Here is a 72,089-nt window from a genome sequence, read left to right as displayed (position 1 = left end):
CTGGATGGGGATGGCTCTTGCCCTGGCTTTTAGTTTGATCTCTGGCTGATGCTGGAGCTCTTCACTGCACGTCTTACATCCTCAGCACAGGAGCCGGAAGTCCCGCATGTGAATTTTTACTGATCCATAGAATTGCATTGCAGTTTTTAAGCCAATGCCATCAATAAAATCTGACAATGTTTTGGTGACTTTCATGATCCATTCAATAGAAAAGGGTGGGGAAGACAAACACACACACACACACACACACACACACACACACACACACACACACACACCTCCATAGCCTGGCATACATACAAGTGCCATACATGGAAAATTGGCATGTGAATGAAGCCAAAGACCCCAATTCCACATTAACATATTTTTTTTCTACACCACTTTTTTGTCGTCTTGTGGTATTCATTGCTGAATTTTTGTACAACACACTTCCAAATTATGCAGAGTTAATGGATTTTATAAGAAAAAAAAATAAATAAAAAAAAGCCATGACGTTTCTGGTCCCATGACTAGGGGAGGGACAAGGACAGGAATACAATGTCTCCAAAATGTTGGAAGTTTCTAAAAAGTTGCAGTTGATGAATCAGCCAAAAACATCTGGAAATCACAAATCCACCAAGGATAGCAACATGGTGGTGAATATGAACTATGAAACATATACAGAAACGATGAGATGAGGAGGAGAGTTTGGCAACTGTGATAAAGAGCGGAGCCAGCATCAGTCCAAAAATCTTAGGCCTCCTCAACATATCCATGTCTCCATTTCATGTGACGTCCGTTGTCACATGTACTGGAGACAGACACACGTAGACCCATTAAACTCAATGGGTCTGCGCTCACAGTAGTGTTTTCACGAGGACCATGTGTGCTTCACATGGCAACATCAGTTTTTTGCTTTTGGTACGGATGTCACACGGATTGCAAACTGATGTGTTATCTTTGGTATGTGGCACATAAAAATGAAGAATTTTTATACTTCCCTGTCTCTGCTGTCACTTCTAGGTCCACTCATTATGCTCATTGCACTGGCAATGGACCCGGAAGTAATGGCACCAAAGAAAGGCAAACTTACCAGCTCATGCTGTCCATGTACTATCCGGATGTCACACTGATAGCACCCACATGAACCTATACAGCGGACTGTAAAACGTGTGTGTTTTGCACGGATGTGTGAAGGAGACCTTAGGTAGATAATGCCACACCTGCTGTTGGAGGAGGCTCAACAGCTCCTGAAAGCTGGCTGATGTGAGAGACTTTCAAAGTAAGGCCGTGTATAAGAGAAAAAAAAAAAAGCCATAGAAGCCTTTGCACAAATAGAATAAGAATGATGCTCCACATCCATATATGAAGCGGCATCACCTGGTCATGTGGAAAAAGCTGGATAGACAAGCAAAACTTAAGCTGGCCTCCTACCCTTTCTCCTTGCGTTACCCCTCCTCTTTTTTCTTGGGGTAGCTAACTAGGGTGCCCAGTTCCCTACTGCCCCCACTTCAAGTTTGGTGACTTATGGTATTGCAAAGAAAATGTTTATGGTGACTGGTATTATGATACGAATGTATTGAAGTGTGTCTGTATTGCATTGTAATTTTATTATATAGTAATCTCTCCTGTGTAATGCAGCCGGCTACCACCAGGTGTCATAGGTTCCTGGGTCCCTTAGTGAGAAGGGATGGATAGGGAGTGACAGGGCAGCGAGGGTTAGGTCAGAGGGTGGCTGATCAGCACAGGAGGAGATATAGGAAAAGGCAGCTTCGTGTGTCAGTGAGATAGGGAGAGGCTGTGATTGTGTGAAGAACAAGAAAGACAGGTCCAGGAGGGTCAGATGAAGCGGAGTGGAGTGCATATGGTGGAGGTGACAGCAGCACAACACAGACAGATAGAAAGAGAGAAGCAAAGATCCCTCAAGGGGGCTCGACTGCAGCGAAGTGTAAGTCCAGTGTGTCATGGAGACGTAAGAGAAGTTGGGGCGCTCCTACCTTAGGCTGGCAAATGCTAGTACGTCAGGGAATGCAGCTGCGACGGGAGGGCAAGAGAGTCTGTCCGTCCAGCACGCACGATCCGCTGCCATGTTAAAAGGAGTGGGTCCGAAACGGTAGGATAAGTCGTTCCATTATGGGCGTCCCAGCAGAGTCGAGACAGGTACAGAAATTGATGTGCTTGAGAGATGATGATGACGACGACAACAAGTCTGCTGTAAAGAAATAGAAATTGTCTGCCGGCAAGTTCTTAAGTAATGTTATGCAATTATTACCGGGTGTCTGTCTCCTTCCTGACTGATTGGGGCACAGGACCCACGAAGGTGAACAGGACCCAGATGAACAGCAGCTGAAAGGTATCACTTCCACACTTCCCACACACTCTGCCCCCTGTGTCTGTACTGTGCCAGGGTGGGTTGGGGTCTACAGCCCTCTTCCATGACTGCCCCTCTCCGACACTTAACATAGCAAGGCCATCTCTCCTGTTGGTGCCTGGTTGGTAGCATCATGTTTTGCTTGTTGCTACTACTTAGCTTAAAAGGTGCACCCCATTATGGTCGGGGACAGTAGGTGTCCATCACTGCCTACTGGGTCAATGCTTGAGCCGCAATGATGCACCACAACAATCAGGAAAGTTGATGAAGTCTCCAAGACCGGGCACTTTGTTGGGTTCCAACGTCATGGAACCTATACACTTCCACCTACACCGGCTCCACATCATCCTCAATGGCCACCATCCAATCTGCAACCAGGAAAAACGAATAAACATAAAAATGGAAAAAAATCAGGTAAATATAAAAAGGTAGCACTTAGTATATTTTTACTAGTATGTTTAAAATAAAAAAAAAAAAAAACAAAAAAACACTCCTGAGTTCCAGGTTTTTTTTTGTTATCACTAAAAATAGAAAAAAAATAAATAAAAATGTTTTTTCCATCTTCAGTTATAAATGGACAGCATATGGATTGTCACTGACCCATAGACTTACATGGATGATTTTAATCCAAAGCTATCAATAAATCGGACATGTCAGAGGTTTTCAAAGCCTTCTGGGCCAGAAAAAATAAATAATTTATATGGACTTTAGCAGCCCCATAGACAGCCATAGGTACAAGTGCCATATGTGGAAAAGTGATGTGTGAATGAGGGTGAAGACCTCAATAAAAACCCCCTCCCCCCACATCTTACCTTTTTTGTTTAATGATCTTTATTACTGTATTTGTGCACACTTTCAAATTATGCAGAAATAATGAATTTTGCTTAAAGGACAAAAAAAAAAATAAAATTATTTTTGTGCAAAAAGTTATTTTGCAAGATACCAAGACTTTCCTGGTCCCATGACAGGGTTAGAGGAGGAAATAAGGAATGGAATATAATTAGGGATGATCGAATACTTCGATTATTCGACTTCGCAAATATTTTCCGAATACCTTACCGCTATTCGCGAACATTCGATGCGCAATGTAAGTCTATGGGAAACCTGAATAACAACTATTCGGTACTAGTCGGGCTTCCCATAGACTTACATTGAAGCCGAATATTTGAGGTATTCGATCATCCCTAAATATAATGCTACATAACTAACCAATCTTAGAAAAAGTCTCGGTTGATGAGTCGGCAAAAAATATCTGGGGGGGGGGGGGGAACCAAGATTTAAAAAAAAAAAAAAAACAAAAAAAAAACCAAAACACAAAACAACAACACATTTTATCACAAATTGAACCCAACATGCCCTGGTCATGGGCTATGGTCACAGGTATTTTTAATTAATTTATTAAATTTATTTTTTCGGGGTGGGGAGAAGGGCGATGTCTTTTTGAGCAGAAACTCACCAAAAACTTTCTGAAAAACTCCTTAAAAATTTAGAGCTTGTGCACAATTTTTTGAGCCAAAAACAGCAAAAAGTCTCAGTGTGCACAAAGCCAAACACTTGAATGTAAACACAATATTACTCACCGGACTTTACACATATTTCCAAACCAATGCTCTACTTTGCAGCCACCGCACATTCCACCTCCCCTCACACCAGCGCATGCTTCTGGTAGTTTGCTTGTAATTAATGGTGGCTTCTGGTCAGGAAGGTAAAATGCGGGCTGGAGCATGGGTGTGACCTCTCCCCCCAGGCTCCCCAGCCACTCTAAAATCCTGGAAACAAACTCTAAAAAAATTCAATGAGTTTTTCCAATTTTTGACAAGTGTCACTTTATGCAGTAATATCTGTAGAAACCTTCCACGTGTCCCAGTGATTACAAGATTTGTTTGTTTTGTGACACAAAAACCTGAACATTTACCATATATCACCATAAATTTCCAAATGCTCCATTTTCTTAGCTTTTTAAAGGGATAAAAGCTTAACAGCATTTTTTGAAACCGCAGTTTTCCGTTTTAATTTTCCTCCCCTTGTTCCAAAAAACTTTCTTATTTTAGTCCTCGGTATTTGCTCTCTGCAGGAAGAATATTTGTTATACACAGTAGTGTTCATGCCCTACTATGCACTACCCTTATTTTATCATGTAAGGCACTGAAGTGTGCTGAAATTGCAAAAAAAAAAAGTGGAATTCCTTTATTGTTTTATTTTTTAATGTACAATGTTGATAATACAGTACAATTGACCTGGCAATATGAGTCTCCAGGTGAGTAAGATTAATCAGGTACCAAACATGTTTTGTTTTTTATTTTAAGTGGTGAAAAAAAATTCAGAAATTTGTAGAAAAAAAAAATATTTGTGACCCATAACACTTAAATTTTTGGTATATGGGCTTATTTTTTATTTTTTGTTTAAACACCAATTTTATTAAATTTTCTTAAACCAGGGTACAGAAACAAAAAAGGGAAAATGGGTAAAACATTAGTCAAAACATCATTATTTCAGGCTTATTTTTAGACTGCAAGCTGACGTTTTTCCTGATATCACTTTGGGGGACATACAAAGTTTTGATCGTCTCTTATTATACTTTATTGCCATGTTTACTGAACAGAAAACTAAGTGAAAAAGTGTAATTTAAAAATAAAAAAAAAATTGTCATCCCTCCTTGGGACTCCAACCAACACCATGCAAACATTTTAGCAGAAGCCCTAGATTTCAAGCCACAGACTCAGGTGATGTCACATGATAAATTCATTATACTTGAAGCTGCGGTGCAGCCTCTGACTCCACAAGCAGCTGGCACAGATCATAGAGATCTTCTAATAAACTTACTAAAAATAATACAAAAAATTAGAACAATGACATTTCTAATGCGTTTTAAAAAAAATAGATTGCACTATTACGAATACAGCAATATCAAATATGTCTTTTTTTAATTTGGTTGATTGCCGCAAAAAATTGGAACTTATATTTTTTAAGACTTTTTCACTTTTTACTGTATTTTTTATCCCCTCCTGGTGAAATTGAACCTGTGAATGTTTGATCACTTGTACTATACATAACAGTGCATGAACACTACTATGTATAACAATTATAGTCTCCTATGAACACTAGTTAAAGTGTTTTTTTCAGGAATACTGTCATGACCAGCACAGAAGTCTTCAGAAGACGTCCGGCTATAATTGCAACCCATCGGCACCCCATGGTCTCATCGAGAACGCTCCAATTGGCAGGTGGAGGGACACGCCCCCTGTTGGTGCGCCTTAAATGGCAAAGTCAGAAATTGACAGTTGCATTCAATAGGTTAACAGCCGCAAGTGGAGCTCTGTTCACATTCAGTGTTTTAGCGCAGTATTTGTAATCTAAAACCAGGATCAAGGATAATCAATGGAAAAGCCACATGCACACATTGAGTATTTGGTTAACCTGAGCATAGCTCCCAACTGTCCCAGATTTAAAGGGACTGTCTCAATTTGAGGGCTCAGTCCTGCCACTGATCTTCACTGATCTTGTCCCGGCTCCTCCTTTCAGGGTAATGCATAAATTAAATTCTCCTCTGTTCTGGCTTTCACAGGTAAGACCTTCTCGACCATTTGTCTATAGGCAACAGTGTTACCATTGAGCCACTGCCTGAACTGAAAGCCATGGGAGCATTTGGTAATCTTAACCTGTATTTCAGACAGGGGAACTTAGAAGCAGATTACTCATCGATATAGATATACATCTATGTCCCTAGATGAAAAAGTCAGATTTTATGTTCCTGTCAAACTACTACAAAATAATGAAAACTAAATCCAAAAATGTATTTTAAAAAAGAAAAAAAATTGTCAACCCTCCTTAGGATTCAAACCAACAACATTCAAACATTTTAGCAGATGCCCTAGCTTTCACACCACAGACTCAGGTGATGTCACAGGGTAAATTTATTATACTTGAAGCTACAATGCAGCCTCTTACTCCTCAAGCAAATAGTATTGAGAATTAGTGATGGGAAGGGTCTATGAGACACCTCCACATTACTAATATCACATTAGGTCCCATGGCAATTTAGCTCCGCTACATCTGAAATTACAGCGCGCGATGATGGAACATGTCTGCATGCTGTGACTGCAGGCAGAGAAGGAGTACAGAGAAGTGCAATTTTATGTCTTGTATTCTAGAGGGAGAATAAAATATTTTTTTTTCTTCTAATAAAATTACTAAAAATAATACCAAAAATTAGAAAAATTACATTTCTAATTTGCTTTTTAAAAAAAATAAAATAAATAAAAAATAAACATCACAATCTGCAAAACATAATTTGGTGTCCCTGTAATTGTAACGACCCATACAACATATCGATCAGATTATTTATGGGGACATGAATGGTGTAAAAACACGTCATGATTGATTATTTTTCTCTATTAAACCCATACAAAAATGTGATAAAAATGTAAATGCTGCGTTTTTTTTCTCCAAGTATCCAAACCACACAATGCAATAACAATCTTCTCTGATTATTGCATGTCTTCTGCATTTTTTATGCATTTTCCCCGATATTTGATATACATTTGGTGCAGATGTGATTCAGAGTTTTTAATGCATTTTAATACCATAGAAAAGCTTTGATTCTGTGTTGAAATATGCAAAGGGGTTTTTTTCAGGCTCCACTAAGAAGCCTAGAGAGAAAACAGCACCAAAAGTGCAGAATTCAGCAGCATCTTCAGAAACACAAACAGCGGAAATTTCATGAAATCACGTCCGCGTTGCTTGGACATTTAGTCCATGTTCACATGTAGCATAATTGTTGCGTGTTTTTCCACTGCATTTTTTTGCACAGATATTCTGCTGTGTTTAATTGTCCAAGCAAAATGGATGTAATTTCATTAGTGATGGGTAGACCTGTACTCTAAAAGTCCGGATCCGCGAGGTTTCAAATGTACCCGAATGCCGGGCCTGAAATTCTCAGGGAATAACAGGTATTGATCTGGATCTGGCACTCAGGTAATACAAAAAAGTAAAGAAAAAATAAATAAAAAAAAATGATAAAGCAAACGCACTATACTTTCCGAGTCACCGACATGGCTGTAACTGCTCCCGCAGTCGATCATTCACTTCCGGGGCCGCGCATTACCCTTCATGCATATGCACTGCTTTCCCTGCCCATCAGCGTCTATGATTGGTTACAGTCAGACGTGCCCCCAGCCTGTGTGACAGTGTCTGGCTGCATTCAATCACAGACGCTATGTGCATCTATCGTAGTATAAAAATAAATAAATTATAATAGGGTCCCCCCATATTATATCACCCAGCACAGATTAAGTGTATGGCTAAAGGCTGCAACCCCCAGCTGTGCGCTTATCTTGGATGTGTATCAAAATAACAGGAACCGCATGCAACTTTTTTTTTTTAAATATTTAAATAAATAATTAAAAAAACAACATACAGTTCCCCCCAATTTTGATACCCAGCCATGATAAAGCCCAACATCTGAGGGCTGGTATTCTAAAGCTGGGGAGACACATGCTTATTGGGCCCTCCAGCCTAAAAGTAGCAGCCTGCAGCCACCTAAGATTGTCGCATCCATTAGATGTGACAATCCCAGCACTTTACCCGGCGCTTCCCGATTGCCCTGATGTGGTGGCAATCGGGGTAATAAGGGGTTAATTGCAGCTCACAGCTGACACTAAGCCTTAGATTAGTGATGGGAAGGGTCTATGAGACACCCCCACATTACAAATTTCACATTAGGTCCCACGGCAATTTAGCTCTGCTACATCTGAAATTACTTTGTCTGTGGAAAAGAAAGCGCACAAAAGGGTCTTACCAGGTATGAGATTTTTCAAATAAGGTGCACACTCACCTGCTGAAGTTATGAAAGGCACAACTCCTTGAAGCACATATATCAAAAGTGGTCAGCAGCAGCCCCGAAAAAAATGGTGAACAATAAGGATAAAAAAAGTACCTGATTCTTTTTTTATCCTTATTGTACATCTGAAATTACAGCACACGATGATGAAACATGTCTGCACGCTGTAACTGCAGGCAGAGAAGGAGTCGCGATCAGAGGTGATGTCACTCAGGTTAGGTGTGGTCACAACTTGGGGTTCCCATGGTCCTCCACCTGAGACCACAGGTAACCTGACCTCAGTGTACTTCATTAAATTCAGTGACCTCACCTAAGGTAATTTCAGATTTAGCAGAGCTAAATTGTTGTGGATCCTTATGTGGATTATATTGGACTTTCAGGGGTGTTTTGGGGGTTAGTAAAGTGGTGAAGGAGGGTGTTTTTTATCTTTTATTCAAATAAAGGATTTATTTTTGTTTGTGTTTATTTGCTTTCACTTACAGGATTAGTAATGGGGGTTGTCTCATAGATCCTCCCCATCACTAATTTAGGGCTTAGTGGCAGCTATGATTAACCCCTTATTACCCAGAGTGCCACTGCACCAGGACAATTGGGAAGAGCCTGGTAAAGTGCTGAGATTGTTGCATCTAATGGATGAGACAAACTTGGGCGACTGCAGGCTGCTATTTTTAGGCTGGGGGAGCTCAATAAGCATGGATCTCCCCAGCCTGAAAATACCAGCCCCCAGACGTTATCAAAATTAGGGGGAACAGCAAGTTGTTTGTAAAAATTATGAAATTTTTTTTTTCTTTTAAAGAAGCCGCATCCTCCTATTTTGATCCACAGCAAAGGTGGGGCTGCAGCCTGTAGCCGTATGCTTAATCTGTGCTGGGTAACATAATGACCCTATGCCAAATATTTTATTTACTTATTTATTTTATACCACAGTAGACTTGCATAGCGTCTGTGATTGGAACCAGTCAGATGCTATCACACAAGCTGGGGGAGAGTCTGGCTGCAACCAATCACAGATGCCCATGGGCGAGGAAAGTAGTGCATATGTATGAATGTTAATGTGTGGCCCTGGAAAGGAATGATTGGCTGCGAGAGAAGTTACAGCCGCACGGGTGACTCTAAGTATAGTGTGCATGCTCCTATCTCCCTATCCCTCCTACCACCATTTTTAATAGCTGTATTCTGGTCCCCTTATATGGGGACCAGTATTCGGCCAGATACCCAGAATCAATCCCAGGCCAATCAGGTTATTTCCGCTGGTGCCGGTTACCTGCGAGTCCGCCGATCACTATTCATTATACCATGTCGTCTCTACAATGAATATGGTTACAATGGCAAAGTCCCTACCGAAAAATGTTTTGGGGGGTAACCCATGAAATAAAATAAAAAAATCTCACTATAAACCTTATGAATAAAACAGATGGAGACTTTTTTGGATGGAGGTTTTTTTGTTTTTATTGAAACAGACACAAAATAAAATAACATAAAAGCTTATTACTAAGATTACACTCTGTTCACACTAATAAATAGCACCACAGCGACTTCAATTGATCTATAATGCGGGTCATTAGGTTCTGTTCAAGTTTCAAACTTTTAATCTTGTAAACTTTGGCAAAAACGGGACCTCTCAGGGAGGTCTGAACAAAGCCAAATACTGCACATGAGTAAAGTGCAAATAAGTATACAAAATAACTGAAGACAGCAAAAAGAAATTGCTCTGACCAACCATTAAATACAAAAAAATAAAAAAATAAATAAAAAAAAAGTACAACGAAATGTTATGTGCAAAGGTAAAAATAATAAAACAAAGACGAATTTATCAAGTCTAAAGCACCAGCCTCATGACTACAAAACTTAATAGGCTCTAAAGGGAAAACACACAAGGGACAGATTACGCTGCGGCGTACAGATATTGTCAAGCTTATAGGGAGCCTGTCACCCCCCAAAATTGATATTGAACTATTTAGCCCCTATAATAATTATTTTAGTTTTTTAATCATTATTAGATATGTAAATGTAGGGGCATCGAGGCACTCTTGGTTCAACCCTGCACGCACTGACACTGCTGGGTCCGAGAGCGCACACAGTGGCGTCAGCCTTTGTGTTCTCACCTCCATCTCCTGTGTGCTGCGGCTACTCGCTGCACGCAGGATCAAAAAGCAGTGGAGGCCGCTACACACCGCAGAAGAGATTAGAACACATATAGGCTGACGCCACTGTATGTGCTCTCGGCCCTGCAGCGTCAGTGCGTACAGTGCTGGGGATTTAGTGCTGACAAGTGCTGTCAATCACAATAATGCTGGTGTCACACTTGCGATTGCCTTGCGCGAATCTCGTGTTGCATCACCCGTCACGGACTCACACTCTCCTCACAGGAACGTCTCAGCTGCATAGAGATGCATGCAACTGACCCGGTCCTGTGAGGAGAGTGTGAGTGCGTGTTGGGTGATGCACCGCGAGACTCGGGCGAGATACACATGAGGCAATCGCAAGTGTGACACCGGCCTTAGGGGCATTATGGAGGATGGTAATTGAAGGGGTAGAACAGTGCACCAAGCCCTCATTCAATGCACTATCATAACTAATAAAACCGTTTTAATATAAAACCAAATTACTAAAAATATACAGCACCAGTTATGATTTTATATGGCCTAAGCCCCCCTTTAAATAGTAAACTTAAGATTTGAGGGTGACAGGCTCCTTTTAAGGCGATGTGCAAACAGTTTTTTTGAGCAGCAACTGATTAGAAAATGTCAAAATTCTCCTAAAAAATATGGTTTCCACTTCAAAAAAAAATCAGCAAAAAGACCCCTTGTGAGTTTTGTGAGTCTTTCAAGCAGAAGTTTTTGGAGTTTCTCTTTCATTGAAGCAATTTTAATGGAGTTTTGAAAAAGGACAGACGATGTGTTCACTCCGTGCTGCTGCTGAAGACCTTACAGGGGAAACCAGACTGTGATTTTTTCCTGAAGAAGAAATTTGTATTGGCTTTGATATACATTGAATAAAAAAAAATTATGTCTCCATGATGTTGTGACGCCCTGGACTAGCCAGGTAGTCACAGACATAACAACACCCCCCCCACCCTAGGCAGTTACAACAGTCAGACAAAAACCCATCTTGCCTCCCTCCAGGGTCTGATGTCCACACCAGGTGGGGCGGAGCCAGGCGGTTGGCCCCACCCACTGAGAAGTTCACAGGTCTGGAGGCGGGAAAACCAGTGGATAGTGTTTGGAGGCGAAAGTGAGAGGACACAAACTGTAAGTGTCTGGGTTCGAGCCCAGGCACTGACAGCAAGGTTGGCAGAGGGTGGTGGCCGTCTGCAGGAGTTGACCGGGGTTGGGCGGTGGCCCACCGGTACCTAACCGGGGAGCGGAGTGAAGTTAAGCACACAGGCAGGGCCATCGGACCCCGACCAGGCTTGGAGCAATAGTCAATAGACAATAGACAATAGTCAAATCCGAGTGTGACCGGAACCCCAGGGGTTCCCTAACAACCAAGTCCCAACAGAAGGCAACAGTCCACACCGTGAGGATATACAGCTACCGCCACAGGCTAGAGATCCAAGGGCCAGCGCCTGCGGGCAAAAGGGCTCCTACGGTACCAATACGCCGGGGAGCGGACTACCGTTGGGAAACCATCGGAGTCAACACAGTTTACACAGGTGCAGGGAAAGACAGCCACCATCAGCCGTCCGAGGAGAGCACAACAACACTGCAGCCGGCTGCGGGACCCGTCCATCCGGCCGTTTGGTTTACCAGAGACTCTGTCATTGATTGTCTGAGTGAGTACACCAGTGCCGTCCGGCACCGCGCCGTGCTGTCCCTGCAACCCTGCTCCCCGGCCATCCAGCCTTCCCGCTACATCACCGGGTTCCGGAAGCACCGACCCCTACCCACGGAGGGGACAACATCTGAGCTGCTCCCTACCATCTCTCCCGGGATCCCCGTCACCAGAAGCGGTGGTGCCCATTATCACCACGTCCCGTGGGTGGCGTCACAAACTCTCCCCCTAAAAACAAACCATCCCTTTTCACTCACGGGTGAGGAGCGCTGCTCGAGTCCCCAGGTCTGGTCCACCGCTCGAGCCACCGAGCAGCAGAAGCCCCGGACCTGAGCGTGGCGAGCTCGTCCCCTCCGCCCGTGACATTGTGTCCTGGATCTCCTCTAGGATAGTCTTCAGCAGCAGCAGCGCGGAGTGAACACGTCTTCTGCTTTTTTTCTGCATTACCTGCCCTGTCCTGTCCTGTGTACTCGTGTATCTGCAGCAGCTGCTTCATGTCTTATGCGTGTCACACAGCATGAAAAGTATGTATGAAAAATGTATGTCTTTCTCAGTTATTCCCTTTTTTACCAGATAAGACCCTATCTTATGTCTTTGCTCCTTAGTGTTCTTTCAATGTGTTTTTGAATTCTTTTTGATTGGACGGCACCTAAATTGGAGCGGATTCTATTATTATGATCCACTTTGAAGAAGTGACATACACTTTTGTTTTCCACCACATGTCTTTTTTCAACCAAAAATAAGAAAATCCTCAAAACTGATATTTTTTTTTTAGAAAAATGAATGGAAAGAGATTTCCAAGCTTTCAAGTGGTTTCTGAGGAACCAAACCCCCAAAAAAACTTAATGTGAACATTATATTGCAATGTTCCTATAATTTTGTCTTTTAAGAAAATGTAAGAAAATTTGTGCCTAATTAAGTTATAAAATTACAGTCCTTGAGACAATGGTAAATCTCAACTGGTTGAGAAGAACCAAAGTGACCTGTTACTTAAAGGTGACGTGGTTAAGTAATAAAAAAACACTTACCAATCACCATACTTTGGTCATTAGAGAGCGGTACCTCTAAGCTCCTGGTCCTGAGCCCATAACAAATTCTGGACCCGGCATCACTCCTACCTCGTACTATTAATAATGCTGGTATATTCTTATATAAAAGGGAAGACTTTGGATTCTTTAAGGCACCAAAGCTTGAATGTGCCTACTCTCGATTCATCCCTCTGGGTAGACCACTATGCCTACAGGAAATTAAGGTACAGTAGGAAAAAAAAAATGATAATTACCCGTATATATTATTTCAAGTAAAATATTCTTATCAAAACATTTTAATATAATATAAAAGTGTTTCTAACTATATATAATAATATATTTAAATAAATATATTCACCTTCCCTTTAAGGGACATAATATACAAGTTTGGCACATCACATGAAGGGTACTTCAACTTTGGCTGGACCTAGCCCTTAGATGAACAGGTACAACAGCATCAAAGAGGTTTAGCAGCAGATGAGGGGATCACTTACTTCTGAAGCTTTAATATTTGCTTTAAATTTTAAAAGCAGAATGGTCATCAGATAAATGATCTCTAATCCGCGGTGTGATTGAGTTTGAGTTGACGCTCATCTATGATGGTGCATACAAGGTGATATTGTACATCCTACGACCAGCTGCAAACACTTTCTGGAAATCTATTACCTGGCCTCTTTCTTGCCTCTAAAATCTTAAACTACTGCTAGTAATTTCCAATCATTCATGGAGTCAATGAAATTATTACAACGTAATGAGACAAGAGGGTGCACAGTCCATATAACATTGGAAGATGATGCAGTGGCTTGGTGGATGATATCAAGGCATCAACCCCTCTTCATGCCCAAAATGAAGAGTACTTTGTTTAGATGGCTTCCTCTAAGATAAGTCCTATTATAACGGAACATCTTTAAAAATACAGGATAAGAATCCCTGAGATTAAAAACACTGAGTTTAACTCCCATCTTGGGTCAATGGCCAAAGTTATAAGTTCCAATGATGCTCAAGTTTTGGTAGAACACTTCACCTTCACATGGCACTTTACTTTTATGAAGATCTTGTAAATGGTGATCTCCATTATAATTTACAATGGTTTCAGTTTTTTAAAAAAAAAACACCCCATGATGAAATGGAAGTTCTTGATGTTCTTCGAAAACAAGTCAACTAAAGAAATCCTCCAGGTATCAAAGAAATCTTCTGCAGAAATAGTATTCTCAGCCACTATCCAAAACATACAGTACTTTGATGGGATGTCTGCCTCTAAAAATAAATGAAATTATTGAGTAAGATTAAATATCCTTTTAGCTTATATTTCATGTCTCAGATCAATGACCAAAGTTGGTTGGCTCCAGTGATGCTCAAGTTTTAAGTAGTATTTCAACAAAACGGTCAATGCTCTTGACTTTGTGCTTTGAGATCGTAGTCCAAAATATATACCGATCAAGGCTTTCTATGGTTTGTAATCACATTTTCCATGGTACAATAAAATTTTGTAATGTTCTTGACCACAAAAGTAACCTCCATCCAACGTGCTGAAGAAACGATTGCTGAATTAAACAATTCTTCTGCTGTTCAACGAAAAAAAGAAGACGAGAGCAGATCTGTTCCAAAACACAAGCTGTAAAATAAAAATGTATGTCAAAAAGAGAGAAAATACCAAAACAAAACAAATATAGAATTATACATGTATATGTGTATGCTTATATATTACGTAAAATATAGGTACAATGAACACTTTCTATGGTGTGATGTCAGCTCATGATGTCATCATAGCCTAATCAGAAATCAGCTTTTTGGGTTTAACGCCCCTCATAGTAGGGTACCGGTAAGCTGAGGGAGAAGCCTTTCATGTGAGTCTCTCAAGTAGCCACAAGGTGGTCAAGAATGACAGATTAAAGTAAGTTTTGGTGAGTCGGTTACAACGTGGCTCCATAACTTCAAGATGGCTGACCATCCCGGTTATAACTTCCTGTTTTCAAGTAGAAAAAGCCACAATAGAACTAATCAAGCTGATATTTTAAATATTGGCTTTCAGCAACTTACCTCCCCGTCTGCTTCCTTAGTCTTTTACTACATGAAAAAGAAGAAAAGTGATCTTAGAGTGATGAAAAAATATGTAAAATAAAAAAGGAAAGATTATACATTGCAAAACTTACGCTTTTCGAGAGAAATTGAGATATATTCAGATTCTAAAATGAGAAGAAAATTGGTTTTAGTGAATCATTAGATGGAATAGTACATTTTTAGGCTTGATTCTATCCCCAATTGAATGACTTGATCATCGATCAGAAATTGGGAGATACATTAAGAATCTCTAAGGAGCAGAGAAGCTCGTTATCACTTGGCATTCTCCAATATTTGTCTATATATCCTGTAAGATTCGCCACTCAAGACTCAACAATAATGTTGGCTTGGTTCCTAGTCTAATATAACATTCCTGTCCATGTTTACATATCGTATTTCCCAATTAGTTTCTGCTAGGTTACATACATTGTGAATAAAGTGGCCGGCCCCTGAGGAGCATTTCTACCTTTCTAAGTCCTCTCTCTAAGCTATAGGACTTTTTAGCTTTCTGGTCTAATGTTCTCATCATGCTTTGTCAAAAATCTTGAGATGATTAAGCCCCAACTCTAAAAAGGAGTTGGATATCAATGCTCAGACCCATAACTCCTGACATTTTCACTTCATGACTGAAGATCCTCACTCACCTAATATGGCCCCAAGATAAGATTCTACTAGCTAATCCTTTACGGAGGAGCATCTTTCCATTTCTTTACAGGTCATTATCATTGATTTCCTATTGCTAAACTATGGGTTGTTTTAGCTTTCTGGTCCCATCTTCTCAACATTAATGCTACAATTACTGTGCTACCTTTCATAACCACCAATATAACCATGCACTGCAAACCTCCAGATATTTCCGCTGGCCAAATAGGTGCCTTTCATGATGAAAGATTCTCCAACAATGTTCTAAATCAGTCAACTAGAAGAACATTACCCAATTCTTCAAACATCTGATTTCCTAGTTTTGGTCTTCCTGATTCACCCTATCACCTCCTCACCTCACCGATACTATTGACTTACCTGAATCTTGGACAGGATATCTCAAGGTTTCATTCCCAGCTTCACCTGTGAGCAACAAAATATGTTACTATAAAATGTAGAAAAAACTTAAATTATTCAAAAATATTTGATCTTTGATCTAAAAGAGATTGGTCAGATCTCTCATACTTCAGGAAACTGTGCTAAGCAACGCTAATATTGAGCTATTTCACAATGATTTCAGCACGGAGTTTAGAGGAATCTTCATCCAATGCAACGGTTAACTACCAAATTGCCTAATGGTAATTAGACCAAATGAATGGGGAACATTTTCTTGCAGACCTACACTAATGTAACTTACATGTTTGGGGCATATCTGACTAAGAGTTAGATCTAGGTTTGAGCCAGGAAACCTACAAATGGTGAATAAACTTTCTGGCCACTGAGGACCATATCTCCTTTTTCTAACAGGGCATTGTCATTGATATATATATATATATATATATATATATATATATATATATATAATCTTGAGATGATTAAGCCCCAAGTTCAAAAAGGATTTCCATGTCATTGCTCAGACCCGTAACTCCTGAAATGTTCACTTCATAAAGATCCTTCAACAATGTTCTAGTAATATGGCTAATATAGCCCCAAAATAAGGTTGTATCATCTGATCCTTTATGAAGGAGATTCTTTCCCTTTCCTTACAGGTCATTATTCATCATTGATTTCCTTTTGCTAAACTATGGGTCGTTTTAGCTTTGCAGTCCAATCATCTCATGACTGAAGATCCTCCAACAATGTCCTAGGTCACTCACCTAAAATGGCCCCAAATGAAAATTCTACCTGCTAATCCTTTATGGAGGAGCATTTTTCCATTTCCTTACAGGTCCATATCATTGATTTCTTTTGACTAAAATATGGGTCATTTTAGCTTTCTGGTCCAATCATCTCAACATTAATGCTATAATAACTGTGCTACCTTCCATGACCACCAACATAACCATGTACTGCATATCGGATCTTTCCACTGGACAAATAGTGGCCTTTGATGATGGAGTCTCCAAAAGTGTTCTAGATCAGTCAACCAATTTGTGAGCTAGAAGTTCAGATCTTTACAGAGGAACACTACCCAATTCTTCAAACATCTGATTTCCTAGTTTTGACCTTTATGATCCCCCCATAATCTCACCAATACCATTGACTTACCAGAATCCTGAACAGGAGATGTCAAGGTTTCATTCACATCTTCACCTATGAGTAACAAAATATATTACCGTACTTTAACATGTATAAAAAAGACAAATTATTAAAAATATTTTGATCTGATGAGCCAATCTCTCAAAGAGATCGGTCAGATCTCTCATAATTCAGGAAACTGTACTCAGCAAAGCTAATAATGAGCTTGAGACAATTTCCAATAATAAGAAAATTTATGAATACAGCGCTGGATCACATAACAGACTAACTCAGATAATGTAAACCTATGCAGAAATTGTTGGTCAAAGGTTTTTTGAATAAGATCTAATCTGAGGTAGCTGCGTTAAAAAAAAAAATACTTTAATTATATATATATTTGCCCCATAGGTGCAGTTCTAAAAGATGGGAAATAAGTGAGAAGGAAAAAAAAAGTGTAGTTCTTCATGTATCCAAGCATTTAGTTCTGAAGATTCCATTGTTTAAAAGGGACCCGTTACCAACTCAAAAGAAGATATTGTTTTCTTTTTATTATATACTTGTTGAGTATTTGACTCCTTTTCTATAATCTGCCATATGGCTCCAGAGAAATGGGTCTTTTTAGTCAGTGCTTATTCTTATAATCTTTAATAAGGATCCTCTGGGGCGTGATTAACAGGATCCTCTGGGGTGTGGTTAACAGGATCCTCTGGGGCATGGTTAACAGGATCCTCTGGGGCGTGACTTAAGATGCTTTGAATAATTATCCTGTGAGTCACGCCTGCTTCATAAAGACATCAATACCAAGCACGAAATAAAAAGGTCCATATCTTTGGAACCATATGGCAGATTTAAAATAATAATAAAGTGCAATACTCATGGGAGCAATGAGAATAAAAAAAAGAGCAAAAACTGTTCTTTTTTGACCAAGTGACAGGTCCTCTTTAAGTTCAACATTATTTCATCCAGACATCTATATGTAGTCATACCTTGTCCCTTTTTCTTTGCACTCTTCCATAAGATCGCAACAAATACCACTGCCACCATCACAAAAGATCCAATTAGTGGTATATGACTACGAGTCTTCTCCTTTTCTACATCTATCAAAACAAGACCGTATATTTTATACCACTGCATTATAATAAAAAATAACACGCTTTTTAAAGAATTTGTCATGCTTCCTACATCCATATCTTACTGATATTATATTGATTAGAAGTTGTAGAGAAATCCAGCCCAGAGGTTTATATTGCAAGTGCAGGGGGTGGACACCTCCTGCTTCTGGTCTCTGACTGACAGATCACTCTTCATTCAATGACCTAACTCCCCTACCTGAGAGTCTATCCAGGTGCCAGCATTGCCTGGGGTCATCTTACCAGAAGGGGTGGAACATGTGAATATTAATAGTCCGGCTCGTGCAACATCATCTTCATCGGGGGCATATTGCGCATGCACCGCCTCCTCTGATGAGAAGGCTCTGGGGCAATTATGGTGAAGGCGCAGAATCTTTTTTGCGAAGCTAAAGTTCAATCTGCCCATCTCCAGAAAAAAATGATCTCCCTAGTCCAACTTTTAAACCTTGACTCTTTGTTTTAGAGTTTTCACCTGTCAGCAATTCACAGTAGGATGAGAGGTTTTTTATGTAAGTCTAGAGGACACTGTTGCTTATAAGTGAGACTGTCCAGCTAATATAAGGAAGCTTTAGGGCAAGCAAAATGGAGCATTACCTCCACAAAGTTGCCCTTACACCAAGTCAATGTCTGTTTTTGTCAATGTACTTATAATGGACCACCGGAAAACTTTTAGTCACTGTCAGATATCTACCAGCTACATGACCCACATTACGATAAAGGGTACTAGTTATTTCCGCCTTCATAATCTGTCAGCAAATTTTACCACCCTGGTGCATGCCGTACAAACTAGGTGCATGCGCTGGGAGACGTGGCTGTACAAACTGGGCGCATGTGGCTGTACAGACTGGGAGCGTGTCGCTGTACAAACTGGGTGCCTGCTGTGCAGACTGGGCGCATGCGGCTGTGCAGACTGGGCGCATGCGGCTGTGCAGACTGGGCGCATGCGGCTGTACAGTCTGGGCACATGCGGCTGTGCAGACTGGGCGCATGTGCCGTAGACTCCCCGATGCTTTTACCCACAGATGGAAAAGAAATGAACAGGCATGATGAGAAGAACGGAGCATGCAAGATTTTCTCATTGTAAACAAGGAGTTAAATAGCCAACAACAAGAGCAGATATTATGGCACTATGCAGAGAACACATCTGGAGGCCAAGACACTGGAAGTGCATATTCACAACCACAAAACACATCCACCCTTATTAACAGATATCTTCGAAACCCAATTTTTTTCTTTGGGTTAAATAAACTATGAATTGTTTTATAGTATAACTAAAAAATGTAATGTGAACTGTAACCATCAAGTGTGCTGTGCCTCTACTGTGTGAATAAAGATTAGACCTTTCTGTGCGGAGACCTCATCTATCATTACGTATCTGAAAAATCAGAGGTCAAAATATCATTTTATGTTGACCAAATGCTCAAGATTACATTTTTCCTATTTTAAACAAAATTTTAATTCAATTAATTCTTAAATCCTTACCTGAATGTGCTTTTATATGGACGGAGTCGATCTTCTGGTCGGCCAGGTTTTCGACTGTACATATAAATTCAACATCCTGATCGTATAGTAGTAAGGTTTTTTCAATTTTGTTTCCATCACTACTTATATTCTGATATTCAGAGTTCCCCTGTCTGTATTTCCCAGTTAAAGAAAAATTAGCAGTTTTGGATGGGACAGAACAACTGAGAGTAACGTAGCACTGACCCTCGATTCTCCTCACTTTATATATGATCTTTGGAGAGGGGACGGGATCTGAAACCAGAAAGAAACATTATTGATTTACAGCATCTCTGTCATTTTTGACCTTTTGCATTTGGAAATATTTTATTTTCTTGAGTTCCAAAACATTTTTCACAAAGTATTATATATGAACTAGAAGTTTCCACATGAACCTGGACACAATTCTACCCACTTGGGAAAAAAATATTTCGAACTGACTGTCAAAGCAAGTCACACACTTGGTTTTTGCTAATCTGGAGTCTTCATAAGTCTTCATATTCTAAGACCCCACCCCTGAGGTCTTGTATGGGATGGACCACCCTATAGGAGTTGTATTACTATCTAGCCTTTTCTTAGCTTTAATCCTCTCCTGATCAGATAGTTTTCCATTTTTACACTTTGTTTTTTTCCTCCCTTTCTTCCAAGAACCATGACTTTTTTCCCTCATCAATATAGCCATAAATGGAAGTACCATAACAACCGTGTTGGGAATTGGTTAACGAGGACTTATCATCAAGTCTAAATTGACCACAGTTTTTTCTTATTATTCTCAATACTTCCTTGAGTATTCAGTTTTTTTTTCAATTCCAGAGATATAGGCCTTTGTAATTAGTGCTACTTTGTATGGTCAGAGGATCCTCAGGGGTGTGTCTTCAGGATGATCTGCATTATAATCCCATGAGCCATGCCCCTTTGTTATAGACCATAAATTGTAGCAGTAAAGAAAGAGACCCATATGTCTGGGACAGTATGGTGGATTTAAGAAAAAAAATTGGAATACTCAGGGGAGAAGTGGGATAAAAATATGGACAATCTCTGGACCTGGTGACAGGCCCTCCTACAAATATAAATGGTAAACATCTGGAGGTTTTGTAATAAGTTCCAAGCATAGATAGATAGATTTCGTTGTTAGAAAAGTAATAAATAAAAATTGGAATTGATGAGAAACCAGATTTAAAGAAATCGCTAATCAAATTTTGATCATTTAAAAATGTAACTGCAATCTGAAAGATCTCAGAGGTAATGAGCCAGAAAATGAGCCCCAAGGAAATTTTAAATCGGTCATTGTTTTTTTGGATTTGCACTCAAATACCGGAGTACTCAGAATAGGTGCGAACACATATTCAATTTTTTTTTATAGTAAAACACGTTTCGTAGCTTGTGTGATTTTCTGCCCTTGCGATTTTTTATTTCAACTATTTGGAGCCCTTTTTATAATGTTTCAAGGGTATAGCGGGGTGCCACTAATGGCGGCAGGATTCACAGCACCACTACAGAGACCAGAGCAGTGGGTGAGAGAAGAGAGGTGAGTGCATATATATATATAAAATTAGCTGTAGTACCCAGGAGTTGCCCGGAATAGTAACTGTCTCTCTGTCTCTCTCGCAGTCTCTGTCTGTGTGTTGCTGTCTGTCTCTCTGTCTGTGCCTTTCTTTGTCTGTCTGTGTCTATGTCTCTGTCTGTATTTGTATCAGTCTGTCTCCATCTATGTGTCTGTCTCTCTCTCTATCTCTGTGTCTGTCTCTATGTGTGTGTCTGTCTGTCTCTCTCTTTCCCCGGCTGTCTCTTTCCCGGGCTGTCTCTCTCCCGGGCTGTCTCTCTCCCGGGCTGTCTCTTTCCAGGTTTGTCTCTTTCCAGGTTTGTCTCTTTCCAGGTTTGTCTCTTTCCAGGTCTGTCTCTTTCCAGGTCTGTCTCTTTTCCAGTCTGTCTCTTTCCAGTTCTGTCTCTTTCCAGTTCTGTCTCCTTGCCCATCTGTCTCTTTGCCCGTCTGTCTCTTTGCCCATCTGTCTCTTTCCAGGGCTGTCTCTTTCCCCATCTGTCTCTTTCCAGGGCTGTCTCTTTCCCGGGCTGTCTCTTTCCAGGTCTGTCTCTTTGCCCGTCTGTCTCTGTCTGTCTCTTTCCATACCTGTCTCTGCCTGTCTCTCTGTCTCTATCTCTGTCTCTTTCTCCGTCTGTCTCTGTCTGTCTGTCTTTTTCTGTCTCTCTCTATCCGTCTCCCCACCGACATCATATTACCTCACACATAAGCTTCTTATACTAATAGTTTATTTTGTTCCTATAGCAACCACTGACAGTTGCTATTAATAGCCTGTAGCTCCCACCTCCATTCAGTTTAATGGATGCAGGATTTTGGAGAATAACTGTAAAGCACGGGGTTAACCTTTCCCGTCAAAACATAGTCTATGACGTTCCCTGAGTCACATGGAGTGTCTGTGCAAAATGTTGTGATTGTAAATGCGACGGTGCGGATTCCTTTAGCGGACATACATACACATACACTGAGCTTTATATATTAGATACACACACACACACACACACACAGTATACAGTATATAGATTTTAATTAGTGAGTAAACTGGTGAAAATCAAAGTCAAATTCGGCAAATCAGAGACAAGTCGTGATCCAAAGTGCAATCTATTGACAAATCAAGGCAAGAACTAAAATATAACTTTTACTATTTAACTCTAAAATCATACAAAAACATACATAAAGTGCAGTGCATAAATATAAAGTGCAAATGCGAAAGCTTTCAAAGATCTCACCCGATCCTTCTCCACGAGTGGGCACACTGTACACACCGATATGATGGAAACTCCCAGGAGAGAAGGAATGCTGGAAAATCCGAGGGTAGGTTTATACAACTAACCCCTGTCATGCCCCATGTAGATACTTCCGCCCTGACAAGGGCAGCACCCTACACTTGAGTACACTGGTAGCCAATGACCATGATACTATATAGAGGACTATCGGGTGCATTATCATGTATGAAGGTCTATGGAGTGCATTATAATATATGGAGGAATATAGGGGTGCATTATACTATTTGGTGCATTATGGAGTGCATTATACTATATGGTGGACTAAGGGGGTGCATTATACTACTTGGAGGATTATGACAGGTGCATTATAATAAATTGAGGACTATGGGTGTATTATAACATATGGAAAACTATGGAGGAACATTTAATTATATGGAGTACTAAGGGGGTGCATTATAATAAATTGAGGACTATGTGGGTGCATTATAATATATGGAGGGCTACAGGGTGCATTTTAATATATGGAGGACTATGGGTGTGCATTGTAATAATTTGAAGGACTATGTGGGGTGCATTATAATATATAGAGGACTATGGGGAGGTGCATTATAATATATGGAGGACTATGGGGATGCATTATAATTTATGGAGGACTATGGGGATGCATTATAATTTATGGAAGACTATGTGGGGTAGATTATAATATATGAAGACTATGTGCGGTAAATTATAATATACAGTATGAAGGACTATGTGGGGTAGATTATAATATATGGAGAACTATGCAGGGGTGCATTATAATATATGGAGGGCTATGGGGATGCATTATAATTTATGGAGGACTATGTGGGGTAGATTATAATATATGAAGACTATGTGCGGTAAATTATAATATACAGTATGAAGGACTATGTGGGGTAGATTATAATATATGGAGAACTATGCAGGGGTGCATTATAATATATGGAGGGCTATGGGGTGCATTATAATATATGAAGGACTATGGGGATGCATTATAATATATGAAGGACTATGTGGGGTAGATTATAATATACAGTATGAAGGACTATGTGGGGTAGATTATAATATATGGAGAACTATGGGGAGGTGCATTATAATATATGGAGGGCTATGGGGTGCATTATAATATATGGAGGACTATGGGGATGCATTGTAATATATGAAGGACTATGTGGGGTGCATTATAATATATGGAGGACTATGGGGAGGTGCATTATAATATATGGAGGGCTATGGGGAGGTGCATTATAATATATGGAGGACTATGGGGTGTATTATAATATATGGAAAACTATGGAGGAACATTTAATTATATGGAGTACTAAGGGGGTGCATTATAATAAATTGAGGACTATGTGGGTGCATTATAATATATGGAGGGCTACGGGGTGCATTTTAATATATGGAGGACTATGGGTGTGCATTGTAATAATTTGAAGGACTATGTGGGGTGCATTATAATATATGGAGGGCTACGGGGTGCATTTTAATATATGGAGGACTATGGGTGTGCATTGTAATAATTTGAAGGACTATGTGGGTGCATTATAATATATGGAGGGCTACGGGGTGCATTTTAATATATGGAGGACTATGGGTGTGCATTGTAATAATTTGAAGGACTATGTGGGGTGCATTATAATATATGGAGGACTATGGGGATGCATTGTAATATATGAAGGACTATGTGGGGTGCATTATAATATATGGAGGACTATGGGGAGGTGCATTATAATATATGGAGGACTATGGGGTGTATTATAATATATGGAAAACTATGGAGGAACATTTAATTATATGGAGTACTAAGGGGGTGCATTATAATAAATTGAGGACTATGTGGGTGCATTATAATATATGGAGGGCTACGGGGTGCATTTTAATATATGGAGGACTATGGGTGTGCATTGTAATAATTTGAAGGACTATGTGGGGTGCATTATAATATAGAGAGGACTATGGGGAGGTGCATTATAATATATGGAGGACTATGGGGATGCATTATAATTTATGGAGGACTATGTGGGGTAGATTATAATATATGAAAGACTATGTGCGGTAGATTATAATATACAGTATGAAGGACTATGTGGGGTAGATTATAATATATGGAGAACTATGGGGAGGTGCATTATAATATATGGAGGGCTATGGGGTGCATTATAATATATGAAGGACTATGGGGATGCATTATAATATATGGAGGACTATGTGGGGTAGATTATAATATACAGTATGAAGGACTATGTGGGGTAGATTATAATATATGGAGAACTATGGGGAGGTGCATTATAATATATGGAGGGCTATGGGGTGCATTATAATATATGGAGGACTATGGGGAGGTCCATTATAATATATGGAGGACTATGGGGAGGTCCATTATAATATATGGAGGACTATGGGGAGGTGCATTATAATATATGGAGGACTATGGGGTGTATTATAATATATGAAGGACTATTAGGGGTAAATTATAATATATGAAGGACTATGTGGGATAGATTATAATATATGAAGGACTATGTGGGGTAGATTAAAATATATGAAGGACTGTGTGGGGTAGATTAAAATATATGAAGGACTATGTGGGGTAGATTATAATATATGAAGGACTATGTGGGGTAGATTATAATATATGAAGGACTATGTGGGGTAGATTATAATATATGAAGGACTATGTGGGGTAGATTATAATATATGAAGGACTATGTGGGGTAGATTAAAATATATGAAGGACTATGTGGGGTAGATTATAACATATGAAGGACTATGTGGGGTAGATTATAATATATGAAGGACTACGTGGGGTAGATTAAAATATATGAAGGACTATGTGGGGTAGATTATAATATATGAAGGACTATGTGGGGGGCATTATAATATATGGAGAACTGAGGGGAGGTGCATTATAATATATGGAGGAATATGGGGGTGCATTATAATATATGAAGGACTATGGGGAGGTGCATTATAATATATGGGAAACTATGGGGAGGTGCATTATAATATATGGAGGACTATGTGGGATGCATTATAATATATGGAGGACTATGTTTTGCATTATACCTTATGGGGGACTATGGGGTGCATTATACTTTTTGGAGGACAAGAGGCATTGTATTATTATTCAAAGCACAATGGGGGTTGCATTCCAAATATACTGGAGAGAGAAATCAATATATTGAAGAAAACAGGGGGGCAGCAATATACTGGAGACAAAAGGGGCATCAATATACTGAAGAGAGGAGGGGACACCAGTATACTGGAGAGAGCAGGGAAATCAAATACGTAGTATTGGGTGGCACAAATATACTGGAGACACAATGGGCATAACTATAGTGGAGAGTGCTGGATCTCCAATATACTGGCGAGAGCAGGGGCAGCAAATATATTGGACAGTACACGGGAATCAATATACTGGAAAGAATGGGGGCACCAATATACTGAAAAGTGGAAGGCACTAATATACTAGAGACATCTAGGGCCCAATATACAAAAGAGTATAGACACCAAGAAATAGAGAGAGTGATATCACCAATTTCATGAAGAATAATATTAAAAATGGAAGACTTCTTTAAGTATAATTGAATTACCGTAATAAAGATGATCACCTACCATGAACTATGAGGCAAACAGTGTAATTTACTAATGTACCACCACCTGCCATGGTAGCTTCAGCAATGTATTCTCCAGCATCGCTCTCCGTCACATTATAGATCCACAAATCTCTTCCATTAGCGTCCAGCGTGTATCTGTCATTCAGTCTATCAGTTATGGAGCCGTTCTGAATCTTGGCAATCTGCAATTCATCTTCTGATGGGATGTGTTTCCAAATAACTTCTATAGGAGACTGGTGAAAAGGTGTTGGAAGGAGAATGGAGGAATGTGAAGTCCCATGTATGACCTTGTCACATCGAGCGAGTGCTAGAAGAAAAGACATCAAATTGAAATTTTTTCACTACAGCAAATGTTCCTCCAATCCCTCCAATTGTCTCATGTTCCCACATTAGTAATTTATCATAAAAGAAACCATAAAGGGAGTACCCCATTAAAATATAACTTTTAATATTATCATTAAAAGCTCAGATTACCAGAGGACACACAAAAATAGTAAAAGATAGGGTATAGAATAATGGTGACCGGGTGGGAGATATGTATACAATTAGACAAAGAAAACACTGGCCCTAATTAGCCCTATAGTGTCTCTCCCTACCTGGCAATGGAGGGTAAGACGTCCTAGGGTTGTGATGCCCCCATTCAACGACGGGACACCCTAATAGTCCCTATAGCACCCTAACAAAACACCAAACAAAATGAAAAAGAAACCCCATTGCAATCACCCCTCTTCACCATATGTCCGTTACTTCGGGGAGGCTTTTACATCTTCTGTCGACCCCATGGTTCTTGTCCCCTGAGGAATCCCTGGCATCTTCTGGGAAGAAACGCGTCGGGATTGTGCGTCTGAACCATACTTAAGATAAGTACCTTTCTCTTTTCCCCCATTATTGCATTGCAACGGGGTTTATTTTTTCATTTTGGGATTTTTCCAATGCGTGATCTGTGGGAGGTGGCCACACTTGAGAGATATTTGGAGGCTGACATTATACCCAAGGGGCTGGTGGTCTCCAAAGCTCTCTCAGGGGATATAGGCGACCGACAGACCCTAACAGAATGGGATGAACTTTTTAAAGAATTTTCTATGAGTGAAAACTGTGGAAAAAGAAAGCGCAATAGGGTCTTACCCCAATATATATAGGGTAAAGCAAAGAGTAATACTACTCACCAATTCGGGTTGTGATAGTCACAACACCTATAGCAGCATGTAACACCAAAGTCCCGGCAGCGGTCCCCATGAGGCAGATAACAGAGAGTAATAGAGACGGGTTTCACAGCCGCGCCAAAGGACTACTGGATTCTTCTCAGATTAATGTTTCTTTATTTCATGCACAGGTCAAGTCTACGCGTTTCAGGAGAACACTTTCCGTTTAAAAAAACCTAATAAGTACCAGACTAAGAATAATTTAACGAAAAAAGAGAAACTTGCAATTAAGCATTTGCAAGAGAATGAGGGAATTGTAATACGGCCTGCTGATAAGGGTGGGGGTATAGTTTTGATGGATTTGACAGATTATGAGAATGAGTCAGCTCGACTCTTGAGTGAAAAAAACACTTATGAAGTTTTAACCTCTGACCCCACTAGTAAGTTTAAGGAGGAGTTAAACTCCTTGGTAAGGAAAGGTCTTGATAAGGGAATTTTAAATAAAGATGAAGCCCTATATATAGGGAGTCAAACTCCTAGGCTAGCTGTATTTTATCACATACCCAAAATCCATAAGTCGCTTGTTAACCCCCCAGGGCGCCCCATTATTTCGGGGATTGGCTGTTTAACAGCCAACCTGTCTAAATATATAGATGTCCATCTTCAAAAATGTGTCCCACTCTTACCTGCCTACTTGAAAGACAGTACACAAGTATTACAATTATTACAGGAACTTAAATGGGAGAGTAATTTTATCCTTGGTTCTATTGATGTTACTTCACTGTATACCGTTATTGAACATCAAAAAGGATGTGAAGCTTCGAAATATTTCCTGACTAGGTCGGGCTTGTATCCCCAACAACAAGTTGACTTCTTGGGGGATTGTATCCATTTTATATTAAACCATAATTATTTTCATAATGGGGTCCAATACTTCCTCCAGCGGTGGGGCACCGCTATGGGGACCAGGTTCGCCCCGAGTTACGCAAACCTGTATATGGGTAGATGGGAGGAGCGTACCATTTTTTCGGGTGGCGTGATTCGGGAGAACCTGGTCCTCTGGCGTCGCTTTATTGATGACATACTGTTTGTTTGGTCAGGTGATGAATATTCCCTTGTTGAGTTCTTGGAGGGTTTGAACACAAATGAATTTCATTTAAAATTTACTTACACATTTAGCACTAAAATGATAAATTTTTTAGATTTAAATATTTTTATCAAAAATGATAAGATTGAAACGAAAACTTACCACAAATCAACGGATACTAATAGTTATATTTCATTAACCAGCTGTCACCTACCTAGTTGGCTTCTTAATGTTCCAAAAAGTCAATTCATTAGGGCCTATAGGAATTGCAGTAGGTTGAAGGATTTTGAACTGGAAGCTGCTCTATTAACTAGTAAATTTGTGGAAAAGGGGTATGAGGAGGAGTTTTTGGAGGGTGCATACCAACAAACTAAATTAATGGAAAGAAAAAATTTACTCCAGGATAAACCTATTGTATGTATGCCCCAGGAAAAAGACGAGTTAAATATACCAATAATCTTACAATATACAGCACAAACAAAGGTTTTAAAAAATATTGTCAGAAAATATTGGAACCTCCTTAAGGAGGACAAAATAATTGGTGATTTGTTGCCTCCCTTTCCAAAGTTTGTTTTTAGAAAGGCCAAAAACTTGGGTAACTTGGTGGCACCAACTATACAGAAAGGAAAAAAGAAAAAATCCTCTGGTTACGGAGGTATATGTAATTTGAAATTAACTGTCACTTGTCACAGGTGGCCTAGCCCGGCTCCATTGCCCCGAGGCGTACAGAAGATGGCAGGGGAGAGATGTTGGGGGTAGTAGTGAGGTGACTGTTGCGATGCCACCTGTGGTATGAGGCCAGGGAATCAGCCCCTGCTGCTGTCGCTGTCCTCCGGGGCAGATAGTAGTAGCAGCCAGGGATGGTCTCGCTCTCCACAGGTAAAGCGGGCCCCGGGGAGGATGATGAGGGGAGTAGTGATGGTGGCAGGGAGCGGCAATACGGGTAATAAAGAGTCAGAGTCTATAGCTGCGGTTCCAGGTTGTTTTACTCACTTTTGTATGACGACGCTCACCCAGGTATCACCGGTCACTTGCTATGATGGGCTCCGTTGAACCCGAATTCAATTCCTTTAGAGGTCAGTCCGGTTTGGTGTTCGGTGGGTTTCTCCTTATAACGCATGTCTGTGGATCCCCTTGTCGCGGGCCTTGTTATTGCCGGAGGTGTCCGGCTGAAAATTTGCCGAAGCCGCCATCTTGGGCGCGAAAAATTCCCGCTCGAGCGTCTCCTCGAGTAGTGGAGGCGCGAAGGCCCGCCCCTGTAGAGGAGGAGCCGGAAAGAGACTAAGGGGGACTGATGGTGTCTGGCCGCATGTAGCCTGCGGCTATAAACGCAGGGACGCCAGGACTCTGCAGCGATACTGGGTTCCTGGAAGACCTCATTGCCAAGATGCACAGTCCGACTACCAACGATGATGCTCCCGCACCCGGCACGGCGATGTAGCTGAGAGACCGGGCCGCCCCGCTGAGCAACCGTCTGCAAGCCCACATGCAGCTCCTCCTGGAGGAGTGGGAGGCCGACATGGCGGACGTGGTGGCTACTATGCGGAGACGCGAGGTGGAAGAGGATTTGGATGAGCGGGTAAGGGACCCACGCCCCTGTATTCCCGAGGGATCGGCCACAGCGGCTGAGGAGCCCGGCCTGCGCCCGCTCACCCTGCCTCCCTCCCCGCTACCCGCGTTAGCTGCTGCCGCCCCGCCACTACGCCCGTTACCTGTCCAACCGGTAGCGATACCCTGCCAACCCGCCCCGGCGGATCAGTCGGCTGCAGACGCTCAGGATCCCCCTGAACCGCTCCTGTGGGAGCCGCTGAGACCGCGGCCCCTTAACGAAAATGTGTCGGAAGTCCCGGCAGTGATTGCGCCAGACCCCGAGCCCGGGACCGTGGCCTGGATGAAGGCCCGAGTGATGAAGTTCCACAGACGCCAGCAAAGTCAGATATTCCTCATGATGGAGCAGTGGACCAATGAAGTGGAAACGCTGGTTGCAACTGCCCCAGTGTATGGGAAGGGAGTAGATGTGACGGAGACGATGGGTAGCCCACGTCCCCATGTCCTACCAGGACCGGCCACTGCGGCTGGGGGGCCCGGCCCTATTTCGGCCCTCGTATCATCCCTACCATTATTCTTGGGGCGCCTCAGCGTTGACCCACCTGACCTACTACCCCACGCTACCGCAGAAGAATCTGATGTGTTGGATGCTGGAGGCCAGGAGGCTGCGGCAGCTGGCGGAAACCCGCCTGACTCAGAGACAAGTGATAGTGACTACAGTGACTCCAGCTCCGGTGCTGAGCCCACCCCTGGAAGTGCGACGGCAAGTGAGCGTCTCCGCTATGTGGGAGAACCGGTGGTTTATTACACCCCGTGCAACGGTGGAAACAGATACCGGGCACCCCTTTCACAGCAGGCCTGCCACTGCATGTTTGATATGCTGGTGGCAGAGAATGAGGCCGACTCAGAGGAATCAGAGTAAGGGCAGCGGAGTGCCGTTGCAATTGTTCCCCGTTGGGACCACCTGTGTTAAGAAAGTACCGTTTAAAGTTTGGAAAATGAATGATAAGTGAATGATTACAGAAGAAAGTTACCTGATTGTCAGCTTGATTGAAACCGGTCGTTGCCGGCACCGTTGTCCCCGTGGGGACTGTTTCCAAGTTGTTGCATGAGGAACTCCTGATGGACAAGCCTGAGAACTAGCAAGGCAACCACAAACTTAGTGGCTTGTAAATAAAAATGTTGTTGTGGCTTCCACCGTTACCGCCTCCGGAGAGGCAGATTGGAGGAAGGGCCTGCAGTGGAGCAGGCTGGGGACCAGCCACCACCGGAACCGGTGGCGATCCTCTGGTGGTTTCAGGGGTTCCCCATGGATGTGGGTCCCCTGAAAAGGACAGAACCCGCTCGGACAACTTGTGCTGGACTGGGGTCAAGGGGTGCTGCCTGTTTACTTAGGGGCAGCATCAGGGCCAGGTTGGAGGTGGGAGGGAGCGGAAGCCGTAACCGTTACGCAACGTCACAGTCACAGTAAGAGTACCTCCCGATGTGGGAAGATGTTATTATGCTTGTAATATGTTACCGTTTTTTATCTTTTCCAGTTGTGAAAATAAAACCGGTGATGGACAGGCAGTCCGTGGACGGTCTGCATTTAACTAAGGGGGAATGTGGCGCCCTGGACAAGCTAGGGGCCACAGAGAACAACACCAACACACCCCACACTCCCGGTCAGGCACATCAAAGTCAGACACAAAACCCTTGTTGCCTCCCTCCAGGGGCTGATGTTCACACCAGGGGGTGGGCCAGGCGGTTGGTCCTGCCCACCGAGGAGTTCACAGTCCTGGAGGCGGGAAAAGCAGGCAGATGAGGAGAGATAGAGTTTGGAAGTGGAAGTGGAAGGAGGAAAGTGGCAGTTAAGCAGCCTGAAGTTGGTCCATGTGTGTGGCCCGGATGGAACAACAAGGTTGGCAGACGGTGGTGACCGTTTGCAGGAGTGGCCTATCGGAGTATACCGTAAGGACCGTGGACGGGAGGTGGCCCAGCGGTACCGGACCGGTACGCAAAGAGAAGTCAGCACCATCCGGCAGGGGCTTACGGACCCCGGCAAGGCTAGGAGTCGCCGTGAATTTGCCAAATCCGTTAGCGAAGGGAACCTCCTGGTTTTCCAGCAGCCAAGTCCCGAAAGAAGGCAACCGTCCAACCGAGAGAGGGAAACACAGTCACCGCCAAGGCTAAAGTTCCCAGGGCCAGAGCCTACGGGCAAAAGAGGGGCTCCTCCAGCCCATATCCAAGCTGGGGAGCGGGTTACCGGTGGGAACTCATCGGAACCGTTTACACTACAAAGGTGCAGGGAAAGGCAGTCACCATCAACCTGCCGGGGAGTCAACACCGCAGCCGTCTGTGGGACCCGTCCATCCAGCCGTGTGTTTTACCGAGAACTGTGTCCTCATCATTGGCTGAGTGAGTATCACTGTGCCGTGCGGCGCAGCGCTGCTCCCGCAACCCTGCACCTCACCAGGCCCCGTAACCCGCCTGCCGTCCATCCCTACCCCATCACCGGGCCTCGGGACAACCAACCCCCTACCCATGGAGGGGAGAACTAACATCCTGGCTGCTCCCTGTCATCGTTCCCGGGATCCCCGTCCAGAGCAGCGGTGGTGTCACCAATATCACCACAACCGTGGGTAGCGTCACGGACAATAACCAAATCCCCACAATCAATCCCCACCCTTTTCACTCAAAGGGCGAGGAGCGCCGCTCGAGTCCCCGGGATCCGGCCCACCGCTCGAGCCACCACCAAGCAGCAGCAGCAGCGGCCGGACCCGAGTAGTGGGAGAGCGCAGCGTCCCCTCCTCCGCCCGCGACAAGGGGATCCACAGACATGCGTTATAAGGAGAAACCCACCGAACACCAAACCGGACTGACCTCTAAAGGAATTGAATTCGAGTTCAACGGAGCCCATCATAGCAAGTGACCGGTGATACCTGGGTGAGCGTCGTCGTACAAAAGTGAGTAAAACAACCTGGAACCGCAGCTATAGACTCTGACTCTTTATTACCCGTATTGCCGCTCCCTGCCGCCATCACTACTCCCCTCATCATCCTCCCCGGGGCCCGCTTTACCTGTGGAGAGCGAGACCATCCCTGGCTGCTACTACTATCTGCCCCGGAGGACAGCGACAGTAGCAGGGGCTGATTCCCTGGCCTCATACCACAGGTGGCATCGCAACAGTCACCTCACTACTACCCCCAACATCTCTCCCCTGCCATCTTCTGTACGCCTCGGGGCAATGGAGCCGGGCTAGGCCACCTGTGACAAGCGACAGACGACGACCCGGCGACGAGTAGATTAAATTCAACCTGCCCCGTGAGGTGCTACATATACATGTCACATAAGTGAATACTTCATACTGCAGGAAAAGGAGTGTTCACTTTAGTACAAGGAAGGCAATAGTCCAATATGTCAATATACAAAAATATCTCATACCTAATTCTGTTATTAACCGTAAATCTACATGTTCTTATCAACTAACATCATAAATCACATCACGCCTCTTTGTAAGCTCCCATAACCCTTCAGTACTGACAGGCCAATGGTTCTGGTTCTTATATTAACCCACTATATTCACTATTTTTACCACATAGTACCACAACAATACGTAGCTCTGAGGCTGTATCAATCACGGCTTTTCTCTATTCTTACTAAATGACACTGAGGTAATTTTATGGCTCCATTCTGAGGAGAACTTTCACTTATGCATCTCATTAGTTGCAAAGTTGGTCTGTTGGCATTGTCCCAGGATCTGAGCACAACATGGCTGCTTATGTCTGCTGAGCACAACATGGATGATCAGTACAACATGGCTGACCAATCCGAGCGCAGGGGCAGCAATATACTGGAGAGATCAGGAGGCATCAATATGTGATGCCCTGACAAAATCAGGTTGTCACAGAAGACTGCATCCATCTTCCAGATGCAGGATTCTCTCCTCCTTGGCCTTCCAACACAACAACACACAGGTACAAACACCAGCCACAAAAGCCTAGTCACCCCCCCCAGGACAATAAGGACACACCAGTGGGCGGGGCCAGGCAGATGGTGACGCCCACCTAGGGGTTTTGAGGTGTCAAGGGGAGGGAACAAGTCAGTCGGAGAAAGAGTTGAGCAGTGGAAGTGAGAGGAGTGTAGTGGTAGTCGGGGGTTGTAGCTCCCGGACTACCAGACTACCTGAGCTGACTAGGTGGCAGACGGCAGAGCAGGGACACAGACGACGGAGATCCGGTCGCGGTAGACCTTAAGTGGACCGGGGCACGGTTGTAGCCACCGGTGCCGACAGCGGGAATCCAGTCCGGAGGCCGTGCACAGTCAAGGTACCTGGACCGTAGGGCGAGGACAACTGCAAGCACCTTTCCAATTAACCAGCAGGGGACAAGATTCCAAGTCTTGTCCCACTAGCAGCCCAGATGGAGCGAGACAGAACCCAACGCGGGGGATAGGGCAAGTGCCTGTTAAAATCCCAAGGGTCAGATCTCGCGGGCCACAGCTCCCACAGAAAAGTCACCAGGAGCGGACTTACCCCGTTTCATGCGGACTAGTCAACACACAAGACAACAACACAGAAGTGCAGGAGGAAGGGCCCCTGTCCTGTTAACCGGTGTGCGGGACCCGAGTGTCGCGGGCGGAGGAGGGGACGCTGCACTCTCCCACTGCTCGGGTCCGGCTGCTGCTCGGTGGTGGCTCGAGCGGTGTGCCGGATCCCGGGGACTCGAGTGGCGTTCCTCGCCCATGAGTGAAAAGGGGGTTGATTGTGGGGATTTATTGTAAGTGACGCCACCCACGGTTGTGGTGATTTTGGTGATACCACCGCTGCTCTGTGTGGGGATCCCGGGAGCGGTGACAGGGAGCAGCTGAGTTGTTGGTTCTCCCCTCCGTGGGTAGGCGTTGGTTGTCCCGGGGCCCAGTGATGGGGTAGGGATGGATGGTGACAGGCGGGTTGCAGGGGCCTGGCGAGGTGCAGGGTCGCGGGGGCAGCGCTGTGCCGCACGGCACGGTGGTACTCACTCAGCCTGAGACGATGACACAGTTCTCGGTAAAACACACGGCTGGAAAGACGGGTCCCACGCACGGCTGCTGATGCTCTTCCCCGGTAGGTTAACGGTGACTGTCCTTTCCCCGCACCTGAGTACTGCTGTTGGTTCCAATGGGTTCCCACCGGTAACCCGCTCCCCGGCTTGGATATGGGCCGGAGGAGCCCCCTTTTTGCCCGCAGGCGCTGGCCCTGAGAGACTGATGCCTTGGCGGTGGCGGTGTCTCTCCCACTCGGTTGGACGGTTGCCTTCAATCGGGACTTAGTTGTTTGGAAACCCAGGAGGTCCCCTTCACTGACGGATTAGGCAAATTCACGGCGACTCCAAGCCTTGCCGGGGTCCGAAAAGCCCCTGCCAATGGTGCTGGCTTCTCCTTGTGTACCTGTGGCGTCCCAGGACCTGGTCGCCACAACAGCATTGTCCCTCCAAAGGGTTAATGCTGAGCCTGGAGGTAATTGGGAGGTCTATTGGCCAGTAAGTGTAACATCCAACGCAGTTCTCCCTCAGATCAGCAGGGGGAGCTCTGAACCTGGAGTTCCAGGGAGCATTCCTTAAGTCTGGCCTGAGGGAGGAGTTAGTGTTCAGTCTGTAGAGAGAAGTGATAGCAAGCAGACGCAGAGTAGTGCTGTCCTGTGGAACTGGGGCCTAGAGCTGGAGCAGCTTGGCCCAGTGAGGCAGGAGGAGCAGAGAGGCAAAGAAGAGACTCGGACATCGGAGTCTGTGGCCCCCAGGGCCTAAAATACTCCCTGGTAGCCGAATCCGAAGGGCAGGGGAGCTGCAAGCACCTGGCCCATACACAGCCCGAAGGTACAGCTGCATCATCAGGGCCCGGTGTGGACTCCAGCAGAGAAGCACCAGAGAGGGCCTGTGCAGCCTACCACAGAGGGAAAGGGACGTACCACCGGTCCCAGTGTAACGGGGGCAGGGGGCGCCTCAGGGGGTGTAGTCGGGTCCCCTCGCCTTGTGGGCCGCAGGCTGAACCCCGACCCGGCCGTTACTTGCAATACAGGTGTGTTGTTGGGGCAGAGTGTGGATGCATGGGGCCCATTCATGACAGCGTTCTTTCTGTGCTCTCCAGCTCCTTCTTCACTTTCAGGAAAGAGACAATTGCAGGCAGCGGGTAAACCAAACACCGTTTTATTAAACAAAGCTTCCATCTTTCTGTTTGCAGCAGGCTTACTTTAGTACGTTACAAGTTACAAGTCCTTTTCTACAAAAACGGTTTCCTTTTCCTCTACGGGCACTTTCCTTTGCCTGCAGGGGACATACGTTAACCCCCTAGCAGTGGTACTCCTATCCCGATTTTAGTCCATCCCTTTCCCAGGGATTTGTATTGAACTAGGGGACGGCTCCAGTACTCACTACCGGCTCCGGATTAGCTCCAACTTCTCCGCTCCACTGCCACAGCACCCACTCCTGCACTCTGCCCTGGCACTTCTCCTCAGCTCTCTCTCCTGTTACATCTCACAGCACACTGCCCTGCATTCAGAGCCCAACCCCCCTTCTCTTCCCTCCTAGGCTGCCCTGCCCCTTCCTTCCCTGTCACTGTTACCAGGGGAGCCACTCACTACACTGGCACCTAGGGAGGGAGAACCGTACATAACACACAACATTGTACAATGTGCCACCATACTCCTGTGGCGTCTTCAGGGGGGGGAAACGTCTTCTCCACACTAGGGGTCCGTCCACCCCTTACATTCCTCCCCTCTTTAACCTCAGCCTCCTGGCGAGGTTCCGCACCTGCAAGACAACGCATATGGAAAACACACACACGTTTCTTCAGCAGTATTCTTTTTCTTTCTTATCAATAAAAAAAAACATTTTAAAACTAACGTATCAAAGCACACCAGATTGGCACACAAGTCCGGTGCCCGGAGTCCCTCCAGGGGAGCTCCCGGTCTTGGCTGATCTTCTGCCCGGAGGCTCTCCTCAAGCACTCCCGGTCTTAGATGAGCCGCGACCAACAGAAACAAAAGGGTTCTTACTTAACAGTCGCGGGAGAAGTCCATGCATAGTCTCTGCATTCTTCTATTCCCGGGTTCAGTTCTTTTAACGTAGCTTTAACCATAAACACTCACCGGCTTCCAACAGTACCTGCTTTCGACAACAAACAGATATTTTTCTTCCGGATGATTAACCCTCACGCTGGGTGGTAGGCACGCAGCCATTCAGCCCGCTGGGCCCTCACATGGTCGGAGAGGGACTGTCCAGGTAAGCGGGGTAGCCTACGAAACGGCTCATAACCCGGTGGCTCTGGTACTTCCTTCTCCGGTTCAAGCCCTTCAGCCTCCTGCGGGGGTGAGGGGGTAGCTGGACGGGACCGCAGTGGGCTGCCGACAACAACTACCGGGTGCGACACCATACTCTGATGTATCACCAGTAATGCCGATGCTTCTCTTGGCTTGTCTCCAGCCGTAGGTTCGGCGGCCGCTTTTGGCGCGACCGTCGGGGTACTCTTCAGCCCACAGGCTTCAGCGACCGCTTGCTTATGCTGAGTACGCCATGCTCTGTTCTCCATTCTGCTTGGTCCAGGTATTGGAGTTTGCTTCTTCTTCCACTGCCGGGGTTGCAATCGCGCCGGGGAAGGTGGAGACGGTTCTTCTTTTCCCGCTTCTGCACAGACTCCGCCCCCGGCCTCACCCACCAGGTCGGCACAGCGTTTGCGACGCCTCTTCTTTCTTGCGGCGCCGCCCACGTCTCTAGACCTCTGCAGTATCTCGGGGCAAGCACCTCCCCTCTTTGGGCGGTGCACTCCGGGCTTCTTCCTTACAGGCCAGCCCAGTGCTTTTCGTTTGGCGCCCACTTTTCGCGCCTTCACTAAATCCATGAAGACGGCCGCCATCTTGCCGCCATCTTGTGGCCTGTTCAGTACATCAGGCACCACTTGGTCTCTACTCGGGGTTTCTCTTCTGCAGGCTTGATCCTGCCGACTACGCCAAAATGTAACGGGGGCAGGGGGCGCCTCAGGGGGTGTAATCGGGTCCCCTCGCCTTGTGGGCCGCAGGCTGAACCCCGGCCCGGCCGTTACTTGCAATACAGGTGTGTTGTTGGGGCAGAGTGTGGATGCATGGGGCCCATTCATGACAGCGTTCTTTCTGTGCTCTCCAGCTCCTTCTTCACTTTCAGGAAAGAGACAATTGCAGGCAGCGGGTAAACCAAACACCGTTTTATTAAACAAAGCTTCCATCTTTCTGTTTGCAGCAGGCTTACTTTAGTACGTTACAAGTTACAAGTCCTTTTCTACAAAAACGGTTTCCTTTTCCTCTACGGGCACTTTCCTTTGCCTGCAGGGGACATACGTTAACCCCCTAGCAGTGGTACTCCTATCCCGATTTTAGTCCAGCCCTTTCCCAGGGATTTGTATTGAACTAGGGGACGGCTCCAGTACTCACTACCGGCTCCGGATTAGCTCCAACTTCTCCGCTCCACTGCCACAGCACCCACTCCTGCACTCTGCCCTGGCACTTCTCCTCAGCTCTCTCTCCTGTTACATCTCACAGCACACTGCCCTGCATTCAGAGCCCAACCCCCCTTCTCTTCCCTCTTAGGCTGCCCTGCCCCTTCCTTCCCTGTCACTGTTACCAGGGGAACCACTCACTACACTGGCACCTAGAGGGGGGAGAACCGTACATAACACACAACATTGTACAATGTGCCACCATACTCCTGTGGCGTCTTCAGGGGGGGGGGGACGTCTTCTCCACACTAGGGGTCCGTCCACCCCTTACACCAGCAGCAAGAGGGCCATTGCTAAATCCAGAGAGCAGGGTCCTATCACAGCAAGGAAAAGAACAGGAGTAGGCCTCATACTCAACTGGCCAAAACGACAGCTCAGTTACTTCCAGGCCGGCTGGAGCTCTCTACCACCTGTGACGGTCTCCCTGGACAACACTGTTGCCAAGTAAAAGAGGAGAAGGTAAAGAGACTGTTTGTGCCTGTTTCTTTCATTGCCTGTCGGCCCTGCACCGTGGTTCCCACACAACACCATAGACTCTCACGAGCACCAACTGTGTCCCGGGGCACCGCTCCACCTGTGGGGAGCAGTACCATCATTGCTGCCATTACATCACCCCGGAGGCCTCATACAGCAGCGGCGGCTTAATAGCCGCATACCACAGGTGGCGTCACGAACACAAACTTTATTAACCAAGCCACATATAAAACTGACACCCACCAGGGCCACGGAGTCGGGCCCCGCCACCACTGACGACCCCCGGACTAGTCCGGCCCGGCACCGGGTGTCCCATAGCCCTGGGGTGGGCGAGTCAATTTTGGCGTCACGAACAGGATTTCGTGCCCGGTCCCACCGGGTACTGTGTGCCTGCAGAAACTGTGCATAACAGACTGTGTTGCTGTTTGAAAACTGCCGCCGCCATTAGCCTCGCTGAGCGCAGGAAGAAGGAGGGGTGCGTGCCCGAAAAAGAGCGCGAAGGGAGCGCGCCATCAGAGCGGAGGGTCGTTAACCCCGCGCTACCCGGAAGAGATTTTGAAAAGTGAACGGAGCCTGGTGAGGTTCACTAAGGGGGAGGAAGATGTCTGACACAGAGGGAGAGCAGGTGGCTGTGGTAGCTCAAGACGCAGCAGCACCGGCCGATGAAATCCCAGTCGCCGTCGCCCCAGCCCCCGCTGTAGCGCCGGTAATGCCGATCACAATGCCGTACATCCCGGGAGCAGAATGGCTGCCGCAGTACTCCGGGGAGTCACATACCCTGAGCGACTTCAGAGAAAGGCTGCACAGCTTGTTCATAGTGTATCCGCTGACTGAGAGCCAGAAGGTGGGCATATTAATGGGGCAGTTAGCCGGCGCGGCCCAGCGTGATGTGAAGTCCTGGCCTGATACAGATAAAGGGACAGCAACCCAGATACTGGCCAAGTTAAAAAGTACTTTTGACACCCGCACCGCAGCAGAAATAAAGATGAGATTCTTTGGGTGCAAACAACGGGCCACAGACAGCATAAGGGACTATGCCTTAAACTTGCAGGAGGCCCTGAAAGCAATTAAACAGGTGGACCCAGAGAGTGTACGTGAAGAAGACAAACTCCTAACTGAGCAGTTCATAGAGGGGCTCCTGTCAGATGCCCACAGGACCCAGCTGCGTATCATGGTCCTGCAGAACCCTGCTCTGGACTTTGCAAAGTTTAAGGACCAGGCCATCCGGGTACTGAGAGAATCTACACCGAATGACCCAGTACCCCTCCGGCCTCTTGCTATCAAGTACCCAGGGGTGGTGCCTGTAAGGGGTGGGCAGACCCCTTACAAGGAAGCACAGGTTTTCTCTGAAGTGGTTAATGCTGTCCCCATAGAAACTGTACAGGAGGGAGGAGGAGCCGGCAGCTTAGGGGGAAAGGAAGTGTGTGCTGAAGGCAGTTGTGTCCAGGACGGGAGAGAAGAAACAGCCAGGGGCAGAGTGTGGAGCTGAGTGGGCAGAAAGAAAGAAAGAAAGAAGGGATCTGGAAGAACAGGGAAGCCGGAGAGAAAAGGAGCGGGCGGAACCTCATAGTGCGAAGCAGTCCCGGTGTGGGTCCGGGCTCTGGGTAGCCATAAGTGGGAGCCAGGTGAAGTAGAGTAGCCGGGCACATCCCCACTGGAGGAGACGTCAGGGCAGGCTTTCCCCAGCTAAGAAAAGAACGTGAAGTCATCTGTAACTGCCGGTTTTTGGAAAGAGTTGTGAAATAAAGAATGTCTTTTATTTGCATCGAACCATGCCTGGAGAGTGTTTATACGTCGGACGACATCTGCACCACCACACTCTGCCCCACCAAGACATCTCCCGTCCCGATAGTGACGGCGGAGCCAGGGGTAAGCCTGACAGAAGGGGCCACGACTACAAGCCCAGAGGCGCCCCTGGCACTCCGTTACATGTGGCGTAGTCGGCAGGATCCGGATCATATGCAAGGGGTCCCGCTCCAAGAAGAAGGAGATCAAGTGATGCCGAGGACACTGGATCCAGATTATTGGAAAAGAGTCCCGATCCCATGGTGGGAAGAGGAAGAAGTGCCTAAGGCGTTGGACCGGGCACAAGATGGCGGCAAGATGGCCGTTGTCTGTGAAGACACAGAAAGCACGCGCAGAATTGGCGCCAAAAGAAGAGCCTGGGGCTGGCCGGTGCCGAAAAAGAAGTTCGGAGTACTCCGCCCAAAGAGGGGAGGTGCCGGTCCCAGGGCACGAAGGAAGATATGTGAAGTGGGCGGTGTTCCAGAGAAAAAGAAGAACCGCCGCGTAGGGGTCGACCTGATGTGTGAGACTGGGGGTGGAGTATTCCCAAGAGCAGGAAAAGTAAGCCCGCCTCCACTTCCTCCAGCATCTCCACTGACCCCGACGCCATTACCAGAAACGCTGACTCCGAGCAAGATGGAGACTCCAGGAAGACAGCAAGCTGCGGTAGCCGCACTAGTAGCGACTAGCCTGGGCAGAGGACGCCCGAAGCAGACTGCGGCTGCGGAAGGACCCACCCTTAACCTACCGGCTGTGCCAGGAGGACCGGAGCGGCCCACTACACAAGAGGCCGCACAGTGGCAACAGGAAATCGAGTGGGAGGAATGCCAATACCGGCGGCGGTCGCAGCAAAGACCGGTGCTAGCTGAACTCTCCCACCCGAGACGTTGGAGCAACCCGCCAACTACAAGCCCTTCCGGAGGCTGCGCCGGTTGCCCGGACAGTCCCTGTCGGAGTACGTGCAGGCCCAACGAGCCGAATGGCAACGTGCATATCATCCGGAGTGACTTTTCAAGACCGGAAGATGGCGGGCCTGTTTTTGTTCAACACCGGCGTTGTTTTGAGCCAGAAGAATGTGTGTTGTTTGTAACTGTTCAAGTTGCTGAGCCCGGAAGAGAGCCTGATGCTGGATTGAGCCAGGAGCTCCCTCCGCGTCGTTAAGAAGATTTTTGCCGAGTTGTGTTCCTGCCAGCTAACGTCTAAGACCGGGAGTGCTGCAAAAGCCTCCGGGCAGAAACTCCACTAAGACCGGGAGTGCCTGCCGATGGCCTCCGGGCACGACTAAGACCGGGAGCTTCCAGGAGGAACTCCGGGCGCTGGACTGGTGTGCCCTTGCGGGTGCCCTCAGGTGAACATGTTCGCAGTTTCATTAAAATGACTTGGTTTAGTTTTAAAATGTGATTTTAGATTTGTGCCTTGCCGGGAGGCTTAGGCTTAAAGAGGGGAGGTATGTAAGGGGTGGGCAGACCCCTTACAAGGAAGCACAGGTTTTCTCTGAAGTGGTTAATGCTGTCCCCATAGAAACTGTACAGGAGGGAGGAGGAGCCGGCAGCTTAGGGGGAAAGGAAGTGTGTGCTGAAGGCAGTTGTGTCCGGGACGGGAGAGAAGAAACAGCCAGGGGCAGAGTGTGGAGCTGAGTGGGCAGAAAGAAAGAAAGAAAGAAAGAAAGAAGGGAGCTGGAAGAACAAGGAAGCCGGAGAGAAAAGGAGCGGGCGGAACCTCATAGTGCGAAGCAGTCCCGGTGTGGGTCCGGGCTGTGGGTAGCCATAAGTGGGAGCCAGGTGAAGTAGAGTAGCCGGGCACATCCCCACTGGAGGAGACGTCAGGGCAGGCTTTCCCCAGCTAAGAAAAGAACGTGAAGTCATCTGTAACTGCCGGTTTTTGGAAAGAGTTGTGAAATAAAGAATGTCTTTTATTTGCATCGAACCATGCCTGGAGAGTGTTTATACGTCAGACGACATCTGCACCACCACACTCTGCCCCACCAAGACATCTCCCGTCCCGATAGTGACGGCGGAGCCAGGGGTAAGCCTGACAGAAGGGGCCACGACTACAAGCCCAGAGGCGCCCCTGGCACTCCGTTACATGCCTGCAACACGAGCCGCTGCAGGGGCTGAGGCGCAGTCCCTGGATAAGGATCCCGCTGCAGAGCTCAGACAGCAGGTCCAGGAGCTGACCAAGACTGTGGCTGCCCTTGCCAAGACCATGCAGTCTCTACAAGTGACCCCATCGCCTGCAAGAATCGAGTTGGCCTCCAGCCCAGATGACGTCCCATGGATGGACACAGAGGAGGATACCACCGACCCGAGGAAAAGACACAGACCAATATGATTCAACTGGACAACCGATCTGCCGCCGCTGCAGCCAGGCGGGCCACATTGCAAGACACTGTCCTTTAAATGGGCCGAGCCTGGGGCCAGGAGCCAACCCCCAGGTGTAAGGAAGCCCGGCTCAACCCCCAGCCGCAGCAAGTATGTGGGAGGACGACCGGTCCTTCCTATTGTGCTGGATGGGATCCCGTTGAATGCCCTCCTGGATACGGGGTCCCAGGTAACAACCATCCCCTATAAACTGTACAAAAGATATTGGGCTGATTCAGACATTGACCATGGCCCAGATGATGATTTAACAATTGTGGCCAGTAATGGTCAGCCCTTGCCTCAAATTGGGTATAAGGAAGTAACCATTAAAGTGGGGCGGGTAGAATTGCCATGTCAGGGGATGATAATTGTAGATATTGATCGCAAAGAATCTAACCTACTGCTAACCATTGGTACAAATGTGATGGAAAATTGTCTTGCCGAAGTGATAATTTTGTTGCAGCAGGAGTCTGAAGGTGCCAGCTCCGGGCAGCAGCGTGCCCTACAGAGGGAGATCAGAGCCCTGATGAGGAGGCAGCAGGTAGAGCTGGCCGGAGGTGAAATTGGCAGTGTAAGGGTAAGTGACCCTCTCCCCATTGCAATTCCTCCCAAAAGTGAAATGTTGATATGGTGTCGGGCAGCAATAGGTCTCAAGGGTCAAGATTACCAGGCCCTGGTAGAACCTGTGTATTCAGAAAGTAGGCCTGGTGTCCTGATAGCCAGAGGGGTAGCAGACGTCCGCAAGGGAAGAGTGCCCGTCCGCGTCCTGAATTTTGGGGAGGAGGAAGCCAAATTGCCCCGGTACGCCACTGTAGCAAAACTGTACACTGTCAGTAACAATACCATCAAAGCAGTGGAACCCTTGATCCCGTCTGACCAGGCGGAAGACAATGGCTCCAAGGGACAGCTGGAAGACTGGTGCCAAAAATTACATGTGGGCACCGACTCCACCCCCTCACACCAAAAGCATGGGGTTTACCGGGTGGTACAGGAGTACGAGCGGGTCTTCAGCAAACACCCCCTAGATTTTGGGCAGGTAAAAGGGGTTAAACATCAAATCCCCACGGGTGATCATCATCCCATTAAAGAGAGATACCGCCCTGTACCCCCCGCACAGTATCAGCGTGCCAAAGAAATGTTACGGGAAATGAAGGAGGCTGGGGTTATCAGAGATAGTTGTAGCCCCTGGGCAGCTCCACTAGTGCTCGTAAAGAAAAAAGATGGTACAATGAGAAGGTGCGTAGATTACAGGCAAATTAACCGCATTACACATAAAGATGCTTATCCACTACCCAGAATAGAGGAGTCACTAACAGCCTTGAAGTCAGCTAACTATTTCTCCACCTTGGATCTCACCAGTGGGTATTGGCAGGTTCCCGTGGCAGAGGCGGACAAGGAGAAGACTGCATTCACGACACCAATGGGCCTCTGCGAGTTCAACTGTATGCCATTCGGGCTCTGCAACGCCCCAGGGACATTCCAAAGGTTGATGGAGTGCTGCTTGGGCCATCACAACTTTGAAACCGTGCTGTTGTACCTGGATGACGTCATAGTCTACTCCAAGACTTATGAAGACCACCTGAGGCACTTAGGAGAAGTGTTTGAGTCCTTGTCGGAGTATGGCCTGAAGATAAAGCCGTCCAAATGTCACCTCTTGAAGCCAAAGGTACAGTACCTGGGTCATGTGGTCAGCGCAGAAGGTGTGGGACCTGATCTGGAGAAAGTCACCGTAATCAAGGACTGGCCAAGACCCACCACGGTAAAGGAGGTGCGGCAGTTCCTTGGGCTGGTGGGCTACTACCGAAGGTTCATTGATGGTTTCACCAAGATAGCAGCGCCTCTTCAAGATCTCCTGGTGGGCCAGCCAAAGAAGGCTAAGAAGCAAAGCCCTCCATTTGAATGGAACAGCCAAATAGAAACGTCTTTTGTCCGGCTGAAAGGGGCTCTCACGGGAGAAGAAATTCTGGCCTACCCTGTACTGTACACAGACACCAGCAACGTGGGACTGGGAGCAGTTCTGTCCCAGGTGCAGGGAGGCAGAGAGAAGGTGATAGCTTACGCTAGTAGGAAGCTTCGTCCCACAGAAAGGAATCCAGAAAACTACAGTTCCTTCAAGCTGGAGTTCCTCGCTATTGTTTGGGCAGTGACTGAACGCTTCAAGCACTATCTGGCGTCGGCCAAGTTCACCATCTTCACGGACAACAATCCGTTGACACATCTGGCAACAGCCAAGCTAGGTGCATTGGAGCAGCGATGGATGGCCCGGCTGTCTAACTTTGACTTTACCATCAAGTACCGGGCTGGCAAGAAGAATAACAATGCTGATGCGCTGTCCAGAATGCCTCACTTACCCGAGTCTGGAGAAGACCTGGATGAACTCGAAGAGATAGAGTTACCGGCTTTCCATCACCAAGGTGTTTCCCAGTGTGAGCATGCTGTAGGAGAGAAGCGCTCGAGCCAGCACGAGGTCTCGGTCAACCCATTACTCCACCATAATTGGGAAGAGACACAGAACGGTGACCCGGCCGTGCGATTGGTCAAAGAAAAGCTAGCACAAGCTGAGACCCATCTTGGCCCAGATGCTCCAGAAGAAGCCCAGCAGCTGTGGAAGGAGAGGGGACGACTGTTCACCTACCAAGGCAAGCTATGCAAGAGATATGTCAACTGGCGAACGAATGAACTCATCTGGCAGATAGTGGTCCCACAGAGGGATGCTCCAATGGTCCTAGCAGCTTACCATGATAAAGCAGGACACTTCGGGTGGAAGAAGTTGGAGACCCTACTCCGTGATCGGTTCTACTGGGTGCACATGAGAAAGACAGTCGAGAAGTGGTGCCGAGACTGTGGTCCGTGTAACCTGAGGCAGAAAGATGGTACCAGCCAGAGGTCTCCCCTACAGCCAATTGTCATGAAGCAGCCCCTAGAGTTGGTGGCCCTGGACCACGTGAAGTTAACACTGAGCCGGTCAGGCTATGTTTACGCCCTCACCATTGTGGACCATTACTCTCGTTTCCTGGTAGTAGTGCCTGTGAAAGACCAGACAGCCAGAACAGCAGCTAGAGCATTTCAGGCATACTTTTGTCGACCTCACGGTTACCCTGAAAGGGTACTGACTGATCAAGGTCCTGCATTCGAGGCAGAAGTGTTCCAAGAGTTTTGTAACATGTACGGTTGTAAGAAAATCAGACCAACACCGTACCACCCCCAAACCAATGGATTGTGCGAGAAGATGAACCATGTGGTTATTGCTATGCTCAAGACTCTACCGCTGTTAGAAAGAAACCAATGGCCAGAGAAGTTACCAGATCTGGTAGACCTGTATAACCATATCCCAGTAAATTCGACCAACTGCAGCCCTGCTTACCTGATTCGAGCAAGACCTGGCAAGTTACCTGTAGACTTGGAGATGGGAACTGTGTCACCTGAAGCAGTTCAAGAGATAGAAGATTGGGATACAGAGCGACAACGGCAGTACCGCAGAGTTCAGGAATGCGTAGAAAAGAGCCTGTCCCAAGCAAGAACGAGACAAGAACAGAACTACAATCAAACGGCCCCAGCAACTCCCTTAGCACCTGGAGAACAGGTCCTCAAGAAAAAGCGGAGGGCGCATAAATTAGATGATCAGTGGGAGAATGAACCCTACACCATTATTCCCTCCAAGTTTGACAATAGTAAGGTATGCCTCATAAGCAAGGATGAAGGCAAGACCTATCAAACAGTTTCTAGAGACCGCCTGAAAGCGTGCCCTGAGCGGTGCAAAATCCAAAAAGAAGTAGAAGAAACACAAGAAAGTCCCCAAATTCAAGAAAAGGAAGAAGAGATGATCCAAACAATCCTCGGAAAATTCCCCAAAACTTGGACGCGAATCAATAACGCCATAGTGGTACCAGTCTTGACGTTCCCGCAGTTGGTCGAGCCGGAGACAGAAGAGGTTCCAGATCCTCCTAAGGAACTGTCCGTCCCAACACAAGATGACATGCCAGCAGTGGAACAGGAGAATCAACCCCCTGCCAGTGGTGAACCTGTCCTACCCTCGGCGAATCTGAGATCCTGTAGGCAACCATCACGCATCCCTGTCAGGGTTAGGCCTACTAGTAACACGGAGGGGGCAGACACTCCAAGTAGTCAGGGACAAACCCCAGAGCTACGCCGGTCCCAACGTAGCACTCGGGGACAGCCCCCTCCAAGATATAGAACATAGAAAGTAAAATACCTAACAGCGTGTAAATAGTTATGTGAAAATGTCTTGTATGTAATGTTTTGTTTTAGGTGATTAAGTAAATGGACAATTGGGCCACTGGACTATGGGTGGCCAACACTCTAATTGTACATAGTTAGCACCAGTGTGCTCAACACCCCTGAAGAAAAACCCGTCCGGCGTGCATAGAGTGGGGTCAGCAATGCTCTGACACACGCCCAGAGCCTACGCTGGGGGTTTTATCGCGGCGGGTCCCCCATGGAGCAGTGGAATGGACACCCGGCAGGGAGCCACACTGGACTCTTATAGTTGTTTAAGGTTGTAACATGTTATGTCTTGTTTTGTTTTCTTCAGTCCGGGAGTACTGAGTTTAACTAAGGGGGAGTGTGGCGCCCCAGGACCTGGTCGCCACAACAGCATTGTCCCTCCAAAGGGTTAATGCTGAGCCTGGAGGTAATTGGGAGGTCTATTGGCCAGTAAGTGTAACATCCAACGCAGTTCTCTCTCAGATCAGCAGGGGGAGCTCTGAACCTGGAGTTCCAGGGAGCATTCCTTAAGTCTGGCCTGAGGGAGGAGTTAGTGTTCAGTCTGTAGAGAGAAGTGATAGCAAGCAGACGCAGAGTAGTGCTGTCCTGTGGAACTGGGGCCCAGAGCTGGAGCAGCTTGGCCCAGTGAGACAGGAGGAGCAGAGAGGCAAAGAAGAGACTCGGACATCGGAGTCTGTGGCCACCAGGGCCTAAAATACTCCCTGGTAGCCGAATCCGAAGGGCAGGGGAGCTGCAAGCACCTGGCCCATACACAGCCCGAAGGTACAGCTGCATCATCAGGGCCCGGTGTGGACTCCAGCAGAGAAGCACCAGAGAGGGCCTGTGCAGCCTACCACAGAGGGAAAGGGACGTACCACCGGTCCCAGCAGCAAGAGGGCCATTGCTAAATCCAGAGAGCAGGGTCCTATCACAGCAAGGAAAAGAACAGGAGTAGGCCTCATACTCAACTGGCCAAAACGACAGCTCAGTTACTTCCAGGCCGGCTGGAGCCCTCTACCACCTGTGACAGTCTCCCTGGACAACACTGTTGCCAAGTAAAAGAGGAGAAGGTAAAGAGACTGTTGTTTGTGCCTGTTTCTTTCATTGCCTGTCGGCCCTGCACCGTGGTTCCCACACAACACCATAGACTCTCACGAGCACCAACTGTGCCCCGGGGCACCGCTCCACCTGTGGGGAGCAGTACCATCATTGCTGCCATTACATCACTCCGGAGGCCTCATACAGCAGCGGCGGCTTAATAGCCGCATACCACAGGTGGCGTCACGAACACAAACTTTATTAACCAAGCCACATATAAAACTGACACCCACCAGGGCCACGGAGTCGGGCCCCGCCACCACTGATGACCCCCGGACTAGTCCGGCCCGGCACCGGGTGTCCCATAGCCCTGGGGTGGGCGAGTCATACCGGTCCGGTACCGCCGGGCCACTGCCCGTCCACGGTCCTTACGGCAACTCCGATAGGCCACTCCTGCAGACGGTCACCGCCGTCTGCTAACCTTGCTGTCTCTGTCCGGGGCACACACCCGGACGCAGTCAGATAGTTGCTCTACTACCACTTTGCTCCTCACACTTTTACTGTCCAAACTCATCTGCTCTTTTTTCCCGCCTCCAGGACTCTGAACTCCTCGGTGGGCGGGACCAACCGCCTGGCCCACCCCCTGGTGTGAACATCAGCCCCTGGAGGAAGGCAACAAGGATTTTTGGGTCTAGCTTAGGTGTACCTAACCGGGGTGTAGGGTGTGGTGTAATTACCTGTGACCCCTGGCTTGTCCAGGGCGTCACACGAGCACACCGCTCCGGAGGCTACCGGTATCCGGCACTTGGTTTACTATCTGGACTCTGTGTGACTTTATGCAAATAGGGAGTACACCGGTGTCACCCGGTCCAGCCCTGCAGACTGCGCCCGATCACTCTATCTCACCTACACCTAGGCCCCGGGACAACACCTCCCCTACCCGTGGAGGGGATACCATCCTGCTGCCCCGCTCCATCAGACCCGGGCACCCCATACCAAGGCAGCAGCGGTGTCACCAACCATCACCGCAACCGATGGGTGGCGTCACTGACAAACTCTCCCCTGTAAATAACCCCCCTATTCAGTTGTGGGCGACGGACTGCTACATGAGCCTGGGTCCAGCTGCCACTCGAGCCACAGCAACCGCCCGGACTTGAGCATCTCGAGCAGCCCCCCTGCCGTGGTCTGTTCCCCACCCGCAACAAATATACTGCAGAGGTCAGGAGGTATTAATATACTGCAGTGAGCAGGAGGCATCAATATACTGGAGAGATCAGGGGTCATCAATATACTGCAGAGAGCAGGGGCAGCAATATGCTGGAGACAGCAAGGGCAGCAATATACTGGAGAGAGCAGGGGCCGCAATATACTGGTGAGAGCAGGGGTGGCAATATACTGCAGAGAGCAGGGGCAGCAATATACTGGAGACAGCAGGGGCAGCAATATACTGCAGAGAGCAGGGGCAGCAATATACTGGAGAGAGCAGGGGCAGGAAGATACTGCAGAGAGCAGGGGCTGGAAGATACTGCAGAGAACAGGGGCAGCAATATAGTGCAGAGAGCAGGGGCAGCAATATACTGGAGACAGCAGGGGCAGCAATGTACTGCAGAGAGCAGGGGCAGCAATATACTGCAGAGAGCAAGGGCAGTAATATACTGGAGAAATCAGGGGCAGCAATATACTGGAGAGAGCAGGGGCAGCTGTAATAGCTCTGTAGCAATACACTACACAGAGCAATGAGAACCAGGAAGTGAATTCACAGCGTTCTCATGCATTACCTCAAAGCACAGCTGAGAAGCAGAGCTGCAGAGCATGCAAGGAGTAGTCACATAGGCTGGGTCAGACACCGTACGGCCAGAAGCAGGACCGGAGGGACGAGCAAAAGCGGAGTCAAAGTCAGGCCAAGGTCTGTACCGAGGAAGCAACCGAGTGGGGAAATAGGAGAGGGGACAGAGGACAGGAGGGACGACCAGGGGACAGAACACAGACAAGGGCACGGGGGCACAGGAACAGACAGATCAGGATATCACTCACAGGACCAGCAATCACAGGCAAAGCAGTGCAAAGCTTATAGCCGGCACTGGTTCACTGGAAATGCCAGCTTTTAAGGCATCCAGGGTCTGGAAGTGAGGCTCGAGAGAAGGCTCCGCCCCCTAGCCATGTGGACAGGGAGGCGAACCATGACAGCAGCAATATACTGGAGAGAGCAGAAGCAGGAAGATACTGCAGAGAGCAGGGGCAGGAAGATACTGCAGAGAGCAGGGGCAGCAATATACTGCAGAGAGCAGAGGCAGCAATATACTGGAGAAAGCAGGGGAATCAATATACTGCAGAGAGCAGGGGCAGCAATATACTGCAGAGAGCAGGGGCAGCAATATACTGGAGAAAGCAGGGGCAGCAATATACTGGAGAGAGCAGGGGCAGCAATATACTGCAGAGAGCAGGGGCAGCAATATACTGGAAAAAGCAGGGGCAGCAATATACTGCAGAAAGCAGGGGCAGCAATATACTGGAAAAAGCAGGGGCAGCAATATACTGCAGAGAGCAGGGGCAGCAATATACTGCAGAGTGCAGGGGCAGCAATATACTGGAGAAAGCAGGGGCAGCAGTATACTGGAGAGAGCAGGGGCAGCAATATACTGGAGAGAGCATGGGCAGCAATATACTGGAGAGAGCAGGGGCAGGAAGATACTGCAGAGAGCAGGGGCAGCAATATAGTGCAGTGAGCAGGGGCAGCAATATACAGCAGAGAGCAGGGGCAGCAATATACTGCAGAGAGCAGGGGCAGCAATATACTGGAGAGAGCAGGGGCATCAATATACTGGAGAGAGCAGGGTAAGCAATATACTGCAGAGAGCAGGGGCAGCAAAATACTGGAGAGAGCAGGGGCAGCAATATACTGGAGAGAGCAGGGGCAGCAATATACTGGAGAGAGCAGGGGCAGCAATATACTGGAGAGAGCAGGGGAAGCAATATACTGCAGAGAGCAGGGGCAGCAATATACTGCAGAGAGCAGGGGATGCAATATACTGGAGACAGCAGGGGCAGCAATATACTGCAGAGAGCAGGGGCAGCAATATACTGCAGAGAGCAGGGGAAGCAATATACTGCAGAGAGCAGGGGCAGCAATATACTGCAGAGAGCAGGGGATGCAATATACTGGAGACAGCAGGGGCAGCAATATACTGCAGAGAGCAGGGGCAGCAATATACTGCAGAGAGCAGGGGAAGCAATATACTGCAGAGAGCAGGGGAAGCAATATACTGCAGAGAGCAGGGGCAGCAATATACTGGAGACAGCAGGGGCAGCAATATATTGCAGAGAGCAGGGGCAGCAATATACTGCCGAGAGCAGGGGCAGCAATATACTGCCGAGAGCAGGGGCAGCAATATACTGCCGAGAGCAGGGGCAGCAATATACTGCCGAGAGCAGGGGCAGCAATATACTGCCGAGAGCAGGGGCAGGAAGAAGTCGGAACCTCCTTAGAATGAGATAGGAGAATTCAAACCCACTATAGAGGGTGGAGGTGTAAGTATTGGGGGCAGCCTTCTGATATAGTGGCTATTGGTTATGTTTGCTGATGTGGTACCACAAGTCTCAGTATTTGATTTTAGCTTTATTTCTTTAACCATTTAGTATTCTCCGTTATTACATTTTACGCTATATGATTGCTTTTATCAGTCTTTATTGTATATGTCATCGCCATGTTTGCTGATGTGGTACATCAAGTTCCAGCACTTGATTTTAGTGTTTTTCGTTCCCATTGAACGCTTACGTCATATACTACCTTGTTTGATGTTATACACGTTTTACCCCTGTCTCGTTTGTTTATATGCACTGACCCTCGACCCCATGATATCAGCGTATAACTCGTTTTCCTGCCTTTATTTTGCCTATCTGTTGTTCTGCTATCATGCATGCCCCGGCCTGTCTGCCTCACATGTACAGAAGCTCCAGGACAGTCATGGACATTTCTGCAGTTAATGATCTGCAGTACAGTAAGGCCGGTGGAAAACAAGAGGAAGCCGGAGAGCTGTGCAGATCAGATATCAGAAAGAAATTTCGAAGGAAAAAAAAAGCCGGCCCTTGTGCACAGGAAATACAGACAAGGCCTTTGTGCAGATTCCGGAGGCACAGGCCACATTACCGGCTACACAAGAAGCACTCACCGACACCAAGAAGCCACCCAATGAGCACGAGTAACGTTACCGCCTTCATGATGTGGGTGTATGATCCGGAGAAGAGTCGCCCGGGATGAGTGCCAGTGAGCTCACAAAGATGGCGCGAAAATGAAGGGGCGTAACAACGATGACGCAACTTCCTCGGACGTCTCCTCAAGGCTTACACTCCCGTCATAACACACACAACGTGCTTCAGAGCCACAGCCGGAGAGTTACTCATAACAATCTTCTGCACTGCCGGGGGCTAGACTTTAAAGAGACTGAAGATCTATTCTTAGGATAATAATAATAATAATTTTTATTTCTATAGCGCTAATATATTCCGCAGCACTTTACAATTCAGAGGGGACATGTACAGACAATATGAGACAATTCAAAATAATAAAATTCAGATACCAAAAGGAGTGAGGACCCTACTGGTAAGCTTACAGTCTATGAGGAAATAGGGGAGGCACAAAAGGTGAATGGGGGATAGCTCATTAAAGAGTTACTGCTAGTATTGCATTATTTTTCACAATTGATAATGCACAGTCTAAGTCCAACAGAAAGTTTCATTTTTGTACATTTGTGTCTTTTTCATTTCATATGCCTGTGGCGCCCCAGGACCTGGTCGCCACAACAGCATTGCCCTCCCAAAGGGTTAATGCTGAGCCTGGAGGTAATTGGGAGGTCCATTGGCCAGCAAGTTTAACATCCAACGCAGTTCTCCCTCCGGCCAGCAGGGGGAGCTCTGAACCTGGGATTCCAGGGAGGATCCCCTTAAGTCTGATCTGGGGGAGGAAGTAGAAGTCAGTCTGTAGAGAGAAGTGATAGTGAGCAGACGCAAAGTGTGCTGTCCTGTGGATCTGGGGCCTAGAGCTGGAGCAGCTTGGCCCAGAGAAGCAGGAGTAGCTGAGAGGCAGTGGAGAGACTCGGACATCGGAGTCTGTGGCCACCAGGGCTTAAACATACTCCCTGGTAGCCGAATCCGAAGGGCAGGAGAGCTGCAAGCACCTGGCCCAAAAACATCCCAAAAGCACAGCTGCAGCATCAAGGCCCGGTGTGGACTCCAGCAGAGAAGCACCAGAGAGAGGGCCTGCGCAGCCTGCTACAGAGGGAAAGGGACGTATCATCAGTCCCAGCAGCAAAGAGGGCCATTGCTGGATTCAGAGAAGCAGGGTCCTATCATAACAAAGAAAAGCACAGGAGTAGGCCTCATACTCAGCTGGCCAGAAAGATCTCCCCAAGTACTTCCAGGCCGACCGGATCCCCACCACCACCTGTAATGGTCTCCCAGGACTGGACTGTTTCCAAAGTAAAAGAGGAAAAGGTAAAGAGACTGTTGTTTGTGCCTGGTTCTTTCATTGCCTGTCGGCCCTGCACTGTGTTAGCCACACAACCCCATAGACTTCCACGAGCACTAACAGTGTCCCCGGGGCTCCGCTCCACCTGTGGGGAGCAGTACCACCATATAACATCACCCCGGAGGCCTCACACAGCAGCGGCGGCTTAATAGCCGCAGACCACAGGTGGCGTCACGAACACAAACTTTATTCATCAAGCCACATATTCTACTGACACCCACCAGGGCCACGGAGCCGGGCCCAGCCACCACTGACTACCACCGGACTAGTCCGGCCCGGCACCGGGTGTCCCATAGCCCTGGGGTGGGCGAGTCAATTTTGGCGTCACGAACAGGATTTCGTGCCCGGTCCCACCGGGTACTGTGCGCCTGAAGAATTGCGCTTAAAAGAGTGTGTTACTGTGTGTTTCACGGTTTGAAAACTGCCGCCGCCATTAGCCCCGCTGAGCGCAGGAAGAAGGGGGGCGTGCCTGACAAAGAGCGCGAAGGGAGCGCGCCATCAGAGCAGAGCGCTGTTAACCCCGCGCGACCCAGAAGGGAATTTGAAAAGTGAACGGAGCCTGGTAAGGTTCACTAAGGGGGAGGAAGATGTCCGACTCGGAGGGAGGGCAGGTGGCTGCCATAGCCCGAGACACCGCAGCACCAGCCTAAGCAATCCCAGTCGCCGTCGCCCCAGCCCCCGCTGTAGCGCCGGTAATGCCAATCACGATGCCGTACATCCCGGGAGCGGAGTGGCTGCCGCAGTACTCCGGGGAGTCACATACCTTGAGCGACTTCAGAGAAAGTCTGCACAGCTTGTTCCGGGTATATCCTCTGACTGAGAGCCAGAAGGTGGGCATATTAATGGGGCAGCTAGCCGGCGCGGCCCAGCGTGAAGTGAAGTCCTGGCCTGATACAGATAAAGGGACAGCGACCCAGATACTGGCCAAGCTAAAGAGTACTTTTGACACCCGCACCGCAGCAGAAATAAAGATGAGATTCTTTGGGTGCAAACAACGGGCCACAGACAGCATAAGGGACTATGCCTTAAACTTGCAGGAGGCCCTGAAAGCAGTTAAACAGGTGGACCCAGAGAGTGTACGTGAAGAACACAAACTCCTAACTGAGCAGTTCATAGAGGGGCTCCTGTCAGATGCCCACAGGACCCAGCTGCGTATCATGGTCCTGCAGAACCCTGCTCTGGACTTTGCAAAGTTTAAGGATCAGGCCATCCGGGTACTGAGAGAATCTACACCGAATGACCCAGTATCCCTCCGGCCTCTTGCTATCACGTACCCCGGGGTGGTGCCTGCAACACGAGCCGCTGCAGGGGCTGAGGCGCAGTCCCTGGAAAAGGATCCCACTGCAGAGCTCAGACAGCAGGTCCGGGAGCTGACCAAGACTGTAGCTGCCCTTGCCAAGACCATGCAGTCTCTACAAGTGACCCCATCACCTGCAAGAATCGAGTTGGCCTCCAGCCCAGATGACGTCCCATGGATGCGACAGAGGAGGATTCCGCCGACCCGAGGCAGAGACACAGACCGGTATGATTCAACGGGACAACCGATCTGCCGCCGCTGCAGCCAGGCGGGCCATATTGCACGACACTGTCCTTTAAATGGGCCGAGCCTGGGGCCAGGAGCCGACCCCCAGGTGTAAGGAAGCCCGGCTCAACCCCCAGCCGCAGCAAGTATGTGGGAGAACGACCGGTCCTTCCTATTGTGCTGGATGGGATCCCTTTGAATGCTCTCCTGGATACGGGGTCCCAGGTAACAACCATCCCCTATAAACTGTACAAAAGATATTGGGCTGATTCAGACATTGACCATGGCCCAGATGATGATTTAACAATTGTGGCCAGTAATGGTCAGCCCTTGCCTCAAATTGGGTACAAAGAAGTAACCATTAAAGTGGGGCGGGTAGAATTGCCATGTCAGGGGATGATAATTGTAGATATTGATCGCAAAGAATCTGACCCACTGCTAACCATTGGTACAAATGTGATAGAAAACTGTATTGCCGAAGTGATAATTTTGTTGCAACAGGCGTCTGAAACTGCCAGCTCCGGGCAGCAGCGTGCCCTACAGAGGGAGATCCGAGCCCTGATGAGGAGGCAGCAGGTAGAGCTGGCCGGAGGAGAAATTGGCAGTGTGAGGGTAAGTGACCCCCTCCCCATTGCAATACCCCCAAGAAGTGAAATGTTGATATGGTGTCGGGCAGCAATAGGCCTCAAGGGTCAGGACTACCATGCCTTGGTAGAACCGGTGTATTCAGACAGTAGGCCTGGAGTCCTGATAGCCAGAGGGGTAGCAGACGTCCGCAAGGGGAGAGTGCCCGTCCGTGTCCTGAATTGTGGGGAGGAGGAAGCCAAATTGCCCCGGTACGCCACTGTAGCAAAACTGTACACTGTCAGCAACAATACCATCAAAGCAGTGGAACCCTTGATCCCGTCCGACCAGGCGGAAGACAATGGCTCCAAGGGACAGCTGGAAGACTGGTGCCAAAAATTACATGTGGGCACCGACTCCACCCCCTCACACCAAAAGCATGGGGTTTACCGGGTGGTACAGGAGTACGAGCGGGTCTTCAGCAAACACCCCCTAGATTTTGGGCAGGTGAAAGGGGTTAAACATCAAATCCCCACGGGTGATCATCATCCCATTAAAGAGAGATACCGCCCTGTACCCCCCGCACAGTATCAGCATGCCAAAGAAATGTTACGGGAAATGAAGGAGGCTGGGGTTATCAGAGATAGTTGTAGCCCTTGGGCAGCTCCACTAGTGCTCGTAAAGAAAAAAGATGGTACAATGAGAATGTGTGTAGATTACAGGCAAATTAACCGCATTACACATAAAGATGCTTATCCACTACCCAGAATAGAGGAGTCACTAACAGCCTTAAAGTCAGCTAACTATTTCTCCACCTTGGATCTCACCAGTGGGTATTGGCAGGTTCCCGTAGCAGAGGCGGACAAGGAGAAGACTGCATTCACGACACCAATGGGCCTCTGTGAGTTCAACTGTATGCCATTCGGGCTCTGCAACGCCCCAGGGACATTCCAAAGGTTGATGGAGTGCTGCTTGGGCCACCACAACTTTGAAACCGTGCTGTTGTACCTGGATGACGTCATAGTCTACTCCAAGACTTATGAAGACCACCTGAGGCACTTAGCAGAAGTGTTTGAGTCCTTGTCGAAATATTGCCTGAAGATAAAGCCGTCCAAATGTCACCTCTTGAAGCCAAAGGTACAGTACCTGGGTCATGTGGTCAGCGCAGAAGGTGTGGCACCTGATCCGGAGAAAGTCACCGTAATCAAGGACTGGCCAAGACCCACCACGGTAAAGGAGGTGCGTCAGTTCCTTGGGCTGGTGGGCTACTACCGAAGGTTCATTGATGGTTTCACCAAGATAGCAGCGCCCCTTCAAGATCTCCTGGTGGGCCAGCCAAAGCAGGCTAAGAAGCAGAGCCCTCCATTTGAATGGAGCAGCCAACTAGAAACATCCTTTGTCCGGCTGAAAGGGGCTCTCACGGGAGAAGAAATTCTGGCCTACCCTGACTACAGCCAGCCATTTGTACTGTATACAGGTATACAGACGCCAGCAACGTGGAACTGGGAGCAGTTCTGTCCCAGGTGCAGGGAGGCAGAGAGAGGGTGATAGCGTACGCCAGTAGGAAGCTTCGGCCCACAGAAAGGAATCCAGAAAACTACAGTTCCTTCAAGCTGGAGTTCCTCGCTATTGTTTGGGCAGTGACTGAACGCTTCAAGCACTATCTGGCATCGGCCAAGTTCACCATCTTCACGGACAACAATCCGTTGACACACCTGGCAACAGCCAAGTTAGGTGCGTTGGAACAGCGATGGATGGCCCGGCTGTCTAACTTTGACTTTACCATCAAGTATCGGGCTGGCAAGAAGAATAACAATGCTGATGCGCTGTCCAGAATGCCTCACTTACCCGAGTCTGGAGAAGACCTGGATGAACTCGAAGAGATAGAGTTACCGGCTTTCCATCACCAAGGTGTTTCCCAGTGTGAGCATGCTGTAGGAGTGAAGCGCTCGAGCCAGCACGAGGTCTCGGTCAACCCATTACTCCACCATAATTGGGAAGAGACACAGAACGGTGACCCGGCCGTGCGATTGGTCAAAGAAAAGCTAGCACAAGCTGAGACTCATCTTGGCCCAGATGCTCCAGAAGAAGCCCAGCAGTTGTGGAAGGAGAGGAGACGACTGTTCACCTATCAAGGCAAGCTCTGTAAGAGATATGTCAACTGGCGAACGAATGAACTCGTCTGGCAGATAGTGGTTCCGCAGAGGGATGCTCCAATGGTCCTAGCAGCTTATCATGATAATGCAGGACACTTCGGGTGGAAGAAGTTGGAGACCCTACTCCGTGATCGGTTCTACTGGGTGCACATGAGAAAGACAGTCGAGAAGTGGTGCCGAGACTGTGGTCCGTGTAACCTGAGGCGGAAAGATGATGCCAGCCAGAGGTCTCCCCTACAGCCAATTGTCACGAAGCAGCCCCTGGAGTTGGTGGCCCTGGACCACGTGAAGTTAACACCAAGCCGGTCAGGCTATGTGTACGCCCTCACCATTGTGGACCATTACTCTCGTTTCCTGGTAGTAGTGCCCGTGAAGGACCAGACAGCCAGAACAGCAGCAAGAGCATTTCAGGCCTACTTTTGTCGACCTCACGGTTACCCTGAAAGGGTACTGACTGATCAGGGTCCTGCATTCGAGGCAGAAGTGTTCCAAGAGTTCTGTAACATGTACGGTTGTAAGAAAATCAGAACCACACCGTACCACCCCCAAACCAATGGATTGTGCGAGAAGATGAACCATGTGGTTATTGACATGCTCAAGACTCTACCTTTGGAAGAAAGAAACCAATGGCCAGAAAAGTTACCAGATCTGGTAGACTTGTACAACCATATCTCGGTAAATTCGACCAACTGCAGCCCTGCTTACCTGATGCGAGCCAGACCTGGCAAGTTACCTGTAGACTTTGAGATGGGGACTGTGTCACCTGAGGCGGTTCAGGAAATAGAGGATTGGGATACAGAGCGGCAGCAGCGGTACCGTAAGGTCCAGGAATGCGTAGAGAGGGCCCTGTCTCAAGCAAGAACGAGACAAGAGCAGCATTACAATCAAACAGCCCCAGCAACTCCCTTAGCACCTGGAGAACAAGTCCTCAAGAAGAAGCGGAGGACGCATAAATTGGATGATCAGTGGGAAAACGAGCCCTACACCATTATCCCCTCCAACTTTGACAATAGTAAGGTATGCCTCATAAGCAAGGATGAAGGCAAGACCTATCAAGCAGTTTCTCGGGACCGCCTGAAAGCGTGCCCTGAACGGTGCAGAACCCAAAGAGAAGTAGAAGAAGTACAAGAACGTCCCCAAAGTCAAGAAAAAGAGGATACGATGATCCAAACAATCCTTGGAAAATTCCCCAAAACTTGGACCCGAATAAACAATGCCATAGTGGTACCAGTCTTGACGTTCCCGCAGTTGGTCGAGCCAGAAACAGAAGAGGTTCCAGATCCACCTAAAGAACCGGCCGCTCCAACACGAGTTGACACGCCAGCAGTGGAACAGGAGGTTCAACCCCCTGCCAGTGGTGAACCTGCCGTACCCTTGGCGAATCTGAGATCCCGTAGGCAACCGACATGTATCCCTGTCAGGGTTAGGCCTACCAATCACACGGGGGGGGCAGACACTCCAAGTCAGGGACAAACCCCAGAGCTACGCCGGTCCCAATGTAGCACTCGGGGACAGCCCCCTCCAAGCTATAGAATATAGAAAGTAAAATACCTAACAGAATGTAAATAGTTATGTGAAATGTCTGTAATGTTGTGTATAAAATGCTTTTTTGTCTTAGGCGATTAAGTAAATGGACAATTGGGCCACTGGACTATGGGTGGCCAACACCTAAATTGTTCATAGTTAGCACCCGTGTGCTCAACACCCCTGAAGAAAAACCCGTCCGGCTTGCATAGAGTGGGGTCATCAATGCTCTGACGCACGCCCAGAGCCTACGTTGGGGGTTTGATCGCGGCGGGTCCCCCATGGAGCAGTGTAATGGACACCCGGCAGGGAGCCACACTGGACTCTTATAGTAATGTTTAAGTTTGTAACGTTTAAGTAATGCGCCTCCCATAATGGGATGAGATGTTGTAACGTGTTGTGTTTGTTTCCACAGTCCGGGAGTACTGAATTTAACTAAGGGGGAGTGTGGCGCCCCAGGACCTGGTCGCCACAACAGCATTGACCTCCCAAAGGGTTAATGCTGAGCCTGGAGGTAATTGGGAGGTCCATTGGCCAGCAAGTTTAACATCCAACGCGGTTCTCCCTCCGGCCAGCAGGGGGAGCTCTGAACCTGGGATTCCAGGGAGGATCCCCTTAAGTCTGATCTGGGGGAGGAAGTAGTGGTCAGTCTATAGAGAGCAGTAGAAGTGAACAGACGCAGAGTGAGCTGTCCTGTGAATCTGGGGCCTAGAGCTAGAGTAGCTTGGCCCAGAGAAGCAGGAGTAGCTGAGAGGCAGCGGAGAGACTCGGACATCGGAGTCTGTGGCCACCAGGGCTTAAACATACTCCCTGGTAGCCGAATCCGAAGGGCAGGAGAGCTGCAAACACCTGGCCCAAAAACATCCCAAAAGCACAGCTGCAGCATCAAGGCCCGGTGTGGACTCCAGCAGAGAAGCACCAGAGAGAGGGCCTGCGCAGCCTGCTACAGAGGGAAAGGGACGTATCATCAGTCCCAGCAGCAAAGAGGGCCATTGCTGGATTCAGAGAAGCAGGGTCCTATCATAACAAAGAAAAGCACAGGAGTAGGCCTCATACTCAGCTGGCCAGAAAGATCTCCCCAAGTACTTCCAGGCCGACCGGATCCCCATCACCACCTGTAACGGTCTCCCAGGACTGGACTGTTTCCAAAGTAAAAGAGGAAAAGGTAAAGAGACTGTTGTTTGTGCCTGGTTCTTTCATTGCCTGTCGGCCCTGCACTGTGTTAGCCACACAACCCCATAGACTTCCACGAGCACTAACAGTGTCGCCGGGGCTCCGCTCCACCTGTGGGGAGCAGTACCACCATTGCTGCTATAACATCACCCCGGAGGCCTCACACAGCAGCGGCGGCTTAATAGCCGCAGACCACAGGTGGCGTCACGAACACAAACTTTATTCATCAAGCCACATATTCTACTGACACCCACCAGGGCCACGGAGCCGGGCCCAGCCACCACTGACTACCACCGGACTAGTCCGGCCCGGCACCGGGTGTCCCATAGCCCTGGGGTGGGCGAGTCATGCCCTTCTGTGCAATCCTGGTATTATCTCCTTAAAATACCATTTTCCAGCAGCACACTACTTCTCCTCAGTGCTGCAGCCCCTTTCTCTGTGTGCTCCTCACTATTCCCACCTATCCAAGTTATCATCAGCTAATAATTTAGTATGGAATGCACCTTATTATTATCTGATCCTGTACAGTATCCTGTCTGACTGATTTTATTTTCTGCCATCTACATCAGTATAGCTACAATGTGGTATTACATCATTAGCTGGTTCTAGTGTGACGCCCCTGGACTGTTGCGACATTGCACAAATCGAAAGTGCCGCACATCCGGCGTCGCAGTCGATATCGCAACGTGTAAAATGTTTTTGATACGATGAACGAGCGCAAAAGCGTCGTTATCGTATCATCGCTGCAGCCTCCGACATTTCCATAATGCCGGTGCAGCGACAGGTGCGATGTTGTTCCTCGCTCCTGCGGCAGCACACATTACTGTGTGTGAAGCTGCAGGAGCGAGGAACTTCACCTTACCTGCCTCCCGGCTGCAATGAGAAGGACGGAGGTGGGCGGGATGTTTACATCCTGCTCATCTCCGCCCCTCCACTTCAATTGGCCGCCTGCCATGTGACGTCGCTGTGACGCCGCACGACCCGCCCCCTTAGGAAGGAGGCGGGTCGCCGGCCAGAGGGACGTCGCACGGCAGGTATGTGCGTGTGAAACTGCCGTAGCGATAATAATCGCTAGCTTTCACTAGATATTGCACGTGCGACGGGATATAATATAGCCACTGTCAAATGCTGATATATTAAAGCTCAAAAAAGACTAAATTTCAATTATAGCAGGTTAAATATAGAGCTTCTCTGTCTACAAACTGCTTCCAATGTCTGCTAGGATATGGGGATACAATTTGTTGGTATATGGGGGTATAATTAGGAGACACATCCAAAATCGCATTGATGGCAGTAAAGTACCTTCATGAATGCCAACATACCCTGTATATGTCTCCTCCCCATATAATTCAATCAAATCACACTGCATTCAAAATATTATACATCCCCACAGACATATGAAGCAGGAAACTGAGCACTGCTCACTTGTTAGTCTGTAGATTACACAGATAGAGCTCAATATCTATCATACATCCAACAGTGTGAACCATAGAGCACAGTCATAACAATGGTATACAGCTGTGCGACGGGGGCGGGACTATCGCTGCAGCATCGGTAACACATTGTTACCGATGTCGCAGCGTGCAAAGCCCGCCTTAAAGTCCTACAATGGGGACATCCTTCGAAAATAGCCAATTGCCAAATGCCGGTCAGAAGAAAACTTGGAATACGATTGCCCATCACTATTGGTGGCCGTCTCTCCGCAAGGACGTCGTCTCCTTTGTCTCCGCCTGTCCATCCTGTGCCCGAAACAAGATGCCCAAGCACCTGCCCTATGGTCTTCTCCTCCCTCTGCCGATTCCCTCCGTCCCCTGGCAACACATTGCCATGGACTTTATCATGGACTTACCCTTGTCCTCCGGACATACGGTCATCTGGGTCGTGGTGGATCGGTTCTCGAAGATGGCTCATTTCGTCCCCATGGTCGGACTGCCCTCTGCCCAGGAGCTCACTGACGCCTTTAAACAGCATATCTTCCGGCTGCACGGCTTTCCCGCACATTGTGTCCGACAGGGGAACTCAGTTCACCTCGCGCTTTTGGAGGGCTCTCTGCGAACATCTGGGAATAACTCTGGACTTTTCCTCGGCTTACCATCCCCAGTCAAACGGCCAAGTGGAACGGGTCAACCAGATCCTGACTTCCTTCCTGCGACACTATGTCAATGTTCATCATGACGACTGGTCCTTGCTTCTCCCTTGGGCTGAGTTCTCTCATAACCATCACGTCAGCAAGTACACCTCCAGCTCTCCCTTCCATGTTGTCTACGGCCTTCAGCCTTCCGTTCCTTTGCCGGTATCATCGGCCTCTGATGTCCCCGCTGCGGATGCCCTGGCAAGGGATTTTACTACTATATGGAGCTCAGTCAAGACCTCCCTTGAACGTGCTTCCACACAGATGAAGAGACACGCGGACAAGAGAAGCCTTGACCCTCCTCGTTTCTCTCTTGGGGACTTGGTGTGGCTTGCCACCAAACATGTCCGGTTGAAGATGTGTGACGCCCTGGACTAGCCAGGTAGTCACAGACACAACACCACACACACCCCTTCCCCGGATAGGTGACAACAGTCACACTAAAAACCCTTGTTGCCACCCTCCAGGGTCTGATATCAACACCAGGTGGGGCAGAGCCAGGCGGTTGACTCCGCCGACCGAGGAGTTCACAGGCCTGGAAAACACAACAAATCAGGGCAGTGCAGTTGAAGTTACAGTTGAGAGTTGACAGTGAAGGAGTGAGGAGAGAAGTCAAGGGCAGACCTGGGACCAGGCCTGCCACGGACTGTCTAGGTGTCTGGGTCGGAGCCCAGGCACCTCCAGCAAGGTCGTCAGACGGTGGTGGCCATCTGCAGGAGTTGGTGAACGGTCAGTGGATCCATAGGAGCGGGATCGGGCGGTGGCCCGCCGGTACCGAACCGGGAAGCCGATTGGAGCCAAGCACCAGGCAGGGTACTCAGACACCGACTAGGCTAGAAGCCGCCCTGATAGTCGAAATTTCTGATTGCGGTCTGGACCTCAGGGGTTCATTCCCAGCCAAGTCCCGATTGAAGGCAACAGGCCAACCATCCCGGATAAGTGCCACCGCCAAAGTCAAGAGATCCAAAGGGCCAGCGCATGTGGGCAAAAGGGCTCCTACGACATTTACACGCCGTGGAGCGGACTACCGGTGTCCAGGCACGGGAGTCAAAAACTACATAACACAGGTGCAGGGAAACAACAGCCATCACCAACCTGTCCAGGGAGAACACCGCAGCCGGCTGGGGACCCCGTCCATTCTACCGTTTGGTTTACCAGAGACTCCGTTATCTTGTGTCAGAGTGAGTACACCAGTGCCGTCAGGCGCGTCACCGCTATCCTGCACCCCGGCCTGTATCCTCCCCGCGGGCCCCCGGGACCATCGCCCCCTGCCCACGGAGGGGTTAACACCAAGCTGCATAACACCTTCCCCGGAAGGCCTAGTCAACGGCAGCGGTGGTGTCCATCATACAATCACCACAACCCATGGGTGGCGTCACGAACTTTACTAAATTCCACCAAACAACCACCCAAACCCCTGCGTGCACCGCCACTACACCCTTCCAGAGCGACGTGACCCACGGGTCCTGAGGCGCTCGAGCTACCGACACACGAGCCCGGACCCAAGCGGCTCGGCGGCCGCAGTCGAGGCCGCGGGGTGGTACACATTGACTGTTCTGGCGTCACGAACAGGATAGAACCAGTCTACTTACCGGTAGAAGTGCACCTTGTGGTTACCGTCAGCGGCGTTCCGCTGAAAAATCTGAAAACCCACCATTTTGGGCGCGAAAGTTTCTCGCTCGAGTCGTCTTCCCCGAGCAGTGAAAGCGCGAAAGCGAAGCCCCGACCCCAAAGAGATAAGTGCTGTAGAAAGACCAAGGGGGGGGGTGGTCAAAGATCTGGCCCCATGTGACCACGGGGATAAGAAGCAGGGACGCCAGGACTCTGCATCCATCTTGTTCCTGGAACCTGAGCACTCTGCAAGATGTCCAACCCGTCCGGCAACCCTGAAATTGCGCAGCTCGCGCCAGGAACAGCGGTGTGGGTGGAAGCCCGGACAGCGCAGATGTGCTGCCGTCTACAGGCCCAAGTCCGGTTCCTCATGGAAAGGTGGGTGGCCGAAATGGAGGAAGTAGCTGCGGCCGTGCGGAAACGCGAGGTGGAGGCAGTGTTAGAGGAGCGGGTAAGCGACCCACGTCCCTGTGTCCCTGAAGGACCGGCCGCTGCGGCTGAGGGGCTCGGCCGGCTCTCGCTCACCATGCTGCTTCCCCTGCCGCCCGTATCGGCTGCCGCCACCCCGCCAACCGGCCCACTGCCCCCGACACCGGCCGCGGAGATCATCCCATCTGCCCATGAGGACGAGCCTGCAGATGCCACCCGTGGACGGCCCTTCGTACCACGCGCACCGATCCTGTTGCCGTGGAAGATTCCCCGGGAGGTGCCCGTCCGCGAGGTGAAGCCACTGGCCCCGGAAGTGACCGCGGCCAAGGTGGTCCCGGCCCCGGCAGTCCGCCCGGCCAGGGAAAAGATGGACGTTGACCGGAAGGAGGCCCAGAAGGTAATGCTGGCCGCTCCCAAGTTCCAGGCCTTGGCTGAGGCAGCGGAAGGTTGTCGCTGTGAGGCAGCAAGACAGGCCGCGAGACAGCGGGGCTCCCCAACGCAGATGGTGCCGGTCGTAGCCAGCACCGGGGAGCGCCGACTGGGCCTGACTCCCGCACAGAGGGAGCATGCAAACACTCCATACTGGGAGCGGCAGCTGAACCAGATGGGCCGGGAGATCGAGGCCCGTGAGAAGCAGAAGGCCGCACCATCCGGGAGAAGGAAAATCTCCGGAACGCCACCTACCGGGTGCGGGGACAGATCTATGAGGGCCAGGGGTCCGGCAGTTTTGCCCCTGGCGTGTATGGGGGTTCATTTTCGAACCGGGCCTGGAGGCCGAAGTCTTCTTCTCCCGGCGGGACGTTTACCATCATCTTCCCCTGGGTCACCCGGATTGTGACCTCAAGGCCGGTGAGCTTGTCACCTACACCCGCCATTGTGGGGAGAGGGGCTGGTTCGCCCTTGATGTAAGGAGGAGGGCGAGCTGCAGCGTTCCTAGGCGGCCCCAGTCTCCTCCCCCACCGTACAGCCCTGATGTGGAGCTGGAGAAGGAGTACGAGGAAGGTGACCTCAAGTAATGCAGCGGATCCCCCGTTGCAAAAGATTCAGTCCCCGTTGGGACCTACAGTGTTTTTGCAGTAGCTCACCCCCGTTGGGACTGATGTTGTCCCCATTCCCCCAAAGACAAGGCTGAGAACTAGCAAGCCACCCAATAACAATTTGGCTTGTAAATAATGCCCCAATTGCCCTTCCCGCAACTGCCAGTCTCCGGAGAGGCTGGTTGGAGGAGGGACCCGCAGCAGAGCAGGCTGGGGTCCGGTCACCATCGGAACCAGTGACCATCCTCCGGCTCAGGGGTCCCCTTGGACGTGGTGCAAGTGACTGCCGGGTGCGTAGTACCGTACCCGTTACCGCTTGGGTAGCCTGGCTAGGTTCCTGTTTCCGGACTGGGGAAAAGGGGTGCTGCCCAGTTCTTAGGGGCAGCATTAGGGCTAGGTTGCTTGGGTGGGAAAGCGGAAGGACATGGACCTGTTCCCAGTTATAAATAAAATGTTCCCGTTTGTAACGGTTCAAGTAATGTGCCTCCCGTAAGGGAAAAAATGAAAAGTACTTGTTTGAATGTTTTGAATTGTTTATATCTTTTTCAGAAAAATAAAACCGGTGATGGACGGGCAGCCCGCGGACGGTCTGCGTTAAACCAAGGGGGAATGTGATGCCCTGGACTAGCCAGGTAGTCACAGACACAACACCACACACACCCCTTCCCCGGATAGGTGACAACAGTCACACTAAAAACCCTTGTTGCCACCCTCCAGGGTCTGATGTCCACACCAGGTGGGGCGGAGTCAGGCGGTTGACTCCACCCACCGAGGAGTTCACAGGCCTGGAGGCGGGAAAACACAACAGTTCAGGGCAGTGCAGTTGAAGTTACAGTTGAGAGTTGACAGTGAAAAAGTGAGGAGAGAAGTCAAGGGCAGACCTGGGACCAGGCCTGCCACGGACTGTCTAGGTGTCTGGGTCGGAGCCCAGGCACCTCCAGCAAGGTCGCCAGACGATGGTGGCCGTCTGCAGGAGTTGGTGAACGGTCGGTGGAACCGTAGGACCGGTGTCGGGCGGTGGCCCGCCGGTACCGAACCGGGGAGCCGATTGGAGCCAAGCACCAGGCAGGGTACTCAGACACCGACTAGGCTAGAAGCCGCCCTGATAGTCGAATTTACTGATTGCGGTCTCGACCTCAGGGGTTCATTCCAACCCAAGTCCCGATTGAAGGCAGCAGCCCAACCATCCCGGATGAGTGCCACCGCCAAAGGCAAGAGATCCAAAGGGCCAGCGCCTGCGGGCAAACGGGCTCCTACGACATTTACACACCAGGGAGTGAACTACCGGTGTCCAGGCACGGGAGTCAAAAACTACATAACACAGGTGCAGGGAAACGGCAGCCATCACCAACCTGTCCAGGGAGAACACCGCAGCCGGCTGGGGGCCCCGTCCATTCTACCATTAGGTTTACCAGAGACTCCGTTATCTTGTGTCACAGTGAGTACACCAGTGCAGTCAGGCGCGGCACCGCTACCCTGCACCCCGGCCTGCATCCTCCCTGCGGGCCCCCGGGACCATCGCCCCCTGCCCACGGAGGGGTTAACACCAAGCTGCATAACACCGTCCCAGGGAGGCCTAGTCAATGGCAGCGGTGGTGTCCATCATACAATCACCATAACCCATGGGTGGTGTCACAAACTTTACTAAATTCCACCAAACAACCACCCAAACCCCTGCGTGCATCGCCACTACACCCTTCCAGAGCGACGTGACCCACGGGTCCGGAGGCGCTAGAGCCACCGACACACGAGCCCGGACCCAAGTGGCTCGGCGGCCGCAGCCGAGGCCGCGTGGCGGTACAGATGCCATCGAACAAGTTGGGTTCGTGGTACATCGGTCCTTTCAAGGTCGTCAGAAGGATCAATGCGGTCTCCTTCAAGCTGCAGCTCCCGGCCATGATGCAGATACCTAACTCCTTCCACGTGTCCTTTCTCAAGCCTGTTGTCCTTGGTCCCTTCTCTTCCGATGCCAGTAATCCTCCTCCTCCCATTGCAGGTGATGATGTCTATGCGGTAAGAGATATAGTGGCCATGAAGACCATGAGGGGTAAGCAGTTCTTCCTCGTCGACTGGGCGGGTTACGGTCCCGAGGACAGGTCCTGGGAACCCCGGGAGAATGTTGGCACCCTTCTGATACGTGATTTCTTGTCCTGGGTGCAGGGAGGGGGGCGTGAGGGAGGGGGTACTGTTACGCTCCCCGGGTCCCGTCGCCGCCTCTCACTCACCGCTCCTGTGCCCGGTCCTCCTGCCCACGACTCCTCGGCTCACTCCCCCTCTTCTGCGCCCCCTGTGCTTCCGGTCCTTCGGTCCCAGCGTTCCCCTGCGACCCAGGACACACCGTCGGGCACCCCTAAATCTTCTGCACCACTTCCTGCTCTGGTCTCCGGCACACAGGACTCGCGGATGCGCATTAGGATGCGCGCGTGGTCACTGAACTCTTCTTATAGGGCCAGCGTCCAGAAACAGGATATTGCCAAATACAGGTACAGGGTATATTAGGATCGCCTTTCCATGGGGGCGGTGCCTGATCAATGTGTTTCATTAGCTAGGTGTTCAGGTCCCCCTTGCCTTGTCTCCTGCTAACCCTGTGTCTTTCGTAGAGCCAGTCCTGCCACGCTAACCTGGTCCTGACCACGGCTTGCCCAGGAAGTCTTTCGGTGACTGTCGGCTGTGAACTCCATCTCCTTCAGCCTGAACCCGTCTCCGATCCCCGACTTCTCCTGGTGACCTCTGCCCTCTCGTCTAGCTGGATCCAGACCCCACCTGACGACTCTACCCGGCACCTGAATCTGAGTCCCGTCATCTGGACCGTCTCCAAGAGCTCCATGGCCCCAGAGACATCTTCATACCAGTCTCCTGAAGGACGCTGTTCCTGTACCTCTAGTGCTCCGGCTACTGTGCACCTAGGCCCTCTGGTGGGGTGATCGGACAGTCCCTGTATAGTGATTAGCTCCGGGTTGCCTCACTGGGGAAGTCCGGTGCACAGCCCAGAGAATCCACCACCAGGACATAACATATTAGAAGCAGTAGGGGGCACAAAGATCCATAATAGAAGCAGAGGGGTGCACAAAGATCTGTATTAGAAGCAGTGGGGGGCACAAAGATCTGTATTAGAAGCAGTGGGGGCCACAAAGATCCACAAGAGAAACAGTGGGGTCCACAAAGATCTGTATTAGAAGCAGTGGGGGGAACAAAGATCCATATTAGAAGTAGAGGGGTACACAAAGATCTGTATTAGAAGCAGTGGGGGGCACAAAGATCTGTCTCAGAAGCAGTGGGGGGCACAAAAATCTGTATTAGAAGCAAAGGGAGCCACAAAGATCTATATTAGATGCCACAAAGATATATATTAAAACCAATTCTTTTTAATCTCTTTATTAATGACCTTGTGGATGGGATTGAGAGTAAAGTAACAATCTTTACTAATATCACCAAACTAAGTAGGATAATGAAAATTGAGCTTGACAGTACAATATTACAGAATGATTTGCATTAGATATCTGCAAGAGAAAACACGTGGCTGGTGAGGTTTAATGTTCAAAAATATAGAGTAACGCACTGAGGCCAGAATTATTCTATTGATTCATATATAAAATTGAAATATTTTCAGGAGTACAGAACAGGAGAAGGACTTGGGGATTCTCATTACAAATAAGCTGAGCAGCAGCACTCAATGTCAGGCAGCAGCTGCTAAACCAAACAAGATTCTAGGGTGTATAAAAAGAGAGATTAGATCCCGTATAGTATTATGTAGAATTATACTATTTGTAGGCAGACCAATGGTCCCTGTGTACTCATTATTTGTAAAAGGGATCCGCTGTAGGTTCCAAAACCCTCCCCTTCCCCAATGTATGGGAGTTGCAGGTACTTGTCCTCTCACCTTGGTGTGCTGTCATGTCTAGATGTGTAATTTTATGTATTAAACTTTATCAATAAAATGCACTTTTGTAAGGAAAATTATGTGTAACCCAAAAATAATGATAATAGGAGAATATTTAAAGAAAACCAAAAGAGAAAAACTCCTAAAATGTATACCTTTATTTATTAATTATTAAAATTTATCAATATAATATATTGATAAATTTTAATAATTAATAAATAAAGGTATACATTTTAGGAGTTTTTCTCTTTTGGTTTTCTGTAAGGAAAATTAGCATTGTATGTATTCTTGTTAAGGATACAAGTGATTTTCTAGTAAATTGTATGTGACACGCCCACAAGGGCCATGGGGCACTCGGAACCGGCGGGCCAGTTCTGTTGGGCCCGACTCCGTGACCCTGGTGATGTCGTTTAAATGAGGGATATTTACAGGGTATGAGTAGTGATTCCACCTGTGGTATTCGGCAATGTATAGCCGACACTGCTGGATGGGACTACTGGAGCAGATTGTGATGCAGTAATGATGGTACAGCTCCCCACAGGTGGAGCAGGGCCCCAGGGCAACCGGTATAGTCTGTGATGGAAGAATTAACGTTGGGGTGCAGGACCGAAGACGCAGCCAATAACTGGACGACACAGAGAGTGTAGTTTCCTTTACCTGTTTACCTGGTAGTGGATGGTGCAGGCCCGGGAGACTGGTCTAGATGGTAACGGAGGACCGGGCAGCCTGGAAGCAATTGGGGATCCTCAAGCAAGGTGGGTTCGGAGGCCTTCCTTCTGTGCTGTCCCGTGTAGGCCCCTGCTGCTTAAAGCTATGCTGCGGCCCTCTTCCTGTTGTTGTACTCTTTCTCACCTGTATGGCAGGCAGCGCAAGCCTTTTACAAGTGCCGCTCCTCTGGTAACGGCTCCTGACTCTAATATACTGCTGTGCCGACGGGCGCTTTGTGTGGTCAGAAGACGTGCTGTCTCCTGCCCTCCGGATTCAGCTGCCGGGCCTTCAATACCCAAGCAACCAAGGACTCTGGCGTCCTGTCTCTAGCGCTATTCAGTGAGCTCCATCACCACTCCGCTCCCCAGGCTTTTCTCAACTTCTCACTCTCCTCTTCCCTTTCACTAGCCCTTCATTTCCCTGAGTCAAGTCTTTCAGTCACTCCGATCCTCAGGACGTCAGTCTGGTTTCTCTTCCTACTCCTCCATCCTTCCCCTCACTAACCCCTCCCCCAGGCCAGAATTTACAGAAAAGCTCTTCTTAAACTAGGTCTTAGAGCTCCCCCTTCTGGTCTGGAGTCAGGCAAGTGTTGGCAGCTGGTGCTTCCTTGCATGGGGGATCCGCTTCTTGCTTCTAGGCGTAACATCACCCCCTGTGAGGAGGGCAATGCTACTGTGGCAACCGGACCACTAGGGTTCCACATCCCCCCCTAGTTAAAGTCAGTACTCCCAGACTGAGGAAATATTTAACAAAACAATAACAGTTTGAGAATTACAATTTGAAACATAAAAAAATTACAAAAAACCCTCCAAACAATAATAACAAGAAAGTAGCCATTGCGGCGCTTAGTCTTTATGCCACCACCCAGGAGTTGTCTCTTTCCGGGTACCTGGCATTCAGTTGGTGGGAACCACCTCAATCCACTTCGTGTTTCATCCCTGGGCGTTGCTACAGGGCACTCTGTTGTACGGTAGGCCTGGTTTTCGGCCACGCCGGTGGTTTATTTTTCAAGGTCAACAATAATCATAACTTATGTACAACTATTGTCCTGACCACACATAGTCCTGTGGGCCAATTGTCCATAAATTAATAAATAACTATGTGCATTCAAGAATACTCAATAAGTTCTTACAGTAGCCTCTGTAGGCACGGTACGCTTAATGGTTGCATAATAACAAAACAGGTGCATTTACATCATTAACTTCCTTACATTTCTATTTACGCTGCTTTCCTCTCGGAAAAAGACAGGGCTCTGACCGTGGGTACTATGCTGTGACCTACCTAGGGCTGGTGGTAACCCATCACTGCCTGGTGTGTCTACTGACCTGTCCTGGTCTTCTATGTCTATGTTGCAAGCAGGCCTAGGTCTTACTGGTAGGGTGGGTAGTCTCCTATAACTCCTTAAGGCCCCGTCACACTAAGCAACATCGCTAGCAACATCGCTG

General features: G+C 48.3%; 1 protein-coding gene across 1 annotated transcript; it reads right to left on the bottom strand.

The window, feature by feature from the left end:
- Window positions 1-13,348: 13,348 nt before the first annotated feature.
- On the bottom strand, window positions 13,349-52,638 carry LOC142258634 (uncharacterized). The gene is made up of 9 exons (XM_075331269.1): window positions 52,555-52,638; window positions 26,245-26,553; window positions 19,825-20,097; window positions 18,199-18,309; window positions 17,243-17,287; window positions 16,073-16,117; window positions 15,145-15,177; window positions 15,032-15,058; window positions 13,349-14,606 (listed from the first exon to the last, which is right to left on the bottom strand). Exons 1-8 carry the CDS (start codon window positions 52,601-52,603, stop codon window positions 15,048-15,050), a joined length of 876 nt encoding a protein of 291 aa, XP_075187384.1. The 5' UTR covers window positions 52,604-52,638; the 3' UTR covers window positions 13,349-14,606; window positions 15,032-15,047.
- Between the last annotated feature and the right edge of the window lie 19,451 nt (window positions 52,639-72,089).

The sequence above is a fragment of the Anomaloglossus baeobatrachus genome, chromosome 12, assembly GCF_048569485.1.
Source record: "Anomaloglossus baeobatrachus isolate aAnoBae1 chromosome 12, aAnoBae1.hap1, whole genome shotgun sequence".
Taxonomy (NCBI): Eukaryota; Metazoa; Chordata; class Amphibia; order Anura; family Aromobatidae; genus Anomaloglossus; species Anomaloglossus baeobatrachus.
Note: the sequence above shows the minus strand (reverse complement) of the source record. Positions and strands in the feature narration are given on the sequence as shown.

Coding starts and splice junctions, on each gene's coding strand:
- LOC142258634 (XM_075331269.1), bottom strand. CDS start 52,603: ATGAAGGCGGTAACGTTACTCGTGCTCATTGGGTGGCTTCTTGGTGTC. Junction 26,554..52,554: donor TGGGTGGCTTCTTGGTGTCG/GTGAGTGCTTCT, acceptor CTTTTCTTCTAG/CACTCGCTCGATGTGACAAG. Junction 17,288..18,198: donor TGCAAAGAAAAAGGGACAAG/GTATGACTACAT, acceptor TGTTACTCATAG/GTGAAGATGTGAATGAAACC.